This window comes from Arachis ipaensis, chromosome B7 (genome assembly GCF_059453495.1).
Source record: "Arachis ipaensis isolate K30076 ecotype BB chromosome B7, ASM5945349v1, whole genome shotgun sequence".
NCBI lineage: Eukaryota > Viridiplantae > Streptophyta > Magnoliopsida > Fabales > Fabaceae > Arachis > Arachis ipaensis.
In genome coordinates this window covers 91,186,182-91,258,270 of record NC_142442.1, presented here as the reverse complement: position 1 = coordinate 91,258,270, position 72,089 = coordinate 91,186,182, and the positions used below count along the sequence as shown (strand labels likewise).

The following is a 72,089-nucleotide window of genomic DNA, read 5'->3' as shown; positions in this document are numbered from 1 at the left end:
TCCAATTGACCAGTCGTTTACGTTCACGCATTTGTCTTGGAATTCTATTCAAAACCCACTAAATGAATTGGTAAGACATTCGACTTCTCTGGCCCATTTTCTCTCCCCAATAAATTCAAAACTTTGATTATGGTAAATGAGTGATTTTTGTGATTTTGGGTGTTTAGGTACAATCTAGCACTTGATTGCTATAGGATTTTGTCCCAATCAACATTGGGTAATGTGTGCATATTCGAATCCCTTGTGTTTTGGTGTATATATGGAACCCTAAGATGATTTGTTGTAAATTATGTGTATATAGCTTGAAATTGTGATTGTTGGAGTTGATTCGGAGCATTGGATTATTGCTGGTGATTAAGGTTTATTTGGAACTCAATTTGGTGTTTTAGTTCATATTGAGAATCAGCCATGGTTTGATTTCGGTTCCTCTATGTAATATGTACTATTTCATGACACTTAGGCTAGTGGTCCTTAGCATAAGATTGTATTGGTTGTTGATAATTGTTGAAATGATGTTGCTATTGATAAATGGTGTTGATTGTTGAGTTGATGTTGCATGATGATGAATTATTGATGTTGAAATATGATTTGTGGTCGAGGACTTTTATGATGACGATAGTTGGTGAATGATGAATTTATGTATGAAGAATTATTGATGTATGATGTTATTGAAAATTGTTTGAGGGATTAATGAATTTAATGATGATTAGGGGTGAAGGTGATATAGGAAGTGAATTGGTAAGTGATCAAATATATGGATGTGATTGTGGGTGTTGAATGGTGAGTTTTGACATGATTTAGAATGTATGTGAATTGGTTTGGTTTTGGATGTTTTGAAAACTAGAGAATTTGCAAAACCTTGTTTTTACTGAAATTTGCCGGATCATAACTTGATCGTCAAACATTGAAATTGAGTGATCTTTGTTTTAAATTAAAGATAATTTTAAGAGCTTTAAAAAGATATAAGGTTTCAGAAAAATGAAGTTTTGTAGAGGAAGTTATGAACATTTGAAGTTCAGTGCAAAAATCTGAAAATTCTGCAGCTTTAAATTCTGCTAAGGGTTGCGTAGGCATTCTTCACTGCATGGGGTCTCGCGTACACGAGCACTGCACGCGTATGCAGGAGTACAAATTTTTATCATTGTGTACGCGAATTTTCACATGCAACGCAAGCATTCCATTCTATTTTCGAACACTCGCGTACACGATCAGGGTGCCACGTACACGGATACCCAATTTTCCATACATGCATCACGGAACAAGGGTTCGTGTACGCGAGACCCCTATTTTGCTGAAAATGTGTTTTTCTTCACTTTTAAGGATTCTCTAACTTTCCAAACTTCATTAACTTCTTATTAAGACTTGTGGCTAGTAATTAGGTCCTAAGACTAGTATAGATGGGTTTCTGATTTGAGATTATTGAATTTATATATAGGTTTAGAAGACGGTGACTTAGGCTTGAAAAATGTCATTTGGGTGGAATCGTCTTGTGAGCTAATGGGGAGCCGGGTTGATAATGAACTTGTGATATTGTGGTATGATGATGAGATTAAAACTTTATAATGAATGATAATGATTAATGGGATAAGTATAAACAGACTTGTGCTATAAGCAGTGATCTTTGAGACTGATTATGTATTTATGACCTCCGAGGCAGTCTCTCGTCGATGTTGAGATGTGAAGACTGAGGCAGTCTCCAGCTCACATAACCCTTCTTTCACCAGAGTGAACTCGGGCACTATAACCCGAAAGAGTGTGTCAGGCACTATAACTCACGAGAACAAGATAAAGTGTGGGCACTAGAAAGAGTAAGCAGGGCACTATAATCCTGGTCGTGGTAGAAAGGCAACATCCCAAGAATGTGTCGGGTTGGCATTTTGAACCGACAAGTGATATCACGAGCCAAATAGGGTAGATGTTCATCATATGCATCTCCTTGATAAACCCCATTTTTAGGGTTTATCTTGTGCTTAATTTAGGGGATTTTATCAACTTTTCTCACATTTATTTAATGAAATAGCATGGTTTCATGACTTTCTCCTAATTTGTGCTTAAGTGTAAAAACATGCTTTTAAGCCCTTAATTTCCAATTTTAATTCAACTTTGATTCCACTAGATGCCTTGATATGTTTCTTAGTGAATTCAGGTTGAAAAGTCTAGGAATGGATCAAAGGAGTGAAGAGGAAAGCATGCAAAGTGGAGAACTCATGAAAAATCAAGGATTCGGAGTACACACATCGATGCGCACGCATGGCATACGCGCACACGTGGAATATGAAGTCTCATGGCGACTCGTACGCGTGGGAAGAAAAATGCCAAGCGATGCGTACGCGTGACCTACGCGTACGCGTCGTTGCTCGCTCGTGACATCATTAAAGTGAAAATGCTGGGCGTGATTTCTGAGCTTTCCAAGCCCAAATCCAACTCATTTATGAGCCTATTACATGCAAAATTCAAGCTAGTCAAGGGCGGAATCATTCATACACTTTAGTCTAGGTTTAGATGTAGAATTATGGAGAGAGAGGCTCTCTCCTCTCTCTAGATTAGGGTTCTTAGTCTTAGTTTTAGATCTATATCTACTTCCTTTTTTGTTTTAATTTTCCTTTTTACCTTTACTTGTTCTAGAATTTTACTCTTCTTGTAGTTCCTTTATATTGTTAATTTTAGTTTATGAATTCTTTTGTAGATCTCTTTTTCCTTTCAATGCAATTTATGATTTCCTTGTCTTCTTATAATTGCTTTGGTTTCTATTGTTGATCTCTTGCTTTTGTAGTTATAGTTTCCTTTAGTTGTTGCAATTTATGTTGTTTTACTTTGGTTGCCTTCTATGTGTTTGAGGAAATGTTTCTTTTAGCCATGAGTTAGATTTTTCCTCTCTTGGCTTGAGTTGAGTAATTAGAGACTCTTGAGTTATCAAATTCATTTGTTGATTGATAATTAGAAGTTGCTAGTTGACTCGAATGTCACTAAAGCTAGTCTTTCATTATGATTTGGCTAGGACTTGTGATCTCAAGTTGATATCCACTTGACTTTTCTTCATAGTTAGAGGTTAACTAAGTGGAGTAATGGACAATTCTTGTCACAATTGATGATGATAACTAGGATAGGACTTCTACTTCTTATACCTTGCCAAGAGCTTTCATAGTTATTAGTTTATTTCTTTTGCCATCTACATTTCCTGTTCCTTATTCCAAAAACCCCAAAACATACCTTCATAGCCAATAATTGAACACTTCATTGCAATTCCTAGGGAGAACGACCCGAGGTTTAAATACTTCGGTTATTTTTATTGCGGTTTGTACTTGTGACAATCAAATTTTTTATTGAAGGAATTGTTTGTTGGTTAAGAACTATACTTGCAACGAGAGATTTCAATTGAGAAGTTCTATACCACACAACAATTTTCGCTCATCAAAATGGCGTCGTTGCCGAAAAATTGCAATTATGTGCCTTGTTATTGGTTATTGGTGTGGGAAATCATGATTCACACTTTTCACTACTCCGCACAACTAACTAGCAAGTGTATTGGGTCGTCCAAGTAATACCTTACGTGAGTAAGGGTCGATCCCACGGAGACTGTCGGCTTGAAGCAAGCTATGGTCATCCTTGTAAATCTCAATCAGGCGGATTCAAATGGTTATAAGGTTTTGATAATTAAAAGATAAATAAAACATAAAATAAAATAAAGTTATGATGGTTTCAGTGGCTAAGAGAAGGGGGGTTGAATCTTAGCCCCCTTTTTATGTTGCTGACACTTGCTGAACTCAAAGGAGACTTTTCTGTTTTAGCTCGTCTCTGGACACGAGACTTTTTGTTTTTGCTCGTCACTTGTCACGAGACATTTTGATTTTTGCTCCTGTGCAGTATAAAACAGAAATGGAGTTGGAGAGAGGAAAGATTACACCCAGATATATCCTGGTTCAGCTGCTATGTGCAGTGCAGCCTACATCCAGTCTCCATCACAAACATGATGGAATTTCACTATAATCAATCTGATTACAACTTGTAAAGTGCTAACCCAACTTACAAGGGGATTCCCACAGAATCATGAAACACAACATAGATGAACAAAGGAACTCTAAGACATCTATGGCTTTTTCTTTTAATTTTGCACTCTCTGCCTTTTTCCGCTCTATGGCTTTTTCATTACAAACCTCACTGTTTGCCTTTTACCATGAGACTCAAGACATGACAAAATTAAACAGAAAAATACAAAACAGAATACATTGAAGGAGAAGAGAAAACTGTTAGCTCAGGTAGCTCTGAGAACTCTGTGCCTTACACTCTCAAATTTTCTCCTTGCTTCAAATAGTGGCTGTCCACCCTTATTATAGAAGAGGGGAGCCTCCACTTATTGAAGCCAAAACCGAACCAACTTCTTCCTCCTTCAACAAAACCGGTTCGGCCACATAGAGAGAGAAGAGATAACCATGCAAAACCCAACATGCAATTACCTCTAGTCCTTTCTTGATCATCACCCTTCATCAATCCGAGCTCTCCATCCTTGGCTTGCTCTCCAAGATGAAATTCTGGCCATTGATGCTTCATGATGATGATGACTTCATCTGCTTCAATCTCTGCCTTCAACCATCACTTCGCCACTCTAGCTACTCCCTGTGGTGGTTGAGCAGAATCAAAGACAAGCCATGCTTCAAGAATCTCCCTTGCTGGCCGAGATCTTCTTCTTCCTTTTTGAGCATGCAAAGCTCAAGATAACCTCACTAAATCTGACCACATTTGGTAAGTATCTTAGCCACAGCTCATTTTTATTTTAGTATGTTTTCTTGCCATCATTGTGATGGTCTTTAGGCTTGCTCTTCCTTCCTTTTGGTAGCTTATTTTTGCTTTCATGGCTGCCTTTGTTTCCTGTGTAATAACCGAAGAAGAGAAGCACTAAGAGAGAGAGAGAAGAAAGAGAAAATAAAAACAAAGCTATGAGTGTTATGAAAGATAAATTAATTAGATGCACTTCTCCATGCTTTGTGTAGTAGCGTGTAGGCTACTATTGATTGCCATCAAATCACTTGCTTTTTCTCTTTCATATTTCCAAGGACTGCATTAACCTTACTTGATAAAATTTGAATTCCATTACAAGTTAAGAATGTGAAGTCCGTTGGAAGCATGCAACCAGATTCAATGAGTTGGGTTTTCATCATTGTTTCCCAATTCTAATTTTCTTTCGGACCATGCATGCAAAACAACTTGGGCTTAATGATAATATTTAAATTCTGGCCCAATAGTCAACATTTACTTTCCTGATAAATTTTGTAACGGATCAAGCATAGGAAGCATTCATCAAAACTAGATATGGGCTAATAACATTGAATTTGGCCCAATAATTAATTCAGCCATTTGATAGGAAACATATGGTTCGGCTGATTTTTAATTTGGGCTTGCAACATTTTATTTTCCGGCCCAAGATGAAATCTGCACAACAAAATTATTAATTAAGCAAATATGAATTAAGATTAAATTAATAATTTTGTAATTAAATATTTTAATAATGTTTGTTCATCATCAAATTTAAACAAGAGTTTTCCAAACTCATCAATCTCCCCCTTGATGACAAACACTATTAAAATTGAAATGGAAAGAAATTTGGAGATAGAGTAAATTATACTCCCTTTGAATTTGAATTTCTTCCCCTTTCTAAATGTCACATTGCTCCCCCTTGATGTATGCTTATTTTACCATGGGAAGCACTAACCTGTAACATTTTAAATCAAGCTACAAGTAACAATGTTATTTAGCATGTTTTATGATGCTAAATGCTTGATTTATGAGCAGTTTTAATTGATAATCAAAACTCATTTGATATCATAAACTGATTTACTGCTAAAACTATTTTCAAACAAAAAATTTCAAAATTTTTCAAATCCTTTCCTGTTAAAGATATCAGAGCAAAACAACATGATGGAAAAGTATTTGAAGTACACATGATCAAAACAAGGCAGTTTTAATGTATTACACAATTTAAAGGAACTGCCAAAAATAAGTTTTCCAAACAACAAGTTTATCAATGATGAATCAACAGCCAGGCATCAAAAGTAAATCAAACATCATTATAAACCAAATGCAGTTCAAGCAGCAACCATAGTGAATGCAATAACAACATGCATTCTTTGAATAAGGGTGATCATGAATTTTCAATTTGAAAATTTCAACCCCTGTTCCCCTGTTTTTCAGCAGCCCCTGTTTCGTTCCAATTTCAATTTTGGAACCTTAAATTCCTCCCCCTTTTGTCATCATGGGGGCACCTGCACAAAACATTGTTATAGAAAACAGAATATGCCATATAACAGTCCAAAACATAACCAAATGGTGTCATCAAAGTATCATCTAGGTAGCTATTGTCAATTGCAACCCTAACAAAAAACAAAAGAGCTAATTGAGCCAGATTGTGCCAATATCAAATAGTAACCAGAGAGTTAATCATCGAAAAGATTAAAGTAAGGTTCCTCCTCGGCGCCATCATTGCCAGCTTCTTTTTCAAGACTTTCCAACATTAGACTGACCCTCTCTTGACATTTCTTCCATGCCAATTCATTCTCATAAGCAAGTTTGCGGGCAGACTTGTGAAATTGAACCATGAGATCGGACATATTGGTGAATTCTGTGAGAATTTCTCTGAGGGAACCAGTCGTCTTTGAGGATTCTGGGCAGCCTTCAAAGTCATCATCAGATTTCTTTCCTCTTTTTGCAGCTCCGCCTGCTCTGATCATGGAAACACGGTTCTCTACATCCTCATTGGTTAAATCTACTTTAAAGTACTCAAAAATGCATGTAAAAAACACTCCATAAGGTAGATTGGCCTTTTTTGTACTTTTCACAGACTCCCACGTGTGACGAATCATAATATAGCTAAATGAAATAGAAGTTGAAGTAACTAAAGCAAATATTATGAGACAATCAGATACAGTTACCCTGTTGTGAGAACCACTTTGAGGAGTGAGAATGTGAGTTATGATGCGGTGCAGCAGAGAGTGAGTTGGACCCAAAGCCTTATGAGTCGGAACAGTTCCATCTAGGCCAGACAGATTTTCACAGATTTGATGAATCACTTGCTTGTATGTAACTCCTACATGTGAGTCCCATTTATCACTCATATAAACCTTTGGCCCTTCATCAATATATCCAAGGGCAGAAGAGATTGTTTCAGAATCCAATATGATTTGTACCCGTTTCACATAAGAGTGAAGGCTGCCATCAATAAACCTTAGATTTGCATAGAACTGCCTAACCAGCCCTGGGTACACCATTTTATGAATATGAAGCAGAGGTGACCATTTAAGACCTTCAAACATGGGCTGTAAATCGAGTCCTTTGGATGCCAGAGATTTTAGATTCACTAGATAAGAGAGACACAAATGCCGTTTCTCCAGGACTTCATTGTGGAATTCAAAAGCAGCACACGTAGAGAACCTGGAAGGATCGAAATGTGAGTGTTGTTTGTGAAACTTGTTCTTGAACTCCATTGACCCAAGGTTTGTGGGTTCTCTGGTTTCATGGAACTCGAAACGCTTCGTCTTTTTGGAACTCTTTCCGGATGCATGTGGAGAGGTTCTTTTCGGCGATGATGGAGAAGGTGAGGTATGAGATTCCTCTACTTCCTCTTCAATGCTAGGCTCCTTCGCCTTCTCGCTCTTCCTTCTTCCAGAAGATTTTTGAGCAATAACTTTGCGCCTCATAGTCTCGGTTCTCTTGGAGGGGGGTGAAAGAGAAGAGGAGGAGGTGGAATGGATGTGAATGTGGGAATGTGATTGGGGTGTAGAAGGTTTTTGAGATTGGCGAATTCTCTCACTCTTCCTTGGGGCTGTTTTCTTTTTCATAATGAAAGAGATCAATGGAGATGGAAGTTGGAGATGAAAAGGTGGCCGAATAGTGAGGTGAGTGATAGGAGGTTAGAGAAGCATTAAATGCTTAATTGGAGAGAGAATGAGAGAAGTTATTACCCATTAAGAGAGCGGTTATTATCCATGGGGGTTTCAAAAACTGAAAAGAGGTTTCCCTAAATCAAGGGATTAGTTGGAGGGAAAGATTTGATTTGACAACATGCTTCTTCCAACAAGATTTGATGAGACAACCAAGGGATTTTGCTGATTTAATTTTTTAAAAGAAATGAAACTAACAAAACTGTCATGGTGGGGTCAAGGAATTTTTGGTGGGGCCCATAAAATTCGAATTCTGCGTTGCCTCCCCCTTGACCACAGCTCTTCCATTCTGCCATTTATTGTTTCTCGTCCAAACCTACGAGCAAAAACTGAGCAGAGTCAAATATTCACAAATTTTCAATGAAACTTAAATCAAACATTCCCAAGCTTTTTCTCAAGGTACAGAATCTGTCTTCACAGAGGGGTTTTGTAAAAATATCAGCAATTTGGTCTTCTGATTTTACAAATTGAATATCAATAGTACACTTTTGCACATGTTCCCTAATAAAATGATACTTTATCTCAATGTGCTTGGTTCTTGAGTGCAAAACAGGATTTTTTGAAATATTTATTGCACTCATATTATCACAAAATAGGGGTATACTATTGATTTTTAATTTGTAATCTTCCAATTGTGTTTTTAACCAAATTAATTGAGTGCAACATGCAGATGCGGAAATATATTCTGCTTCAGCGGTGGATAAAGCCACTGTGGCTTGTTTCTTGCTTGACCACATGTTGAGTGAGCTTCCAAGGAAGCAACACATGCCGGACGTGCTTCTTCTATCCACTCTATCTCCCGCATAATCTGCATCACAAAACCCTACTGCACAAAATTCATCAGATTTAGGATACCACAAGCCATAATCACAAGTTCCCTTAATGTATCTAATGATGCGTTTAACAGCCGTAAGATGGGATTCTTTTGGGTGAGATTGAAATCTTGAACATACACCCACACTTTGAACAATATCCGGTCTAGAGGAGGTAAGGTACATAAGTGAACCTATCATTCCTCTATACCTTGTTTCATCCACATCTTGGCCATCGTCATCCTTTTCAAGTTTTGTATTAGGATGCATTGGAGTGCCCATTGCTTATGAATTTTCTAGGCCAAACTTTTTAATAAGTTCTTTTGCATATTTTCCTTGGTAAATAAAAGTACCACTAGGAGTTTGTTTAATTTGGAGGCCAAGAAAGAAAGTAAGCTCTCCCATTAAGCTCATTTCAAACTCACTAGTCATGAGTTTTCCAAACTCTTCACACAAGGAAATATTGGCCGAACCAAATACAATGTCATCAACATAAACTTGAACAAGAAGTATATCATCATTAGATGCTTTAATGAATAAAGTAGTGTCGGTGGTACCCCTTTGAAATTCATTTTCCAACAAGAAGGCACTAAGCCTTTCATACCAAGCTCTTGGAGCTTGTCTAAGCCCATAAAGAGCCTTAGATAATTTAAAAACATGATTTGGAAACTCTTTATGTTCAAAACCGGGGGGTTGTGCCACATACACTTCTCTATCAATAAAGCCATTAAGGAAAGCACACTTAACATCCATTTGAAACATTTTGAAACCTTTATGGGCGGCATAGGCCAGAAGCAACCGAATTGCTTCCATTCTAGCTACCGGAGCAAAAGACTCATCAAAATCTATACCCTCTTCTTGATCATAACCTTGGGCCACTAATCTAGCCTTGTTACGAACAACTTGTCCATCCTCACCAAGTTTATTTTTAAAGACCCACTTAGTACCCGTTACCTTCATATCATCCGAATAAGGTACTAATGTCCAAACCTTATTCTTTTCAAATTGAGCTAGTTCCTCTTGCATGGCCTTGACCCATGATGGATCTTCAAGAGCTTGTTTGACATTGTTGGGCTCCATTTGTGACAAGAGAGCAAAGTTGCTAGGTTCGGTTTGCCTTTTGGTGGAGGATCTTGTTGTTACACCATGAGAGGGATCACCAATGATGAAGTCATGAGGATAACCCCTCATAGACTTCCATTCTCTAGGTTTTTGGCCAGGTGTTGAACTTTGATGAGCTTCTGATGGTCTTACTGTTTCATTTTCTCGTGTCTGCTCAGGAGATAGAATGGAAGTTTCTCCTTCAATCTGACGAGACAGAATCGGGCTGACAGATTCTTCATTCTGGACAGATTTCGGATTTTCTTTGCTTGTTCCATCCTCTTCACAATCTGAATCAATATCCTTCACAATACTGGGAATTAAGTTAGAATCACAAAAAGAAACATGTATGGATTCCTCTATTGTCCTATGTTCCTTGAGATAAACTCTATAGGCCTTGCTTGTGGTGGAATATCCAACAAATATTCCTTCATATGATTTTGGATCAAATTTTCCAAGATTTTCCTTATTGTTAAGCACAAAACATTTGCATCCAAAAACATGAAAGTACTTAAGATTTGGAGGGGTTCCTTTCCATAGCTCATAAGGCGTTTTCTTTAACCCTTTTCTAATGATTGTTCTATTCAAAATATAACATGCTGTGTTCACAGCCTCAGCCCATAAGAATTTAGGAATTTCATTCTCACATAATATAGCCCTAGTCATTTCTTGAAGGCTTCTATTCCTTCTTTCAACCACCCCATTTTGTTGGGGGGTTCTAGGACACGAAAAGTTATGAGAAATCCCTAAGTCATCACAGAATTTTTCAAAATCTTGATTTTCAAATTCTCTTCCATGATCACTTCTCAAATGGGCAATTTTCAAATCCTTTTCATTTTGAATTTTCTTACAAAGGGTGGAAAAAGCATGAAAGGCATCATTCTTATGAGTAAGGAAAAGTACCCAACCAAATCTAGAGTAATCATCTACCACCACAAGACCATAATGTTTACCTCCTAAACTTTGAGTTCTAGTAGGACCAAAAAGATCAATATGTAACATTTCCAATGGCCTTTTGGTTGAGATTCCATCTTTTGATTTAAAAGAGGATTTTACTTGTTTGCCTAATTGACAAGCGTCACAAGTAAGATCCTTATCAAACTTGATGTTTGGGATTCCTCTAACCAAATTTCTTTTGACTAGCTTAGAAATTTGATACATGCTAGCATGTCCCAACTTTCTATGCCAAAGCCATTTTTCAGATTCAAAAGATGTGAAGCATGTTACATTTTGTTCTTTTAAATCCTCAAGAGTTAATCCATACACATTGTTACATCTTTTAGCTTCAAGAAGAACATTCCCAGTTTTTTCACACACAACTAAACAAACAAATTTCTTAAAGATAACTTCAAAACCCAAATCACAAAGTTGACTAACACTAAGCAAGTTATGTTTCAAGCCATGTACAAGGAGAACATCATTTATACAAGAAGAAAAGTTTTTACCAACTTTCCCAACAGCCACAATTTTTCCTTTTGCATCATCACCGAAAGTGACAAGTCCTCCATCATAGTCATCAAGCTTTATGAAGAAGGTTGCCTTTCCGGTCATATGCCTAGAGCATCCGCTGTCCATATACCACACATTTTCCTTCCTTTTGGATGCTAGGCACACCTACAAAACAATGCTTAAGTAACCTTAAGTATCCAAATCTTTTTGGATCCTTTTACGTTAAACCATCTTCTATGTCCTAAGCCATTGTAATAAAAAACAATTTTATAAACCTTGTCACCAACCATTCTTTCACCGAAAAAGCATTGAATGGGAAATTGTCCATTCCGATTGCATAGTCTACAAAACCTTGGAGTTGCATTTTTGTTAAAGTAGGTGGGATCTTGAAATCTTGTGTCATTAGAAGATGAAGCAATATTTTCAAAATATGAATTTTTAGATTTATAAAACCCCAACCCAGCCTTATCATAAAGAGGTTTTTGACTAGCCAAGATGTGATTTAAACTTTCGGAACTTTGTGTAAACTTGGCCAAGTCTTCCTTAAGTCTTTTAACCTCTTTAAGCAACTCTTCATTTTGCTTAAAACAGTCCACATATGCAAGAACACAATGGTTACTTTCACAGCTCCTAACTTGGGCTCTTAACTGCTTATTTTCTTCAACAAGATCACAAGCAGTTTCAGCCTCTCTCACTTTTTCTTTTAGAAAACTGTTTTCGGCCTTAAGAATGGTAATTTGCTATTCAAGTTCTTGATTTTCCAGCAGAAAACATCTTATTTTTTCAGAAAGGTGGTCTATCATAAGATGGAGATCTTCAGTGTTAGGGTTATGAAAGACTACCTGATCTATGTGGTCTTCCATGAGACATGTCTGTGACTTGGTCTCGGTTTCTTCATCATCATCATCAGAGTCATTCTCCAGGTCTTCCCATGTGGCCATCAGTCCTTTCTTCTTTCCTCTTTTCGGTTTTTCCTCCTTCTTCAGCTTGGGACAATCAGATTTGAAATGCCCCATTTCCTTGCAATTATAGGAAGTTACCTTGCTAAGGTCTTTCTTTACTCTCCTTGTGCTGCTGCCTTTGCCTTTGAGCTTAGCCATTTTCCTGAATTTTTTTGCAAATAAAACAAACTCATTTTCAGAAGAGTTATCACTGGATTCATCATCCAGAGGGTTAGTCACAGAAGAAAATGCAATTCCTTTCTTTTTTGTATCTTTTTTCAAATAGGTATTTTCAAAAGCAAGAAGATTTCCTCTCAAATCATCAAGAGTTATGGAGTCTAAGCTACTGCTCTCAGAAATAATTAAAGCTTTAGTTTCCCACTCTTTTGTGAGACATCTCAACACTCTCCTCACTAGTACAGAATCAGAATGTGTAATTCCCAGAGCATCTAAGCCAACAATGATACCATTGAACCGTTCGAACAGTTCATCAATGGACTCTCCTTCCTTCATTGCAAACATTTCATATTCTCTATTTAGCATATCTGTCCGAGTCTTCTTGACAATGGTGGTTCCTTCATGGGTGATTTGCAACTTGTCCCAGATTTCCTTTGCCGTTGTGCATCTTGATACCTGTCGGTACTCCTCGAAGCTGATAGCACAATTGAGCAGATTTATTGCCTTGGCATTTAACTCCACCTTCTTCCTATCTTCCTCGGTCCATCTTGCTTCTGGTTTGAGAGAAACAACTCCTTCTGCACTTATGATAGTTGGAAATTGAGGCCCTTCGAGAATAATCTTCCAAAGTCTGTAATCCACTGCTTGTACGAATATCTTCATCCTCTCCTTCCAATAGGTATAGTTTTTCCCATTGAAAAGAGGAGGTTTGTTGCTTGATTGACCTTCAGTTAGATTATAGGACACCACATTTGCGCCACTGTTTTCTGCCATGAGGATCTTTACTCCAAGCTGCAAAGCTTGATCTCTTTGAGACCAAGCTCTGATACCAATTGATGGTTTCAGTGGCTAAGAGAAGGGGGGGTTGAATCTTAGGCCCCTTTTTATGTTGCTGACACTTGCTGAACTCAGAGGAGACTTTTCTGTTTTAGCTCGTCTCTGGACACGAGACTTTTTGATTTTGCTCGTCACTTGTCACGAGACATTTTGATTTTTGCTCCTGTGTAGTATAAAACAGAAATGGAGTTGGAGAGAGGAAAGATTACACCCAGATATATCCTGGTTCAGCTGCTAAGTGCAGTGCAGCCTACATCCAGTCTCCATCACAAACATAATGGAATTTCACTATAATCAATCTGATTACAACTTGTAAAGTGTTAACCCAACTTACAAGGGGATTCCCACAGAATCATGAAACACAACATAGATGAACAAAGGAACTCTAAGACATCTATGGCTTTTTCTTTTAATTTTGCACTCTCTGCCTTTTTCCGCTCTATGGCTTTTTCATTACAAACCTCACTGTTTGCCTTTTACCATGAGACTCAAGACATGACAAAATTAAACAGAAAAATACAAAACAGAATACATTGAAGGAGAAGAGAAAACTGTTAGCTCAGGTAGCTCTGAGAACTCTGTGCCTTGCACTCTCAAATTTTCTCCTTGCTTCAAACAGTGGCTGTCCACCCTTATTATAGAAGAGGGGAGCCTCCACTTATTGAAGCCAAAACCGAACCAACTTCTTCCTCCTTCAACAAAACCGGTTCGGCCACATAGAGAGAGAAGAGATAACCATGCAAAACCCAACATGCAATTACCTCTAGTCCTTTCTTGATCATCACCCTTCATCAATCCGAGCTCTCCATCCTTGGCTTGCTCTCCAAGATGAAATTCTGGCCCTAGATGCTTCATGATGATGATGACTTCATCTGCTTCAATCTCTGCCTTCAACCATCACTTCGCCACTCTAGCTACTCCCTGTGGTGGTTGAGCAGAATCAAAGACAAGCCATGCTTCAAGAATCTCCCTTGCTGGCCGAGATCTTCTTCTTCCTTTTTGAGCATGCAAAGCTCAAGATAACCTCACCAAATCTGACCACATTTGGTAAGTATCTTAGCCACAGCTCATTTTTATATTAGTATGTTTTCTTGCCATCATTGTGATGGTCTTTAGGCTTGCTCTTCCTTCCTTTTGGTAGCTTATTTTTGCTTTCATGGCTGCCTTTGTTTCCTGTGTAATAACCGAAGAAGAGAAGCACTAAGAGAGAGAGAGAAGAAAGAGAAAATAAAAACAAAGCTATGAGTGTTATGAAAGATAAATTAATTAGATGCACTTCTCCATGCTTTGTGTTGTAGCGTGTAGGCTACTATTGATTGCCATCAAATCACTTGACTTTTTCTCTTTCATATTTCCAAGGACTGCATTAACCTTACTTGATAAAATTTGAATTCCATTACAAGTTAAGAATGTGAAGTCCGTTGGAAGCATGCAACCAGATTCAATGAGTTGGGTTTTCATCATTGTTTCCCAATTCTAATTTTCTTTCGGACCATGCATGCAAAACAACTTGGGCTTAATGATAATATTTAAATTCTGGCCCAATAGTCAACATTTACTTTCCTGATAAATTTTGTAACGGATCAAGCATAGGAAGCATTCATCAAAACTAGATATGGGCTAATAACATTGAATTTGGCCCAATAATTAATTCAGCCATTTGATAGGAAACATATGGTTCAGCTGATTTTTAATTTGGGCTTGCAACATTTTATTTTCCGGCCCAAGATGAAATCTGCACAACAAAATTATTAATTAAGCAAATATGAATTAAGATTAAATTAATAATTTTGTAATTAAATATTTTAATAATGTTTGTTCATCATCAAATTTAAACAAGAGTTTTCCAAACTCATCAAGTTACTTATGTAATTCATTGGTGGGAATTTTAGATAAGCATTTGGAGATGCTTTGTTGCTTCTGAACTTCTGCTTTCCTATTGCCTTCTTCCAATCATGCATGCTCCCTTCCATGGCAAGCTGTATGATTCTCTCGGATAAAAAGTACCAGGTACGATATCTGCATGGCTAATCAACTGTCGGATTTCTCGTCTCGAATGAAAAATACCAGGTATAGCTACCGCATGGCTAATCATCTGTCGGTTCTCACTAGCGTCAGAATAGGATCTCTCTATCCTTTTGCACACTGTTACTGCGCCCAACATTCGCAAGTTTGAAGCGCTTCACAGTCATCCCTTCCCAAATCCTACTCGGAATACCACAGATAAGGTTTAGACTTTTCGGATCTCAGGAATGCTGCCAATGGTTCTAGCCTATACCACGAAGGTTCTAACCTCCGGACTTGGTCCGTGGATTAGAGACCCAAGAGAATATACTCCGGCTGTCGTCCAATGACTACATTGAACATCATGTAGGCCACTTGTGGTTGTCAAGCACGCGAATCTTAGCTAAGCGAGTAATGAAGATAGTGGGTGATTGTCATGAGTCACCCCTTCATTCTGACTTAACTGAATTAAGTACAAGAGTATATCTTGGAGAAGAAGTAAGCGTGAATTGAAAGAAAAACAATAGTATGTGCATTAATTCATGAAGAACAACAGAGCTCCACACCTTAATCTATGGGGTGTAGAAACTCCACCGTAGAAAATACATAAGTGAAAAGAGGTCTAGGCATGGCCGAATGGCCAACCTCTTCAAAGAGGTTCAAAGTATGATAGTCTATGATAGCCTGCGAATACAATAGTAAAAAAGTGATGTTTATATTAAACTAGTTATTAGGGTTTACAGAAAGTAAGTAACTAAGTGCAGATAGTGCAGAAATCCACTTCCAGGGCCCACTTGGTGTGTGCTTGGGCTGAGCATTGAAGCTTTAACGTGCATAGGCTGTTCTTGGAGTGAAAGACCAGCTTGGGTGCAAGTTTGGGCGTTTAACTCCAGTTTTGGTGGCAACGCAAGAAAGTTTTTGAGAGCGCGCCAATTGGGCTTCTTTTTCTCCAGAAAATCCACTTCGAGTGCAGGAGGGTCAGAATCCAACAGCATCTGCAGTCCTTTTTAAGCCTCTGAATCAGATTTTTGCTCAGGTCCCTCAATTTCAGCCTGAAAATACCTGAAATTACAAAAAAACATACAAACTCAAAGTAAAGTCCAGAAATGTGATTTTTGAATAAAAACTAATAAAAATATAATAAAAAGTAACTAAATTATACTAAAAACTATGTAAAAACAATGCCAAAAAGGGTATAAATTATCCACTCATCACAACACCAAAATAGCTCATTTCCAATTAGATGAGCGGGACTAGTGGTCTTTTTGCTTCTGAGCAGTTTTGGCATCTCACTTTATCCTTTGAAGTTCAAAATGATTGGCATCCATAGGAACTCATAATTCAGATAGTGTTATTGATTCTCCTAGTTCAGTATGTTGATTATTGAACACAGCTACTTTATGAGTCTTGGCCGTGACCCTAAGCATTTTGTTTTCCAGTATTACCACTGGATACATAAATGCCACAGACACATAACTGGGTGAACGTTTTCAGATTGTGACTTAGCTTTGCTAGACTCCCCAGTTAGAGGTGCCCAGAGCTCTTAAGCACACTCTTTTTGCTTTGGACCACGACTTTAACCGCTCAGTCTCAAGCTTTTCACTTGACACCTTCACGCCATAAGCACATGGTTAGGGACAGCTTGATTTAGCCACTTAGGCCAGGATTTTATTCCTTTGGGCCCTTCTATCCATTAATGCTCAAAGCCTTGGATCCTTTTTACCCTAGCCTTTTGGTTTAAAGGGTTATTGGCTTTTTCTGCTTTCTTTTTCTTTTTCTTTCTTTTTCTTTATTTTTTCTCCATTTTTTCTCTCTTTTTTTTTCCCGCAAGCTTTTGTTTTTCACTATTTTTTCTTTCTTCAAGAATCAATTTTATGATTTTTCAGATTATCAATAACATTTCTCCTTTTTCATTATTCTTTCAAGAGCCAACAATTTTAACATTCATAAACTTCACTATAAAAAATATGCACTGCTCAAGCATTCATTCAGAAAACAAAAAGTATTGCCACCACATCAAAATAATTAGATTATTTTCAAGGTAAAATTCAAAATTCATGTACTTCTTTTTCTTTTTCAGAAAACATTTTTCATTTAAGTAAGGTGAAGGATTCATAGGACATTCATAGCTTTAAGACATAGATACTAAACACTAATGATCATGTAATAAAGACACAAACATAGATAAAACATAAAGCATAAAAATCAAAAAACGGAAAAATAAGAACAAGGAAATTAAAGAACGGGTCCACCTTAGTGATGGCGGCTAGTTCTTCCTCTTGAAGATCTTATGGAGTGCTTTAGCTCCTCAATATCTCTTCCTTGTCTTTGTTAATCCTCTCTCATGGCCTTTTGGTCCTCTCTGATTTCATGGAGGATGATAGAGTGTTCTTGGTGCTCCATTCTTAGTTGTTCCATGTGGAACTCAGCTCTCCTAAAGAGGTGTTGAGTTGCACCCAATAGTTGTGTGGAGGAAAATGCATCCCTTGAGGCATTTCAGGGATTTCTTGATGAGGGACTTCCTCATGCTCTTATTGAGGTCTATGAGTGGACTCTCTTGTTTGCTCCATCCTCTTTCTAGTGATGGGCTTTTGTGATGAATCTCTCCATCTCCCATGACTCGGAGTTGGAAGAAATTGTCTTCCCTTTCCTCCTTCTAGTGGTTTTTCCGGCCTTAGGTGCCATTAATGGTTATGGGAAAATAAAAACCAGAGCTTTTTCCCCTACCAAACTTTAAAGCTTTGCTCATCCCCGAGCAAAAGAAGAAAGAATGAGGAGAAGAAGAAGAAAAGGAGGACATAGAGGGGGGTGATGGATTTGGCCAAGGGGTTTTAAGTGTGTATGATGTGTGAAATTGAAGGTGGTGAGGAGGGATATTTATAGGGTAAAAGGGAGAGGGAATTCATGTAAGAGGGGGTTGGGTTTGGAGGGAAATGGTTTGAATTTGAATGGTGAGGTAGGTGGGGTTTTATGATGGATAGATGTGAGTGGTGAAGAGATTGTGGGGAAGAGAGTAGGATTTGATAGGTGAATGGTGTTTGGGGAAGAGGTGTTAATGTGATTGGTGAAGGGTATTTGGGGAAGAGTTTTTTGGAGAGGTGTGAAGAGGTGACAGAGTGAGTTGGGGTAGGTGGGAATCCTGTGGGATCCACAGATCCTGAGGTGTCAAGAAATTCTGCTCCCTGTACCTTTCTGGCATTTAAACACCCTCTGTGTGCCATTTCTGGCATTTAACGCCAACTCTGCTACCTTTTCTGGCGTTAAACGCCAGGTTGATACCCTTTTCTAGCGTTTAACGCCCATCAGACACCCTTTTCTGGCGTTAAACGCCAGTCTGTCTGCCAATTCTGGATTTAACGCCAGCCAGATGTCAGACACCCTTTTCTGGCATTAAACGCAAGTCTGGCTGCCAATTCTGGCATTTAACGCCCAGAATGCTGCCAGACTGGGCGTTAAACGCCCATTCTACTATCCTTATTGGCGTTTAAACGCCAGTAAGCCTGTCCTCCAAGGTGTGCTGTTTTTAATGCTATTTTGATTTTGCTTTAATTCTGCATTTGTTTTTGTGACTTCACATGATCATCAACCTAAAGAAAACATAAGATAACAATGGAAAACAAATAAATATAATTAAATAACATTGGGTTGCCTCTCAATAAGCGCTTCTTTAATGTCAATAGCTTGACAGTGAGCCCTTAGAGAGCTTCACAAAGACTCAGAGCTTAATGGTGGCCTCCCAACACCAAACTTAGAAGTTGAGTGTGGGGGCTCTGTTCGACTCTGTATTGAGAGAAGCTTTTCATGCTTCCTCTCCATGGTTACAGAAGAAGATCCTTGAGCCTTACACACAAGGTAGTCCTCATTCAATTGAAGGACTAACTCTCCTCTGTCCACATTAATCACAGCTTTTGATGTGGCTAGGAATAGTCTTCCAAGGAAAATGGATTCATCCTCTTCCTTTCCAGTGTCTAGGATTATGAAATCAGCAGGGATGTACAGGCCTTCAACCTTCACTAAGACATCCTCTACAAATCCATACGTCTGTTTCCTTGATTTGTCTGCTAATTCTAGTGAGAATCTTGTAGCTTGTACCTCAAAGATCCCTAGTTTCTCCATTACAGAGATTGGCATGAGGTTTATACCTGACCCCAGGACACACAGAGCCTTCTCAAAGGTCATGGCGCCCATGGTACAGGGTATTAAGAACTTTCCAGGATCCGGTTTCTTCTGAGGTAATTTTAGTTGAACCAAAGCATTCAGTTCATTGATGAGCAATGGAGGTTCATCCTCCCATGTCTCATTACCAAATAACTTGGCATTTAGTTTCATGATTGCTCCAAGATACAGGGCAACTTGCTCTTCAACAATATCTTCATCCTCTTCAGAGGAAGAATACTCATCAGAGCTCATGAATGGCAACAGTAAGTTCAGTGGAATCTCTATGGTCTCTTTATGAGCCTCAGATTCCTTTGGTTCCTCATTAGGGAACTCCTTGGGGGTTAGTGGACATCCATTGAGGTTTTTCTCACTGGAAATCACTGCCTCTTTTTCCTCTATAGGTTCGGCCACTTTGGGTATATTGATGGCCTTGCACTCTCTCTTTAGATTCTCTTCTGTATTACTTGGGAGAGTACTAGGTGGGATTTCAGTAACTCTTTTACTCAGCGGATACACTTGTTCCTCTAAATTTTTGATGGAGGACCTTGTTTCAATCATGAAACTGAGAGTGGTCTTAGATAGATCAGAGGCTATAGTTGCTAAGTCAGAGAGGCTCTGCTTAGAATTCTCTGTCTGTTGCTGAGAAGATGATGGGAAAGGCTTGCTATTGCCAAACCTATTTCTCCCACCATTATTATTATTGAAGCCTTGATTAGCCTTCTATTGAACCTTCCATGAGAGATTAGCATGATTCCTCCATGAAGGATTGTAAATATTTCCATAGGATTCTCCCATGTAATTTACCTCTTCCATTCCAGGATTCTCAGGGCCATAAGCTTCTCCTTCAAAGGAGGCTTCTTTAGTACTACCGGATGCAGCTTGCATTCCAGTTAGACTCTGAAAAATCATATTGACTTGCTGAGTCAATATTTTGTTCTGAGCCATTATGGCGTTCAAAGTATCAATCTCAAGAACTCCTTTCTTCTGAGTTATCCCATTATTCACAGGATTTCTTTCAGAAGTGTACATGAACTGGTTATTTGCAACCATTTCAATGAGTTCCTGGGCTTCTGCAGGGGTTTTCTTTAGATGAAGAGATCCACCAGCAGAGTGGTCCAATGACATCTTGGACAATTTAGACAGACTATCATAGAATATACATAAGGTGCTCCATTCTGAAAGCATGTCCGAAGGATACCTTCTGATCAATTGCTTGTATCTTTCCCAAGCTTCATAGAGGGATTCACCTTCTTTCTTTCTGAAGGTTTGGACTTCCACTCTAAGCTTGCTCTTCTTTTGAGGTGTAAAAAATTTGGCCAAGAAAGCATTTACCAACTTTTCCCAAGAGTTTAGGTTTTCTTTAGGTTGTGAGTCCAACTATATCCTAGCTTTGTCTCTTACAGCAAAAGGGAAAAGCATAAGTCTGTACACCTCAGGATTAACCCCATTGGTCTTAATAGTGTCATAGATTTACAAGAATTCAGCTAAGAACTGATGAGGATCTTCCAATGGAAGTCCATGAAACTTGCAATTCTGCTGCATCAAAGAAATTAATTGAGGCTTAAGCTCAAAGTTGTTTGCTCCAATTGCAGGAATTGAGATGCTTCTTCCATAGAAGTCAGAAGTGGGTGTAGTAAAGTCACCAAGCATCTTCCTTACATCTCCACCATTGTTATTGGGTTCGGCCATGTCTTCTTCTTTTTTGAAAATTTCTGTAAGGTCCTCTCCAGAGTGTTGTGCTTTAGCTTCTCTTAGCTTCCTCTTCAGAGTCCTTTCAGGTTCAGGATCAGCTTCAACAAGAATGTTCTTATCCTTGTTCCTGCTCATATGAAAAATAAGAGAACAGAAAAGAAGAGGAATCCTCTATGTCACAGTATAGAGATTGCTTTATGTGAGTAGAAGAATAGAAGAATGAGGTAGAGATAGAATGAGAAGAATTCGAACACAGAGAGAGGGAGAGGGTTCGAATTATAAGAGGAAGAGAAGTGTTAGTAAATAAATAAAATAAATAGAAAAAGATGAGAGAGAGAGAGTATTCGAATATTAAATAAAAAAGAAAAATATTTTTGTTTTTATTTTAATTAGAAGTTAGAATTCGAAATTTAAGAAGAGAAATAATGCATGCAAGAACACTTTGAATGTCAAGATGAACACCAAGAACACTTTGAAGATCATGATGAACATCAAGAACATATTTTTGAAAATTTTTAAGAAAAGAAAGACATGCATGACACCAAACTTAGAAATTTTTAATGTTTAGACACTATGAATTCGAAAATGCACAAGAAAAACAAGAAAGGACATAAAACAAGGAAATTTAAAGATCAAACAAGGAAAATCATCAAGAACAACTTGAAGATCATGAAGAACACATGATGAATTTTCGAAAATAATTTTTTTTTTTTGGTTTTTAAGGTTTTATTAAAATTTTTTTTGTTATATTTTTTGAAAATTTTTTGGAAAAAGAAATAAAGAAATTCAAAATTTCTAATAAGAATTCCAGGATTCCTGTAATGTTAGTCTAAAGCTTCGGTCCAAAAGATTAGACATGGCCAATGGCCAGCCAAGCTTCAGCATAGAATTTTAATTGAGAATCCAAAGGCTCATGCAATGTTATTCTAAAGCTCCGGTCCAAAAGAATTAGACATGGCCAAATCGCCAGCCAAGCTTTAACATAACACATACAAGCATGTCCTTTTTACAATGGAAAATGGAAACCTCAGTCCAAAAGATTAGACATGACTTAACAGCCAGCCAGATTTCAACATATCTCATGAAGCTCTAGAATTTATTCTTAAAAATTTTGAAGAACACATTTTTTTTTGAATTTTTCGAAAATAAAAATAAAAAGCTTAAACATAAAATAAAATTACCTAATCTAAGCAACAAGATGAATCGTTAGTTGTCCAAACTCGAACAATCTCCAGCAACGGCGCCAAAAATATGGTGTGGGAAATTGTGATTCACACTTTTCACTACTCCGCACAACTAACCAGCAAGTGCACTGGGTCGTCCAAGTAATACCTTACGTGAGTAAGGGTCGATCCCACGGAGACTGTCGGCTTGAAGCAAGCTATGGTCATCCTTGTAAATCTCAGCCAGGCGGATTCAAATGGTTATAAGGTTTTGATAATTAAAAGTTAAATAAAACATAAAATAAAATAAAGTTACTTATGTAATTCATTGGTGGGATTTCAGGTAAGCGTTTGGAGATGCTTTGTTGCTTCTGAACTTCTGCTTTCCTATTGCCTTCTTCCAATCATGTGTGCTCCCTTTCATGGCAAGCTGTATGATCCTCTCAGATGAAAAATACCAGGTACGATATCTGCACGGCTAATCAACTGTCAGATTTCTCGTCTCAGATGAAAAATACCAGGTACAGCTATCGCACGGCAAATCATCTGTCTGTTCTCACTAGTATCGGAATAGGATCTCTCTATCCTTTTGCACACTGTCACTGCGCCCAACATTCACAAGTTTGAAGCTCTTCATAGTCATCCCTTCCTAGATCCTACTCGGAATACCACAGACAAGGTTTAGACTTTTCGGATCTCAGGAATGCTGTCAATGGTTCTAGCCTATACCACGAAGGTTCTAACCTCCGGACTTGGTCCGTGGATTAGAGACCCAAGAGAATATACTCCGGCTGTCGTCCAATGACTACGTTGAACATCATGTAGGCCGCTTGCAGTTGTTAGGCACGCGGATCTTGGCTAAGTGAGTAATGAAGATAGCGGGTGATTGTCATGGGTCACCCCTTCATTCTGACTTAACTGAATTAAGTACAAGAGTATATCTTGGAGAAGAAGTAAGCTAAATTGAAAGAAAAATAATATGCAAAGGAGTGCACTAGAGTATGTGATTATCTTGACCAAGGTAGTACACACTTTAGTCTCCCGATACTCAAGTATTCAAAGCACTCCCATGGCCACATGTGGAGAATCACTTGAAGAGTATAGCATGAAGGAGAGATTGGAAACTCCGATAGATAATGAGGAATGCTACTTTGTTTTAGAACAATTGGAGGAACCTATGATTGTTGAAGAAGAGGAAGAAGTGGTTGAAGACTTAGGAGATGTGGAACCTCCATGGGAACCTAGAGTCATGGAAAATTCCTCAAAGAAGATTAAATTTGATGCATAACCTCCAGAATAATTTTTGAATGAAGACTTGGAGGGAATAAAGCAAGAATTGCGTTCCTTGGTGATGAAGATCATGCATTAAGCCTTCTTGGTGGTGAATCCTTTGAGTTTGAAGAACCTTCTCCCGATAAGATAGAAAGCAATGCGGAGGTAGATTTCCCTTGTCCTCCTATTTATAAATTGAGTGATAGAGAAGAGTTAGATGAAATTGATGAATAAAGGATTGAAATTGAAGAAGTTTATGAAGAGGTGAAGGTAACCAAGGAAGAACACAAGGGATTAGAGATTGCAAGGACATTGGAAACACCTCTCCCCAAGCCATCACCATCCATTCCTTCATTCAAGTGGGTAAATCCCTTACCCTTAAGCTTTATTATTCCACTTGAATATGATTTGCTTGAAACAGATGGTCAACTTAGAAATATTTGTGGATTGACGAGCAAAAGGGAGATGGTTAGTGGTTGGAAACATTATTCTAGGTCCATTATGGTTGCATGTTCAAAGTTTGATTGCAAGGTTTCGTATAGAACTAGATTGCTTGGGTCTAGGATGATGTTTGACTGCTTGAGTGAGAATTCCAAGATTATGGCACCCAAATAGAATAATGATGATCAATTTGAAGATGGGTGTAGAAACAAGATTTGGGATCCGGGAATACATGAGGATCAAATTTGGGAGCCCTTAGTTTGTGAAGAACTCCATCAAATCTTGGACTTTTTAATTTTGAAGAATAGAGCTTATTGGAAGTCCAAGCATTCGTGGATGTTCAAAGATGGATTCAAGCACAAGCCACCTTGATGAGAGCTTCCCAAATGTCCAACTTAAGGACTTAAAATAAAAGTACTAGGCAGGAGACACCCCACCGTGGAAACATCTTTTCATTTTTCTCTTTCGTAAATATTGGTAGAATTTAGTTTGATTTCATATTTTATTTAGTTTGTTGAGTTTATTTGGTAGTTTAGCATGTTGAATAAGGTTTTATGGTGTTTTGGTAACTGCTTGGAGGTTTGGAATGCTTGGTTTGGCGCAAGAACTTGGAAAACTTTTGAAAAATAGAGCATCAACCCACGCGCACGCGTCACTTACGCGTACGCGTAACCCCAAGCTTTTCGAGCATCCACGCATACGCATCACCCACGCGTACGCGTTGATTCAAAATTTTCACCTCCTATACATAAACCCGAGAGTTGTGCGAGTTTTGGGTTGGAATTGTGCCTTTAGCACAAAATCCACCCACGCGTACGCGTGACCTACACATACGCGTCGCCTCTTTGAATAACCCACCACGCATGCGTACGCGTCGCTGCCATTTCACCCATCCACGCTATTTCACCCATCCACGCTTACGCGTCACACCACGCGTACGCGTGGATTGCCCTATTTCACTCTTTTCTTTTCTTCTCTTCTTTCCATTTCTTTCCTTCTTCTCTCTTCTATTCTTTTCTTTCCACCCTTCAACCCTCATCCAACACTACCAAACACCATCTATAACCATTTCTTTTAGTTAGTTAGTTAGTTAGTTGTTTAGTTAGTTAAATTTTCATTTAGTTTTCTATTTTTTTTCATTATAAGTATTGGATTATTAATCTTGCTTACTGTTTATTGCTGCCGATTATTGTATTCATTGTTGGTCTCTTTGTTGAAGATATACATTGTTACCTGGTTTTGAACTCTTCATGCTTAGCACTTTTGAATACCAAGTATATGTTACATTGCCTCAAAGAATCTTAACTCTTTTGAATTGCATGTTTTGGCTACCATGCATTCGTTATCTATTGTTAGGCAATTGTAGATTATCAATGCATTCTTTTTTCTAGGTGGTGCTTCTTGTTAATTGACCTTTATTCACATCACCTATTTCATGCATTGAGATTTTGGAATTGTGAAAATTGGATCGAAAGTGTTCCTAGTGACACATTTTTTAGCTTTCTAAGCTTTGTGGACCATGATTGTTATGTGATTGAGTTTAACTTCTATCTTCTTTTCCCTAAGTTCCATAGCATCCATGTGTTCTACTTCTATGTCACTTAGGTGTTGCAACAACTTCAAAATATGTCATTGATTGATGTATAAGTTCATATTCCATTTTGTTCTTTAAAGTTACTTACGCATCAATCAATATCCATGCATTGTCCAATTTCACAATTGCCTGATTAATTGCTTGAGTGCTTTTATGCTTTTTCACTACTTGTTTAGTTATCTTAACCTACAAGTCTTTTGAAGTATCTCAAGCACACTTGAATGAGTGAAGTGCAAACTTCTTTTGTAAATTGTGACAAAGCTCTTTATGCTAGTGTGCGTGTGTTCTAAACTGCGCCCAAATTAGGACTCGCACACTTGTTTCACTAATGTCACACTAATTCACTCAATTCATTCTAGTGATTATCACCTCATTCCAACAATATATGCTACCTTGCTTTTGCATTTACTTTTCTCACTATCCTGCCTTCTAATTTCAGGATGAGTCACCTTAAGCAAAAATGGAAGCGATAAAAAGAACATACAGTAACCGGTTGACCTACCAGCTAAAAATGGCAATTAGGAAGTCGCCTTAGGCCCTTTCTCATCTTAGAATGCACGGAGGACGGTGCAAATTTTTAAGTGTGGGGAGGTCGTCTGACCAGTTGGCATTTTTGGGTGCAATTTCTAATCCCAACACTTTTGCTTTTCATTTTTAGGTCTTTTAGGATTTTTAGTTGCCTATATACATAATAAGCTTAGTTAAAATAATGAAATTCTCCAAGAAAAACATTCTTAATAGGGCATTGACATCCCAATTGATTTTGGTGAAAAATTTTTCATTGAACTTGCTTGAACTATACATTGTGGATCATGTTTTTGAGCTAAGAACACAAGCTTGTGAGATTTTGAGCCTAATTGCATGGTTACATCTTATAACCACTTATTTTCCTTCTTGTGTGATTATTCTCTCTCCATGATTGTAATCTTTGATTTGTTTGATTCTATATGTCCATTATTCCTTGTATACATGCACTTATATGATTGAGGCCATCATTTCATTTAGCTCACTTACCCAAATAGCCTACCTTTTATCAACCTTTGTTAGCCAACTTTGAGCCTACAATTAACCCACTTTGTTCTTTAATTTAGCACATTACAAGCCTTAAAGCGAAAAATAATAAATGTCCTTAATTTAGATCTTTGATTAGCTTAGGCTAGTGAGTGTGTGTATCATTCAAGTGTGGGAAAACTTGGGATATTGGTTGAGGTAAAAGGGTGTTTTTGTATTTTGTTGAAAATATTGAGAATTGGGTGCATACTCATGTGCTAATTAAATGTTTAAACCATATGCATTGATACCTATGTATATAATTACATCAAAAAGAAAAAGAAAAAGAAACAAAAGAAAAACAAAAAGAAATATATATATATATATGTAGAAAAAGAAAGAAAAAATAAAAAAAACAATCAAAAGGGGACAAAATGCCCCAAAGTAAAGTTCAATAAAAATTAATGCATATGTGTTGTGAAGTGAAAGGAAAATGCATGAGTGTGTGAAAAAGTGAAGAATGGGTAGTTAGGTTAGCACTTAATTGTATAGGTTATTATATAGGTTAGATGAAAAGTTTAGGTTAATTAATGATTCAAGTTCTAGTCCACTTAACTATATATATAACCCTACCTTGACCCTAGCCTCATTACAACCTTTGGGAAAGTCCTCATGATATTTGTATGCATGCATGAAATAATTGTTGATTGTTAGATGAAAAATAAATCTTGGAAAGCATGATTAGGGGAGAATTGAGTGAATCGACCCCAAACACTTGAGCGACTAGAGCGGATACACATCCAGTGAGGGTTTGATTGCTCAATTACATGTTTTCACCTATGATCATTACTTTTCTTGCAAGTTTGTAAAAATCTTTAATAACTCAATTCAATTGTGGATTTAATTTGATTGCTATTACTTTAGCCCTTATGCTTATATATGTTTTCTTGGAAATTGATTTGTTTTGACCAAGTAATTGCATTCATATAGGTAGTTGCATTTAGTTAGTTTACATTGAATAAATGTTGATACCCTTTGTTTCTTTCTTGATTCTAGCACGAGGACATGCTTGGTTTAAGTGTGGGGAGGTTGATAAACCCCATTTTTAGGGTTTATCTTGTGCTTAATTTAGGGGATTTTATCCACTTTTCTCACATTTATTCAATGAAATAGCATGGTTTCATGACTTTCTCCTAATTTGTGCTTAAGTGTAAAAGCATGCTTTTAGGCCCTTAATTGCCAATTTTAATTCACCTTTGATTCCATTAGATGCCTTGATATGTTTGTTAGTGAATTCAGGTTGAAAAGGCTATTGGTGCGCAGAAATTGTGATTACACTTTAATTATGTAAAATTCATCGCTCTTTCTTTCCCTGGTAATGGCGCCAAAAACATGATGCCAATACCATGGTTCACAACTTCGCACAACTAACCAGCAAGTGCACTGGGTCGTCCAAGTAATACCTTACGTGAGTAAGGATCGAATCCCACGGAGATTATTGGTATGAAGCAGGCTATGGTCACCTTGCAAATCTCAGTCAGGTAGGGTTAAATGTGATTGGATTAGATAATTAAAAGATAAATAATAAAGGATAGAAATACCTATGTAGTTCATTGGTGAGAATTTCAGATAAGCGAATAGAGATGCTTTTCGTTCCTCTGAACCTCTGCTTTCCTGCTATCTTCATCCAATCAGTCTTACTCCTTTCCATGGCTGGCTTTATGTGATACATCACCATTATCAATGGCTACTTTCGGTCTTCTCTCGGGAAAATGATCCAAATGCCCTGTCACGGCACGGCTAATCGTTTGGAGGCATCACCCTTGTCAATGGCTTCATCTTATCCTCTCAGTGAAAATGGTCAACGCACCCTGTCACGGCACGGCTATTCATCTGTCGGTTCTCGATCATGCTGTAATAGGATTTACTATCCTTTTGCGTCTGTCACTACGCCCAGCAATCGCGAGTTTGAAGCTCGTCACAGTCATTCAATCATTGAATCCTACTCGGAATACCAAAGACAAGGTTTAGACCTTCCGGATTCTCTTGAATGCCGCCATCATTCTAGCTTGCACCACGAAGATTCTGGTTAAGAGATCTAAGAGATACTCATTCAGTCGAAGGTAGAACGGAAGTGGTTGTCAGGCACGCGTTCATAAGGAATGATGATGATTGTCACGTTCATCACATTCAGGTTGAAGTGCGAATGAATATCTTAGAAGTGAAATAAGATGAATTGAATAGAAAACAGTAGTACTTTGCATTAATCTTTGAGGAACAGCAGAGCTATGCACCTTAATCTATGGAGTGTAGAAACTCTACCGTTAAAATTACATAAATGAAAGGTCCAGGCATGGCCGAGATGGCCAGCCCCTCTAAAACGTGATCACAGGATCAGAATACAATCCAGGATCCAGGATGTCAAATACAATAGTGAAATGTCCTATTTATAATAAACTAGCTACTAGGGTTTACAGAAGTAAGTAATTGATGCATAAATCCACTTCCGGGGCCCACTTGGTGTGTGCTTGGGCTGAGCTTTAAGTGTTGCACGTGTAGAGGTCCTTCATGGAGTTGAACGCCAGCTTTTGTGCCAGTTTGGGCGTTCAACTCTGGTTTTGGATACTTTTCTGGCGCTGGACGCCAGAATTGGGCAGAGAGCTGGCGTTGAACGCCAGTTTGCATCATCTAAACTTGGCCAAAGTATGGACTATTATATATTTCTGGAAAGCCCTGGATGTCTACTTTCCAACGAAATTGGTAGCGTGCCATTTTGAGTTCTGTAGCTCCAAAAATCCATTTTGAGTGCAGGGAGGTCAGAATCCAACAGCATCAGCAATCCTTCTTCAACCTCTGAATCTGATTTTTGCTCAAGTCCCTCAATTTCAGCCAGAAAATACCTGAAATCACAGAAAAATACACAAACTCATAGTAAAGTCCAGAAATATGAATTTAACATAAAAACTAATGAAAACATCCCTAAAAGTAACTAGATCCTACTAAAAAGATACTAAAAACAATGCCAAAAAGCGTATAAATTATCCGCTCATCAGCTATGAATGGATCAAAGGAGTGTAGAGGAAAGCATGCAAAGTGGAGAACTCATGGAAAATTAGGGATTTGGAGTGCACACATCGACACGCACGCGTGGCATACGCGCACGCATGGAATATGAAGTCGCATGGCAACGCGTACGTGTAACATGACGCGTATGCATGAGAACAAAAATGACAAGCGACACGTACGCGTGGGTCACTTTCTGAGCTTTCTAGGCCCAAATCCAACTCATTTCTGAGCCTATTACATGTAGAATTTAAGCTAGTCAAGGGGGAAATCATTCATACACGTTAGTGTAGTTTTAGATGTAGAATTCTAGAGAGAGAGGCTCTTTCATTTCTCTAGATTAGGGTTCTTAGTCTTAGTTTTAGATCTAGATCTACTTTATCTTTTGTTTTAATTTTCCTTTTTACCTTTACTTGTTCTAGCATTTTACTCTTCTTGTAGTTCCTTTATATTGTTAATTTTAGTTTACGAATTCTTTTGTAGATCTCTTTTTCCTTTCAATGCAATTTATGATTTCCTTGTCTTCTTATAATTACTTTGGTTTCTATTGTTGATCTCTTGCTTTTGTAGTTATAGTTTCCTTCAATTATTGCAATTTATGTTATTTTACTTTGGTTGCCTTCTATGTGTTTGAGGAAATATTTCTTTTAGCCATGAGTTAGATTTTTCATCTCTTGGCTTGAGTTGAGTAATTAGAGACTCTTGAGTTATCAAACTCATTTGTTGATTGATAATTGGAAGTTGCTAGTTGACTTCAATGTCACTAAAGCTAGTCTTTCATTATGATTTGGCTAGTACTTGTGATCTCAAGTTGATATCCACTTGACTTTCCTTCATAGTTAGAGGTTAACTAAGTGGAGCAATGGACAATTCTTGTCACAATTGATGATAATTACTAGGATAGGACTTCTAGTTCTCATACCCTGTCAAGAGCTTTCATAGTTATTAGTTAATTTTTTTGCCATTTACATTTCTTGTTCCTTATTCCAAAAACCCCAAAACATACCTTCATAGCCAAACATGTACACTATAACAAAACATGTAGCGTTTACACAAGATCAAGTCAGTTTACATCCTCGTCATCCTACGTAGCTAATATTTACACGACACTCCCAGGGCCTGGCCCATACAAAAAGCCACTAAGCTGGCACCCAGGCTAGCCTAACCACTATATAGCTCCTAGCTCTCGGGTGTACTAACACAAGTGAGAGACTAACTATCAGATAATGTCAAACTAGAGTGTCATCAAAAGAATGCCCCTTTCCGCAGTCAAACTATATCTACACGTGGCCGTTCGGAGAATCATGGTGAGGCTCATCCATCTCCTCATCCTGCTCTATCTCTATCTCAGGATCCTCTTCCTCCTCATCGTCTGCAGCTACAGCTATACCCTCAGATCCACCAGAAGCACTACTGTCACTATGTACAAAACCATTCGTGAGCACAGGTTCGTTTGCGTATATAGGGGCTACCCCACCGTCCGGTAGTGCCGACTCATCAGGCTGTGGAAAGTCGGGGATCGGCTCAGGGGGAAAATCCCACTCTGGTGGTATCACAGGTACGTAGTCATCAGCTAACTCAGGCTCATCAGGAATGATAGGCTCAGGTACCGCCTCATTCAAAGGTTGAGCTGGTATAGGGTGCTCAGGATCATCAGGAAAAGGATGTCCAGATGCGTCAGGATGTAACCAGGATAAGGGAAAGTCGTAAGGAGCATCAGGGTCAAAATGTGGGCTAGACAGAGGATGTTGAAAAGCTCGATTAGGTAACGCATATCGTCTAATGCGAGGCTCCAATCCCATGATGAAGTAACTGTGATGTACCAGAATGTCGTAGACGTAAGGGTCCTCGAACTCATAGAAGATCACGCCCGTCTCCATCTGAGGGGGAGGAAGGGAGAGAAGGGGTAGGAACTGGGGAGTTCTTAGTAGGGTCGGGGTTGTTAGTTACGTTCATTTATTCGTTTTCGATTTGCAGATGGATAATAGAATACAGTAATGTAGTAAACAGAAGTTAAAAATAGATAGAAAAACAAAGAACAGAACACAAGCAGAAGAATAAGAAAATAAAGCACAGACATAACACTCGAGCAAACAAACATAAAGAAATAGATCAAACACAAGTAGGAATGCAACAGAGAATAATGCGCAGACAAGAATGATGCATGTCTAGTCCTAGTGCAGGTAATGAGCTCATTTGTCGGTTTTTACCCGCTCCGGACGTAACCCAGCATTACCAGCCGGATATGGCTTTCCTGTTGGCTATACCCCTGTGTACAGGAAATAACCCTTCTGCCACCACATGGTCCACTGCACGCAGGAAATAACACATCTGCCACTGCAGGGATGTAAGCCAAAACACCTTCTGTATACAGGAAATAACCCCTCTGCCACTACAGAAATGGAACAGGTTGTCACGGTACTCTGTAGCAGGAAATAACCCCTCTGCCTTACAGAAATAAAATATGGATCTGTACCGCAGGAAAGCGTTTCTCAGTGGTTGCACCATTATCTATTTGACTGCCACAATGCAGCAGATGAACATATAGATATCTCTGAGGTTTTCTTAATGCAACAAATGACCTCTCAATAGGTCCTCTGCTCTTTATCATATTACTTTCTTCGCTTTGTCTCTTTATTCTGCTCTGTTTGTTCTTTTCTCTGCGCTTCTTTACTTTATTCTGCTTTCTCTGTTTAACGTATGTATTTAAAGCTTATGTAAATTTCGGTATGATTAGTTAGCCTGCCCCAAGTATAGGTTCATTAAGTCTATACTGAAATAGTTTAACTTTTCACATAATACCTAACCCTATTCGCAATTCAAGGACTAACTACGTTACCCTAGTTCGTTCACTAGTCTCTGTCTATTTTTCTGTCATTAAAACTTTACAGACTTTTTCTTCGATTTTTATCTTTTCTTCAACTTTTTATATTTTATTTCTTTGCCTCACTAATATGTTTTTACCACTCCCTAAGTGTTTTATGAAGGTAATTATGAGATTCTGCGCTTAAAGTTGTCTTTCTAAAGCTTTTACAGAAAACTGCCTTTTCCGCATTATTTTATTATTTTTATTAAAATATTATTTTTATTAAAATATTTTTTTTAATTAAATATTATTATTTAATATTTTATCATTTTTTATTATTTTATAATTAAATTTTCGAAAATTAACTTACTTTTACTTTTAACCTTTAAAATTCACTTTTTACCACTCGTAACTTTTAATATTTCTACTTTTACCACCCTAACTTTCAGAAATTACCAAACAACCCCTAAAACACCAAAAATTTTACTTCCTTGCCCTTTTTAAGATATAAGGGCTGTTCTTCATTGTTCTTCATCACACTCAAAGTGTTCTTCATGTTCTTCATAAATTCTTCAGATTCTTTCTCTGTTTTTACCCATTTTTCAGTCTTTTCAGCAACCGATTTTTACCATAATTCAAAATAAAATTGCAGCCACTAAAACCCCATCTTTTCTACATGATTTCAACATAAATTGAACCTCAATTTAAGCTTAGGGTTTCGTTTTTCAAGCTTCCCAAGAACATGAACTTTAAAGCTTGAATTTCATCAAATTTTACCAAATTTTCACCAAGAATCAATCATATATGCAACCAATTTTTAGCACAGCCAAATAATACAACATTCACACAACTAAAACACAAATAATCAAGATTAATTTAGTGACACTCTACCTGGTCTTGCTGCTCCTAATTCAATCAAACTTTCAGGTGGTCCTTAAGCACTTTTTCCTCCTAAATCACATCAAGAAAACACATATTTAAACATGTTTCCTTGAAACCGAATCAAAAGAGAGATGGTGCAGCCAACTCACCTTGATCCCAGCCTTGATAAGTCATATGATCATGTAGAGAAAGAAGAGAGAATCATTCTGGTCGGATTGGAATTTTGATTTGAGTTTTAGTTCAGCAGAAATCAAGCTTTGAAAATTTGGAACTAAGAACTTTTCTCTCTTTTTCTCTCTACCTATTTTCGGCCACAAAGTGAAAATGAGCCAGCCTTGGGGGTTTTGGGGGTGTAGGGTGAGTTGTGATTGGTTGGCTTGGAGGTGGATTAAAATAATATTAAAATATCTCAGGTGTATAACTACTAAAACTAGATGTATCGGAACACTTGCAAAAACATCTCTAAAAATTATTTTCTGAGCTACTAGCATAAATGACACTAGTAACATATTTATTATGAGAATAAAACATGAATAATGAGGCCTTAGCATTGCTAAAGTCATCAAAGAATGCTGGTGCTAAGCTGCACCAGTAAATTGTGAACCCGGTTAAACCGGTTTTCTGTTTTTAACTAAAACTAATCAGGTAACCTTATAATATCATTCAAGAGGATTCTAATACTCATATAATGATAATATCATCCTATTATCTCTCTTCTCTCATAAATCAGGTCCGGTTTGTCAAACTGAGACTATTTACGAAAAACCTAATCAAAACTCCTAACCGATATAGTTCAAAAACTAGGTTCTTCGCGACCGCGTTATCGAGCTTATCTCGGAAAAGGTTCTAACTTACAGATGACATAATGACAATGAGGATTGAGATTCTTGATGATATATCAAAGGTTTTCCCCTTACTGATCTTCCGGAGAAATTCGTACTTTTAGAAAAGATCTCGTGTACTCGAAAATCGGGGTTGTTACATTCTACCCTCCTATCAAAAAATTTTGCCCTCAAAATTTCAGTTACCTGAGAATAAATGCAGGTAATTAGCTTTCATCTTATCTTCCAATTCCCAAGTGTGCTCTTCTTCTCCTCTTTGTCCCCAAGCTACTTTGACTAAGTGAACAGTCTTGCCTCTCAGCTGCTTATCACTTCTTTCTACGATCTGAACTGGTGATGCTTGATATGTTAAATCGTTTTGTAACTGTACTGTCTCTGGTTGTAAAATATGACTCTCGTCGGGAATATATTTCTTAAGTTGCGAGACATGAAAAACATCATGAAGGTTTGACAGATATGGAGGAAGGGCAACATGATAAGCTACTAGACCGACTCTTTTAAGTATTTGGAAAGGTCCTATGTATCGAGGGTTAAGTTTTTTAGTCTTAAGGGCTCTACCTATTCCAGTAGTCGGGGTTACTTTAAGAAAGACATGGTCTCCCTCACTAAACTCTAAGGGTCTACGTCTATTATCGGCATAGCTCTTTTGACGGCTCTGTGCTGTCTGGATCTTCTGGCGGATCCCCTTTATCTTCTCAGTAGTTTCTTGCACTAAGTCTGGACCTAAGACACTGGCTTCTCCGTCATCATTCCAACACAATGGTGTCTGACATCTTCTTCCATAGAGAGCTTCATATGGTGCCATCCCGATACTTTGTTTGTAACTGTTGTTGTAGACGAACTCGACCAACGGCAAATACCTATCCCAACTGCCCTGGTTATCCATTACACAAGATCTTAGCATGTCTTCCAATGTCTGGATTGTCCGCTCTGATTGTCCGTCTGTCTGAGGATGGTATGCTGTCCTCATATGCAATTCTGTTCCCAATGCTTTTTGGAAAGCTCCCCAGAATGTGGAAGTAAACCTCGGATCTCGACCTGAAACAATTGACGAAGGTATTCCGTGCAATCGTACGATTTCATGAATATATATCCGTGCTAGCCTTTCTAATGTATAGTCAACTCGAATCAGAAGGAAGTGCGTTGATTTTGTCAACCTGTCCACAATTACCCAAATGGCATCGTGTCCTGTTGAGGTCCTTGGCAATCCCGTGACAAAATCCATAGTGATCTGCTCCCATTTCCATTGTGGTATTTCTAAGGGTTGCAGGGTTCCTGATGGTTTCTGGTGTTCCACCTTCACCTTCTAGCAGGTTAAACATTTTGAGACATAATCAGCTACCTCTTTCTTCAAGCCCGGCCACCAGAACATTTGTTTTAAATCCTGATACATCTTTGTTACTCTAGGATGCATAGAAAATCTACTTTGATGAGCTTCTGCAAGAATCCTTCGCCGCAAATCTCCAGAGCTAGGCACACAAATTCTGTTCTTGTATCTCCAAAGGCTGCTACGATCTAGTCTTACAGCTTCTGGTTCCTCTACTTTCATCCGTCTCAGCATCGTCATCATTTCTGAATCCTGTCCTTGTGCTTGCTGAATCCTAATCTTAAAATCTGGTGTTATATGCAATTGGGCCAAACGGACTCCACTTGATGTCTCAGTCAAAGCCAACTTATGGTCCTCAAATTCCACGAGTAACTTTTCTTCCTTTATCACCATCCAAGAGATATTCAAATTCTTCCTGCTCAAAGCGTCTGCCACCACGTTCGCTTTTCCTGGGTGATAAATTAACTTAAAATCATAGTCCTTCAGGAACTCCATCCACCTTCGCTGTCGCATATTAAGATCCTTCTGGTCAAAGATATACTTTAAACTTTTGTGGTCAGAGAAAACTTCTAGTTGAGCGCCATACAAATAGTGTCTCCAGATCTTCAGAGCAAACACTACTGCAGCCAACTCTAAATCATGCGTCGGATAATTTCGTTCATGAGGTCTCATCTGCCGGAAAGCATAAGCCACCACATTTTTGTCTTGCATCAGCACACATCCAAGTCCTTTATGAGACGCGTCACAGTATACTTCAAAAGTTTTCTGCGGGTCGGGTAGTACTAATACAGGTGCAGTTGTTAACTTCTCCTTAAGCATCTTGAAACTTCTATCACACTCAGCCGTCCAAACGAACGGAACTTCCTTTCGTGTAAGGTAAGTCAGAGGTAAGGCTATCTGTGAAAACCATTTAATAAACCTCCTGTAATATCCAGCAAGTCCGAGAAAACTCCGAACTTCTGTAACGGTCGTAGGCTGTTCCCATTGCACTACTGCTTCAATTTTTGAAGGATCCACTGCAATTCCTCCCTGTGATATAAAATGTCCCAAAAATGCCACCTTCTCTGTCCAGAATTCGCACTTTAATAGTTTAGCATAGAGTCCTTAGTATCTGCAATACAGTCCTTAGATGCTCTTCATGCTCTCTTTCTGTCTTCGAATAGATGAGAATATCGTCTATGAAGACTACTACGAACTGATCAAGGTACGCACGGAAAATACAATTCATGTAATCCATGAATATCGTAGGAGCATTAGTTAGTCCAAACGACATAACCATATACTCATAGTGACCATATCGAGTTCTAAATGCAGCCTTCGGTATATCTGACTCTTTCACTCGAATCTGGTGATAGCCCGATCGCAAATCAATCTTCGAAAACACAGTTGCACCTTTTAACTGATCCATTAAATCATCTATTCATGGAAGTGGGTACTTGTTCTTGATAGTGACTTTATTTAGCTGTCGGTAATCTACACAAAGTAGCATTCCACCATCCTTCTTCTTTACTAGCAACACCAGGGCTCCCCAAGGTGATGCACTAGGACGAATAAATTTTTTTTCCAAGTAGCTCATCCAATTGCTTCTTCAACTCTGCAAGTTCCAGTGGTGACATCCGATACGGTGCTATGAAAATCGGTCCGGTTCCAGGTACAAGTTCAATGCTGAATTCTATCTCTCGCTGAGGAGGAAACTCAGGTATATCGTCCGGGAAAACATCAGGAAATTCCTTCACCACTTGAATTCGTTCTAAGCTTAGTTCACTATCATTCGAGCTAGCCGCTAATAGAACGTACCCCTCATAATCACTCCCATCTAATGTAACTCTTACAGAATTCAGATATAAAATATGAGACAGAAATGGTTTAATATCTAAACTATCAGACGGAATAATAGCAGTTCTTTCATAGCAATCAAGGAAAACATGATACTTAGATAACCAATCTAACCCTAGAATAACTTCTAAACCACATAGAGGCAAACAGATTAGATCATGTATAAAAGTTCTGTTCCTAATAGTGAATGGTACTTGCAGGCACACTAAACTAGTCAAAGCATTTCGGAATGCAGGTGTATGGACAATCAGATCAAAGTTCAACTCAGAGAAATCTAGTCCCAACTCACGAGCAACAGTTAAAGAAATAAAGGAATGCGATGCACCCGAATCATACAGTACAGTTAGAAATCGATCTTTGACAATACACTGGCCTTGGATCAGGGCGTCTGATTTCATAGCATCATCAGCAGTCATGGCAAACACTCGACCTTGTTGCTGGGTTCGTATTGGATTTCGAGAAAGTCCTTTTGGGCAACTCCTCGCCAAGTGTCCCGGTTCCCCACAATTGTAACAAGTAAATGTTCTGATTTGGCAAGGCCTGGTACCATGATCCTTTCCACACTGCCTACATGCAGTATTCATATGTGCCTGTTGAGGTCGTTTACCATTATCCTGCCTTGGTCTACCTCCGTTTCCACCCGTAGGGCGAGCAGGAACGTTACCAGCTTGTTGGTTCCTTCGCTGTGGCACACCAGGTGTCTTGAAGTTTGTCCTTCGTGGTTGCCAATTATAACTATTGTAGTTCCTTGGTGGAAATCCTTGACGACTTGCTTTAGAGGCACTTACCTTCTTAGCACATTCTTCCACTAACTTATACTTATTAACCAGCTCAGCAAAATTTCGTATCTCCAATGGAACTACTGAACTCATCAGATCCTCACGAAGGCCCCCTTCGAACTTCAAACACTTCCATTCTTCAAAGTCAGCAGGATTCCCTTGGCAGATCTTGGAGAAACGGCACAAGTCTTCAAACTTACGGGCATATTCTGCAATAGTTGTGTTACCCTGTTTCAGCTGCATAAGTTCCATCTCTTTAGCGTCACGAGCTGCCCTCGGAAAATACTTCTTATAAAATTCATCCTTAAAAGTATTCCAAGGAATATCGCCTTCATCTTGTTGCAACAGTCGCTGTATCCCCTGCCACCAATGCTCAGCTTCTCCTTCCAGCATATAAGTAGCAAACTCCACGTGTTGGCCTTCCGGAACATGCTGCGCTCGCAGTGATCGTTCAATAGCTCGAAACCAGTTGTCAGCATCCGTCACAACGAGTGTACCTTTAAACTTAGGCGGTTTAACCTTCAGAAAAGTCGCAAGGGTCATAGGTCTTTCGAAATGCCCCAAGTTATTCTCATCATTTCCACTATCTTCCCCATGCTCATTCTCATTCTGGTTTCTCACTCCAAGACGATCAACAGCCCTAGCCGCTGCTACTGCAGCCTCACGCACTGCCTCAGCCACAGCGTTCATGGTAGTCATAAACGTTTCCTATTCCCTCTCGTAGTTAACATTAGGAATTCCTTCCCGTACGCCTCGTCTCCGTGAACCCATCGTGGTCTTGTTCACACCAAACAATCATTATTAAGGTGATCAGTCTTAACACTTCAAGTCGAGTGTGAACACTCCCAGAATGAAAACACAGAGACAATCATGCAACACATATCACATAGATATCCTATAAGCATGAGACACACAACAGAGTATGCAATGAAGCATAGTCAGTCCACTCCCCAGGCTCTATTGGGAATGAACTGCTCTGATACCAACTTGTAACGACCCAACTCCCAGTATGCCATGGTCATACAAGAAGCTAAGTGTTACTAACCTATCCTTCCTAATTATTATTTATTATTTAATATAGGAGCCTGTTCCTTGTTAGAGCGATGCCAATTTTATGAGTAACTTTTTTTTTTGTTGCGGATGTTCAGGTAAGATAAACAAGCATACATTGAGAGTAATAGAAAAGCGGTATAAAGAAACATAGAAATACAGCTGATAATATACATCATGTACACTATAACAAAACATGTAGCGTTTACACAAGATCAAGTCAGTTTACATCCTCGTCATCCTACGTAGCTAATATTTACACGACACTCCCAGGGCCTGGCCCATACAAAAAGCCACTAAGTTGGCACCCAGGCTAGCCTAACCACTATATAGCTCCTAGCTCTCGGGTGTACTAACACAAGTGAGAGACTAACTATCAGATAATGTCAGACTAGAGTGTCATCAAAAGAATGCCCCTTTCCGCAGTCAAACTATATCTACACGTGGCCGTTCGGAGAATCATGGTGAGGCTCATCCATCTCCTCATCCTGCTCTATCTCTATCTCAGAATCCTCCTCCTCCTCATCGTCTGCAGCTACAGCTATACCCTCAGATCCACCAGAAGCACTACTGTCACTATGTTCAAAACCATTCGCGAGCACAGGTTCGTTTGCGTATATAGGGGCTACCCCATCGTCCGGTAGTGCCGGCTCATCAGGCTGTGGAAAGTCGGGGATCGGCTTAGGGGGAAAATCCCACTCTGGTGGTATCACAAGTACGTAGTCATCAGCTAACTCAGGCTCATCAGGAATGATAGGCTCAGGTACCGCCTCATTCAAAGGTTGAGCTGGTATAGGGTGCTCAGGATCATCAGGAAAAGGATGTCCAGATGCGTCAGGATGTAACCAGGATAAGGGAAAGTCGTAAGGAGCATCAGGGTCAAAATGCGGGCTAGACAGAGGATGTTGAAAAGCTCGATTAGGTAACGCATATCGTCTAATGCGAGGCTCCAATCCCATGATGAAGTAACTGTGATGTACCAGAATGTCGTAGATGTAAGGGTCCTCGAACTCATAGAAGATCACGCCCGTCTCCATCTGAGGGGGAGGAAGGGAGACAAGGGGTAGGAACTGGGGAGTTCTTAGTAGGGTCGGGGTTGTTAGTTACGTTCATTTATTCGTTTTCGATTTGCAGATGGATAATAGAATACAGTAATGTAGTAAACAGAAGTTAAAAATAGATAGAAAAACAAAGAACAGAACACAAGCAGAAGAATAAGAAAATAAAGCACAGACATAACACTCGAGCAAACAAACATAAAGAAATAGATCAAACACAAGTAGGAATGCAACAGAGAATAATGCGCAGACAAGAATGATGCATGTCTAGTCCTAGTGCAGGTAATGAGCTCATTTGTCGGTTTCTACCCGCTCCCGACGTAACCCAGCATTACCAGCCGGATATGGCTTTCCTGTTGGCTATACCCCTGTGTACAGGAAATAACCCTTCTGCCACCACAGGGTCCACTGCACGCAGGAAATAACACATCTTCCACTGCAAGGATGTATGCCAAAACACCTTCTGTATACAGGAAATAACCCCTCTGCCACTACAGAAATGGAACAGGTGGTCACGGTACTCTGTAGCAGGAAATAACCCCTCTGCCTTACAGAAATAAAATATGGATCTGTACCGCAGGAAAGCGTTTCTCAGTGGTTGCACCATTATCTATTTGACTGCCACAATGCAGCAGATGAACATATAGATATCTCTGAGGTTTCCTTAATGCAACAAATGACCTCTCAATAGGTCCTCTGCTCTTTATCATATTACTTTCTTCGCTTTGTCTCTTTATTCTGCTCTGTTTGTTCTTTTCTCTGCGCTTCTTTACTTTATTCTGCTTTCTCTGTTTAACGTATGTATTTAAAGCTTATGTAAATTTCGGTATGATTAGTTAGCCTGCCCCAAGTATAGGTTCATTAAGTCTATACTGAAACAGTTTAACTTTTCACATAATACCTAACCCTATTCGCAACTCAAGGACTAACTACGTTACCCTAGTTCGTTCACTAGTCTCTATCTATTTTTCTATCATTAAAACTTTACAGACTTTTTCTTCGATTTTTATCTTTTCTTCAACTTTTTATATTTTATTTCTTTGCCTCACTAATATGTTTTTACCACTCCCCAAGTGTTTTATGAAGGTAATTATGAGATTCTGCGCTTAAAGTTGTCTTTCTAAAGCTTTTACAGAAAACTGCCTTTTTCGCATTATTTTATTATTTTTATTAAAATATTATTTTTAATTAAATGTTATTATTTAATATTTTATCATTTTTTATTATTTTATAATTAAATTTTCGAAAATTAACTTACTTTTACTTTTAACCTTTAAAATTCACTTTTTACCACCCGTAACTTTTAATATTTCTACTTTTACCACCCTAACTTTCAGAAATTACCAAACAACCCCTAAAACACCAAAAATTTTACTTCCTTGCCCTTTTTAAGATCTAAGGGCTGTTCTTCATTGTTCTTCATCACACTCAAAGTGTTCTTCATGTTCTTCATAAATTCTTCAGATTCTTTCTCTGTTTTTACCCATTTTTCAGTCTTTTCAGCAACCGATTTTTACCATAATTCAAAATAAAATTGCAGCCACTAAAACCCCATCTTTTCTACATGATTTCAACATAAACTGAACCTCAATTTAAGCTTAGGGTTTCGTTTTTCCAGCTGCCCAAGAACATGAACTTTAAAGCTTGAATTTCATCAAATTTTACCAAATTTTCACCAAGAATCAATCATATATGCAACCAATTTTTAGCACAGCCAAATAATACAACATTCACACAACTAAAACACAAATAATCAAGATTAATTTCGTGACACTCTACCTGGTCTTGCTGCTCCTAATTCAATCAAACTTTCAGGTGGTCCTTAAGCACTTTTTCCTCCTAAATCACATCAAGAAAACACATATTTAAACATGTTTCCTTGAAACCGAATCAAAAGAGAGATGGTGCAGCCAACTCACCTTGATCCCAGCCTTGATAATTCATATGATCATGTAGAGAAAGAAGAGAGAATCATTCTGGTCGGATTGGAATTTTGATTTGAGTTTTAGTTCAGCAGAAATCAAGCTTTGAAGATTTGGAACTAAGAACTTTTCTCTCTTTTTATCTCTACCTATTTTCGGCCACAAAGTGAAAATGAGCCAGCCTTGGGGGTTTTGGGGGTGTAGGGTGAGTTGTGATTGGTTGGCTTGGAGGTGGATTAAAATAATATTAAAATATCTCATTTGTATAACTACTAAAACTAGATGTATCGGAACACTTGCAAAAACATCTCTAAAAATTATTTTCTGAGCTACTAGCATAAATGACACTAGTAACATATTTATTATGAGAATAAAACATGAATAATGAGGCCTTAGCATTGCTAAAGTCATCAAAGAATGCTGGTGCTAAGCTGCACCAGTAAATTGTGAACCCGGTTAAACCGGTTTTCTGTTTTTAACTAAAACTGATCAGGTAACCTTATAATATCATTCAAGAGGCTTCTAATACTCATATAATGATAATATCATCCTATTATCTCTCTTCTCTCATAAATCAGGTCCGGTTTGTCAAACTGAGACTATTTAAGAAAAACCGAATCAAAACTCCTAACCGATACAGTTCAAAAACTAGGTTATTCGCGACCGCGTTATCGAGCTTATCTCGGAAAAGGTTCTAACTTACAGATGACATAATGACAATGAGGATTGAGATTCTTGATGATATATCAAAGGTTTTCCCCTTACTGATCTTCCGGAGAAATTCGTACTTTCAGAAAAGATCTCGCGTACTCGAAAATCGGGGTTGTTACATTCTACCCTCCTATCAGAAAATTTTGCCCTCAAAATTTCAGTTACCTGAGAATAAATGCAGGTAATTAGCTTTCATCTTATCTTCCAATTCCCAAGTGTGCTCTTCTTCTCCTCTTTGTCCCCAAGCTACTTTGACTAAGTGAACAGTCTTGCCTCTCAGCTGCTTATCACTTCTTTCTACGATCTGAACTGGTGTTGCTTGATATGTCAAATCGTTTTGTAACTGTACTGTCTCTGGTTGTAAAATATGACTCTCGTCGGGAATATATTTCTTAAGTTGCGAGACATGAAAAACATCATGAAGGTTTGACAGATATGGAGGAAGGGCTACTTGATAAGCTACTAGACCGACTCTTTTAAGTATTTGGAAAGGTCCTATGTATCGAGGGTTAAGTTTTTTAGTCTTAAGGGCTCTACCTATTCCAGTAGTCGGGGTTACTTTAAGAAAGACATGGTCTCCCTCACTAAACTCTAAGGGTCTACGTCTATTATCGGCATAGCTCTTTTGACGGCTCTGTGCTGTCTGGATCTTCTGGCGGATCCCCTTTATCTTCTCAGTAGTTTCTTGCACTAAGTCTGGACCTAAGACACTGGCTTCTCCGTCATCATTCCCACACAATGGTGTCTGACATCTTCTTCCATAGAGAGCTTCATATGGTGCCATCCCGATACTTTGTTTGTAACTGTTGTTGTAGACGAACTCGACCAATGGCAAATACCTATCCCAACTGCCCTGGTTATCCATCACACAAGATCTTAGCATGTCTTCCAATGTCTGGATTGTCCGCTCTGATTGTCCGTCTGTCTGAGGATGGTATGCTGTCCTCATATGCAATTCTGTTCCCAATGCTTTTTGGAAAGCTCCCCAGAATGTGGAAGTAAACCTCGGATCTCGATCTGAAACAATTGACGAAGGTATTCCGTGCAATCATACGATTTCTTGAATATATATCCGTGCTAGCCTTTCTAATGTATAGTCAAATCGAATCAGAAGGAAGTGCGCTGATTTTGTCAACCTGTCCACAATTACCCAAATGGCTTCGTGTCCTGTTGAGGTCCTTGGCAATTCCGTGACAAAATCCATAGTGATCTGCTCCCATTTCCATTGTGGTATTTCTAAGGGTTGCAGGGTTCCTGATGGTTTCTGGTGTTCCACCTTCACCTTCTAGCAGGTTAAACATTTTGAGACATAATCAGCTACCTCTTTCTTCAAGCCCGGCCACCAGAACATTTGTTTTAAATCCTGATACATCTTTGTTACTCTAGGATGCATAGAAAATCTAATTTGATGAGCTTCTGAAAGAATCCTTCGCCGCGAATCTCCAGAGCTAGGCACACAAATTCTGTTCTTGTGTCTCCAGAGGCTGCTACGATCTAGTCTTACAGCTTCTGGTTCCTCTACTTTCATTCGTCTCAGCATCGTCATCATTTCTGAATCCTGTGCTTGTGCTTGCTGAATCCTAATCTTTAAATCTGGTGTTATATGCAATTGGGCCAAACGAACTCCACTTGATGTCTCAGTCAAAGCCAACTTAAGGTCCTCAAATTCCACGAGTAACTTTTCTTCCTTTATCACCATCCAAGAGATATTCAAATTCTTCCTCCTCAAAGCGTCTGCCACCACGTTCGCTTTTCCTGGGTGATAAATTAACTTAAAATCATAGTCCTTCAGGAACACCATCCACCTTCGCTGTCGCATATTAAGATCTTTCTGGTCAAAGATATACTTTAAACTTTTGTGGTCAGAGAAAACTTCTAGTTGAGTGCCATACAAATAGTGTCTCCAGATCTTCAGAGCAAACACTACTGCAGCCAACTCTAAATCATGCGTCGGATAATTTCGTTCATGAGGTCTCAGCTGCCGGGAATCATAAGCCACCACATTTTTGTCTTGCATCAGCACACATCCAAGTCCTTTATGAGAGGCGTCACAGTATACTTCAAAAGTTTTCTGCGGGTCGGGTAGTACTAATACAGGTGCAGTTGTTAATGTCTCCTTAAGCATCTTGAAACTTCTATCACACTTAGCCGTCCAAACGAACGGAACTTCCTTTCGTGTAAGGTAAGTCAGAGGTAAGGCTATCTGTGAAAACCCTTTAATAAACCTCCTGTAATATCCAGCAAGTCCGAGAAAACTCCGAACTTCTGTAACGGTCGTAGGTGGTTCCCATTGCACTACTGCTTCAATTTTTGAAGGATCCACTGCAATTCCTCCCTGTGATATAACATGTCCCAAAAATGCCACCTTCTCTGTCCAGAATTCGCACTTTGATAGTTTAGCATATAACTTCCGAGTCCTTAGTATCTGCAATTGATGAGCGGATATTTTATACGCTTTTTGGGGTTAATTTCATATAGTTTTGAGTATGTTCTAGTTAGTTTTTAGTTTATTTCTAGTAGTTTTTAGGAAAAATTCATATTTCTAGACTTTACTATGAGTTGTGTGTTTTTCTATAATTTCAGGTATTTTTCTGGCTGAAATTGAAGGAGCTGAGCAAAAATCTGATTCAGGCTGAAAAAGGACTGCTGATGCTGTTGGATTCTGACCTCCCTGCACTCAAAGTGGATTTTCTGGAGCTACAGAACTCGAAATGGCGTGCTTCCAATTGCGTTGGAAAGTAGACATCCAGGGCTTTCCAGAAATATATAATAGTCCATACTTTGCACAAGGATAGACGACGTAAACTGGCATTCAACGCCAGTCCTCTGCCCAATTCTGGCGTCCAGCGCCAGAAAAGGATCAAAAACTGGCGTTCAACTCCACAAATGGCCTCTGCACGTGGATTGCTTAAAGTCTCAGCCCCAGCACACACCAAGTGGGCCCCAGCACACTAAGTGGGCCCCAGAAGTGGATCTCTGCATCATCCATCATAGTCCACTCATATTTTGTAACCCTAGGCTACTAGTTTAGTATTTAAACAACTTTTAGAGACTTATTTTGTATCTCATGACATTTCAGATCTAAACTTTGTATTCTCTGACGGCATGAGTCTCTAAACCCCATTGTTGGGGGTGAGGAGCTCTGCTGTGTCTCAATGAATTAATGCAAGTATTCCTGTTTTCCATTCAAACACGCTTGTTCCTATCTAAGATGTTCATTCGCACTTAACTGTGATGAAGGTGATGATCTGTGACATTCATCACCTTCCTCAAACCATGAACGTGTGCCTGACAACCACCTCCGTTCTATATCCGATTGAATGAGTATCTCTTAGATTCTTTAATCAGAATCTCCGTGGTATAAGCTAGAACTGATGGCGGCATTCATGAGAATCCGGAAAGTCTAAGCCTTGTCTGTGGCATTCCGAGTAGGATTCAAGGATTGAATGACTGTGACGAGCTTCAAACTCCTGAAGGCTGGGCGTTAGTGACAGACGCAAAAGGATAGTAAACACTATTCCAACCAGATCGAGAACCAACCGGTGATTAGCCGTGCTGTGACAGAGCGCGTGAGCGTAGTTTTCACTGGAAGGATGGAAGGTAGCCATTGACAACGGTGATCCACCAACACACAGCTTGCCATAGGAGGACGTGCGTGTGTGAATAAGAAGACAGAGGAAAGCAGAGATTCAGAAGACAAAGCATCTCCAAAACTCCAACATATTCTCCATTACTACACAACAAGTAACTTTTAATTTATGCTCTACTGGTTATTCATAATTCAACTGATAAACATAATTGACTTCCTGACTAAGATTTACAAGATAACCATAGATTGCTTCAAACCAACAATCTCTGTGGGATTCGACCCTTACTCACGTAAGGTATTACTTGGACGACCCAGTGCACTTGCTGGTTAGTGGTACGCGTTGTGAAAAGTGTGATTCGCAATTCGTGCTACCAAGTTTTTGGCGCCGTTGCCGGGGATTGTTCGTGTTTGAACAACTGACGGATTATTTTGTTGCTTAGATTAGGAAAAATCTTCTCTTTTTTTGGTTTAGAGTCTTTTATTATTTATCCCTTGTTAAAACACTTTAAATTTATAGCTCAGTTAATTAGAACGTGGTGTTTATGTTCATAGTAATTGGCTATCATATTTTAAAAAAAAACCTTTTTCAAAAATAATTTTTCTATTAATAAGGTCCCATAACTCATTTGGCTAGAACATTAATTTGATTGGGTTAGAATCTTTTATACTCTTTTTAAAACCTTCTTTTTCAAAAATAATTTTTCTATTAAATCCTGTGCCAAACTTTAATAAGGTCCCATAACTCATTTGGCTAGAACATTAATTTGATTGGGTTAGAATCTTTTATACTCTTTTTAAAACCTTCTTTTTCAAAAATAATTTTTTCTATTAAATCTTGTGCCAAACTTCAAGTTTGGTGTTTTCTTGTTGATTCCCCTTTGATTTTCGAAAATTTTGGTTTGGTTTTCTAAAAATTTTAAGTTTGGTGTTCTTCCTTCATGTTCTTGTGTTCTTGTGAGTCTTCAAAGTGTTCTTGAGTTTCCTTGTGTCTTGATCTTAAAATTTTTAAGTTTGGTGTTCCTTGGTGTTTTCCCTCCAAATTTTTCGAAAACAAGGAGCATTAGATCTAAAAAATTTTAAATCTTGTACTATCTTATTGTTTTTCTCTCTCCTCACTAAATTCAAAAATATCTTTTCAAAATATCTCTTCTAACTTCCTAACTTCTTATCTTTTCAAATTTGTTTTCAACTAACTAACTAACTTTTTGTTTGTTTCTTATCTTTTTCAAAACCACCTAACTAACTCTCTCTCTCTAATTTTCGAAAATATCTTCCCTCTTTTTCAAAAATTTCGTTTTTTTTAACTAATTATTTTTAATTTTTTTTACGAAAAAAAAAAATTTATAATTTTCAAAATTCAAATTCTTTTTAGTTATTTTATTTTATTTAAGTATTTACTTCTTATAAAATAAAATAAATAAAAAAGATAAATCAGTCCAAGTTATATCCATAGAAATCCATCATGGACATAAGTGGAAATGAACAGTCCAGGAGGACTCTGGGGTCATATTCTAACCCCTCTACTGCTTCATATGGGAGTAGCATATGCATACCCTCCATTGGAGTTAGTAGCTTTGAGTTGAATCCTCAGCTCATTATCATGGTGCAGCAAAGTTGCCAGTATTCCGGTCTTCCACAGGAAGAACCTACAGAGTTTCTGGCACAATTTTTACAAATTGCTGACACAGTACATGATAAGGAAATAGATCAGGATGTCTACAGACTATTACTGTTTCCATTTGCTGTAAAAGATCAAGCCAAGAGGTGGTTAAATAACCAACCTAAGGCCAGCATAAGAACATGGAAACAGCTGACAGAAAAATTCCTGAATCAATATTTCCCTCCAAAAAGGATGACACAGCTAAGTCTGGACATCCAAGGCTTTAAACAAGGAGATAATGAATCTCTTTATGATGCCTGGGAGAGATACAGAGAGATGCTACGAAAATGCCCCTCTGAAATGTTTTCAGAGTGGGTTCAGTTAGACATCTTCTACTATGGGCTTGCAGAAGGAGCTCAAATGTCTTTAGATTACTCAGCTGGTGGATCTATCCATATGAGAAAGACAATTGAAGAATCTCAAGAGCTCATTGATACAGTTGCCAGGAATTAGCATCTGTATCTAAGCAGCAACCCTTCCATGAATGAAGAGGTTAAAACAGTAACTGCTGAATTCAGTACTGTAAAACAAGCTGCTGAATTCAATCAGCAATTAGATTTTCTAACAAAGCAGCTAGCTGAATTCAAAGACAGGTTACAGGAAACAAGGATAGCTAATATACATATGGAAGAACAGTTTAAGCAAACAAAGCAGCAGCTATCAAAGCAAATAGCAGAAGAATGCCAAGCAGTTCAATTAAGAAGTGGGAAAACATTAAATACCCCACCTCAAGGCATCAAAAATTCAAGAAATAAGCAACCCACCAAAGATTCCCCTGAGGACAGTAAGAGCCCAGGGAAAAATAATTCTGGCACTAAAACGCCAGAAAATGGGTGGAAGGCTGGCGCTGAACGCCCAGACCATGCCCAAAACTGGCGTTCAGCGCCAGAAACAAGGCAGGGGTGGCATTCAACGCCAGAAATGGGCAAGAATCTGGCGCTGAATGCCCAACAGGGGCACATTTCTGGCGTTCAGGCGCCAGGAACAGACAGTGAGCTGGCGTCTAACATCACTCCAGCTTCTGACTCTGGTACGCAATTGCCAGTGAGGGATCAGACACACATAAGTGCTAACAACAACCCCTCTAAAAAGGCTTCTTTAACCACTAAGGTTGAGGAATATAAAGCCAAGATACCTTATCCTCAAAAACTCCGGAAAGAGGAGTAGGATAAGCAATTTGCTCGCTTTACAGATTATCTAAGGACTCTTGAAATAAAGATTCCATTTGCAGAGGCACTTGAGCAAATACCTTCTTATGCCAAGTTCATGAAAGAGATCTTGAGTCATAAAAAGGAGTGGAGAGAAACAGAAAGAGTTCTCCTCACTGAAGAATGCAGTGCAGTCATTCTGAAAAGCTTTCCTGAAAAGCTTAAAGACCCTGGGAGTTTTCTTATACCATGCATATTAGAAGGTGATTGCACCAAGACAGCTTTATGCGATCTTGGGGCAAGCATCAACCTAATACCTGCATCCACTATCAGGAAGCTTGGCTTAACTGAGGAAGTTAAACCAACCCGGATATGTCTCCAACTTGCTGATGGTTCTACTAAATACCCATCAGGCGTGATTGAGGACATGATTGTCAGAGTTGGGCCATTCGCCTTTCCCACTGACTTTGTTGTGCTGGAAATGGAGGAGCACAAGAGTGCTACTCTCATTCTAGGAAGACCCTTCCTAGCAACTGGACGATCCCTCATTGACGTCCAGCAGGGGGAAATAACCCTGAGAGTCAACGATGACGAGTTCAAGTTGAACGCTATCAAAGCCATGCAGCATCCAGACACATCAACAGACTGCATGAAAGTTGACCTTATTGACTCTTTGGTAGAAGAGATCAACATGGCTGAGAGTCTCGAATCAGAGTTGGAAGACATCTTTAAAGATGTTCAGCCTGATTTGGAGGATTCAGGGGACATGAAAGAGCCTCTGAACTTTCTTCTGAAAGAGGAAAAACCTCATAAACCAGAGCTCAAGCCACTGCCACCATCCTTGAAATATGCATTTCTAGGAGAAGGTGACACCTTTCCAGTGATCATAAGCTCTGCTTTAAATTCACAGGAAGAGGAAGCACTTATTCAAGTGCTAAGGACACACAAGACAGCTCTTGGGTGGTCCATAGGTGACCTTAAGGGCATAAGCCCAGCCAGATGCATGCACAAAATCCTATTGGAGGATAATGCCAAACCAGTGGTTCAACCACAGAGGCGGCTAAATCCAGCCATGAAGGAAGTGGTGCAGAAAGAGGTCACCAAATTACTAGAGGCTGGGATTATTTATCCCATTTCTGATAGCCCCTGGGTGAGCCCTGTTCAAGTCGTCCCAAAAAAGGGAGGCATGACAGTGATTCATAATGAAAAAAATGAACTGGTTCCTACAAGAACAGTTACAGGGTGGCGCATGTGTATTGACTACAGAAGGCTCAATACAGTCACCAGAAAGGATCATTTTCCTTTACCATTCATAGACCAGATGCTAGAGAGATAGCAGGTCATGATTATTACTGCTTTTTGGATGGCTACTCAGGCTATAACCAGATTGCAGTAGATCCCCAGGATCAAGAGAAAACAGCATTCACATGTCCATCCGGAGTGTTTGCTTATAAAAGGATGCCCTTTGGGCTATGCAATGCACCTGCAACCTTCCAGAGATGCATGCTCTCTATTTTCTCTGATATGGTGGAAAAATTTCTGGAAGTCTTCATGGATGACTTCTCAGTATATGGAGACTCATTCAGCTCCTGTCTTGATCACCTGAAACTTGTTCTGAAAAGATGCCAAGAAACCAACCTAGTTTTAAACTGGGAAAAGTGTCACTTCATAGTGACTGAAGGAATTGTTCTTGGGCATAAAATCTCAAACAAGGGAATAGAGGTAGATCAAGCAAAAATAGAGGTAATTGAAAAATTACCACCACCTGCCAATGTTAAGGCAATCAGAAGCTTTCTGGGGCATGCAGGATTCTATAGGAGGTTTATAAAGGATTTTTCAAAAATCGCAAAACCTCTAAGCAATCTGCTAGCTGCTGACATGCCATTTGTGTTTGACACAGCATGCCTACAGGCGTTTGAAACGCTGAAAGCTAAGCTGGTCACAGCACCAGTCATTTCTGCACCAGACTGGACATTGCCATTTGAGTTAATGTATGATGCCAGTGATCATGCCATTGGTGCAGTACTGGGACAGAGGCATGACAAGCTTCTGCATGTCATTTATTATGCCAGTCGCGTTTTAAATGATGCCCAGAAAAATTACACAACCACAGAAAAGGAATTACTTGCACTGGTTTACGCCATTGACAAGTTCAGATCCTACTTAGTAGGATCAAAGGTGATTGTGTACACTGACCATGCTGCTCTTAAGTATCTACTCACAAAGCAGGATTCAAAACCCAGGCTCATCAGATTGGTATTGCTTCTGCAAGAGTTTGATATAGAAATAAGAGACAGAAAAGGGACAGAGAACCAAGTAGCTGATCATCTGTCCCGGATAGAGCCAGTGGAAGGGACGTCCCTCCCCTTCCTTGAGATCTCTGAGACGTTCCCTGATGAGCATCTATTTGCCATTCAAGAAGCACCATGGTTTGCCGATATTGCAAACTATAAAGCTGCAAGGTTCATACCCAAGGAGTACAATAGAATACAAAAGAAGAAATTAGTTACTGATGCAAAGTACTACTTGTGGGATGAACCCTATCTCTTTAAGAGATGTGCAGACGGAATTATCCGTAGGTGTGTCCCCAGAGAGGAAGCACAGAGAATCCTATGGCATTGCCACGGATCTCAATATGGAGGCCATTTCGGAGGTGAGCGAACAGCCACCAAGGTCCTCCAATGTGGCTTTTATTGGCCCACACTCTATAAAGATTCCCGAGAGTTTGTACGTAATTGTGACAGTTACCAAAGAGCTGGTAACCTGCCTCTTGGTTACGCCATGCCTCAACAAGGGATCTTGGAAATATAGTTGTTTGATGTATGGGGAATTGACTTCATGGGACCTTTCCCACCATCATACTCAAACACTTATATTCTGGTGGCAGTTGACTATGTATCAAAATGGGTTGAGGCTATCGCCACACCCTCCAATGATACTAAAACAGTGCTGAAATTCCTCCAGAAACATATCTTTAGCAGGTTTGGTGTCCCTAGAGTGTTAATCAGCGATGGGGGCACTCACTTCTGCAATAAACAGCTTTACTCTGCCATGGTTTGGTATGGAATTCGCCACAAAGTGGCCACTCCATATCATCCACAAACCAACGGGCAAGATGAAGTCTCTAACAGAGAATTAAAGAGAATCCTGGAACGGACAGTAAATACCCGTAGAAAGGATTGGGCAAGGAGCTTGGATGATGCTCTGTGGGCTTACAGAACAGCATTCAAGACCCCTATAGGGACCTCTCCATACCAACTCGTGTATGGTAAGGCATGCCACTTGCCCGTGGAACTGGAACATAAGGCCTACTGGGCAACCAGATTCCTAAACTTAGATGCCAAATTAGCAGGAGAAAAATGATTGCTCCAGCTAAATGAGCTAGAGGAATTCAGATTCACAGCTTTCGAAAATGCCAAGCTTTATAAAGAAAAATAAAAAAAATGGCATGAAAGAAAGCTGTCATCTAGAATCTTTGAACCAGGACAGAAGGTCCTGCTATTTAACTCTAGACTCAGGCTATTCCCCGGGAAACTGAAATCCCGGTGGAGGGGACCATACGTGATTACAAGTGTATCACCATATGGTTATGTGGAACTTCAAGATATTGATTCTGATAAGAAGTTCATTGTCAATGGACAGCGAATCAAGCATTATCTTGAAGGCAACACTGAGCAAGAATGCTCAAGGCTGAAGCTAGATTAAAAGCTCAGCAAGGTCCAGCTAAAGACAATAAAGAAGCGCTTGCTGGGAGGCAACCCAGCCATGGGGCAACAATCCTCTAAGCATTTTGCCCTATTTTTATTTTTATTTGTTTATATAAAGTTCACTGACACTAAGGTAAAGAATCATTTGCATAAGTTTACAGGGTTACAGAAGGAATCTACACACAAAACAACCCACTCCAAGAGGAGCAAGGACTAAGATTTAAAGGAACCGAAGCGCCAGAAATTCTCTCTTGAAGGACCAAGCACCTCACAGACTAGAGGAACATCCACTTCCCAAACCTCAAGGTTGTTGAGTTCTAATCTTAGCCTTAACTCTGTGATAACTGCTCCTATTTTAATTTTACCTTAGGAGTCATATAGTAGTAATTAGTATCTATTTTGATTTTATCTCCAATTAAGCTATAGTTTATTTTTCTCATCATCATTAGACATGAATAAAATAGTAGATCTTTTGAATAAGAAGCAATAAAATTTCGAGTTTAAATAAAACAAATTCTAATTGGTTAAATGTGGTGGCAATGCTTTCTGTCTTCTGAATGAATGCTTGAACAGTGCATATATCTTTTGAATTTGTTATTTAAGACTGTTAAATATGTTGGCTCTTGAAAGAATGATGAACATGAGACATGTTATTGAGAATCTGAAAAATCATCAAAATGATTCTTGAAGCAAGAAAAACCAGCAAAAAACAAAGCTTGTAGAAAAAAAAAAAAAGAGAAAGAAAAAAGAGAAAGCAAGCAGAAAAAGCCAAAGCCCTTAAAACCAAAAGGCAAGGGTAATAAAAAGGATCCCAAGGCTTTGAGCATCAGTGGATAGGAGGGCCAAAAAGGAATAAAATCCTGGCCTAAGTGGCTAAATCAAGCTGTCCCTAACCATGTGCTTGTGGCGTGAAGGTGTCAAGTGAAAACTTGAGACTGAGCGGTTAAAGTCAAGGTCCAAAGCAAAAAGAAGAGTGTGCTTAAGAACTCTGGACACCTCTAATTGGGGACTTTAGCAAAGCTGAGTCACAATCTAAAAGGTTCACCCAATTATGTGTCTGTGGCATTTATGTATCCGGTGGTAATACTGGAAAACAAAGTGCTTAGGGCCACGGCCAAGACTCATAAAGAAGCTGTGTTCAAGAATCATCACACTGAACTAAGAGAATCAATAACACTATCTGAATTCTGAGTTCCTATAGATGCCAATCACTCTGAGCTTCAATGGATAAAGTGAGATGCCAAAACTGTTCAGAAGCAAAAAGCTACTAGTCCCGCTCATCTAATTAGAATCTGAGCTTCATTCAAAAACTCTGAGATATTATTGCTTCTCAACCTATTAGTCTTCTATTTTATTTGTCTATTTGCTTGAGGACAAGCAACAGTTTAAGTTTGGTGTTGTGATGAGCGGATATTTTATACGCTTTTTGGGGTTAATTTCATATAGTTTTGAGTATGTTCTAGTTAGTTTTTAGTTTATTTCTAGTAGTTTTTAGGAAAAATTCATATTTCTGGACTTTACTATGAGTTGTGTGTTTTTTTGTAATTTCAGGTATTTTTCTGGCTGAAATTGAAGGAGCTGAGCAAAAATCTGATTCAGGCTGAAAAAGGACTGCTGATGCTGTTGGATTCTGACCTCCCTGTACTCAAAGTGGATTTTCTGGAGCTACGGAACTCGAAATGGCGTGCTTCCAATTGCGTTGGAAAGTAGACATCCAGGGCTTTCCAGCAATATATAATAGTTCATACTTTGCACAAGGATAGACGACGTAAACTGGCGTTCAACGCCAGTCCTCTGCCCAATTCTGGCGTCCAGCGCCAGAAAAGGATCAAAAACTGGCGTTCAACTCCACAAATGGCCTCTGCACGTGGATTGCTTAAAGTCTCAGCCCCAGCACACACCAAGTGGGCCCCAGCACACCAAGTGGGCCCCAGAAGTGGATCTCTGCATCATCCATCATAGTCCACTCATATTTTGTAACCCTAGGCTACTAGTTTAGTATTTAAACAACTTTTAGAGACTTATTTTGTATCTCATGACATTTCAGATCTAAACTTTGTATTCTCTGACGGCATGAGTCTCTAAACCCCATTGTTGGGGGTGAGGAGCTCTGCTGTGTCTCAATGAATTAATGCAAGTATTCCTGTTTTCCATTCAAACACGCTTGTTCCTATCTAAGATGTTCATTCGCACTTAACTGTGATGAAGGTGATGATCTGTGACATTCATCACCTTCCTCAAACCATGAACGTGTGCCTGACAACCACCTCCGTTCTATATCCGATTGAATGAGTATCTCTTAGATTCTTTAATCAGAATCTCCGTGGTATAAGCTAGAACTGATGGCGGCATTCATGAGAATCCGGAAAGTCTAAGCCTTGTCTGTGGCATTCCGAGTAGGATTCAAGGATTGAATGACTGTGACGAGCTTCAAACTCCTGAAGGCTGGGCGTTAGTGACAGACGCAAAAGGATAGTAAACACTATTCCAACCAGATCGAGAACCAACCGGTGATTAGCCGTGCTGTGACAGAGCGCGTGAGCGTAGTTTTCACTGGAAGGATGGAAGGTAGCCATTGACAACGGTGATCCACCAACACACAGCTTGCCATAGGAGGACGTGCGTGCGTGAATCAGAAGATAGAGGAAAGCAGAGATTCAGAAGACAAAGCATCTCCAAAACTCCAACATATTCTCCATTACTACACAACAAGTAACTTTTAATTTATGCTCTACTGGTTATTCATAATTCAACTGATAAACATAATTGACTTCCTGACTAAGATTTACAAGATAACCATAGATTGCTTCAAACCAACAATCTCTGTGGGATTCGACCCTTACTCACGTAAGGTATTACTTGGACGACCCAGTGCACTTGCTGGTTAGTGGTACGCGTTGTGAAAAGTGTGATTCGCAATTCGTGCTACCAGCAATACAGTCCTTAGATGCTCTTGATGCTCTCTTTCTGTCTTCGAATAGATGAGAATATCGTCTATGAAGACTACTACGAACTGATCAAGGTACGGACGGAAAAACAATTCATGTAATCCATGAATATCGTAGGAGCATTAGTTAGTCTAAACGACATAACCATATACTCATAGTGACCATATCGAGTTCTAAATGCAGTCTTCGGTATATCTGACTCTTTCACTCGAATCTGGTGATAGCCCGATCGCAAATCAATCTTCGAAAACACAGTTGCACCTTTTAACTGATCCATTAAATCATCTATTCATGGAAGTGGGTACTTGTTCTTGATAGTGACATTATTTAGCTGTCGGTAATCTACACAAAGTCGCATTCCACCATCCTTCTTCTTTACTAGCAACACCAGGGCTCCCCAAGGTGATGCACTAGGACGAATAAATTTTTTTTCCAAGTAGCTCATCCAATTGCTTCTTCAACTCTGCAAGTTCCAGTGGTGACATCCGATACGGTGCTATGGAAATCGGTCCGGTTCCAGGTACAAGTTCAATGCTGAATTCTATCTCTCGCTGAGGAGGAAACTCAGGTATATCATCCGGGAAAACATTAGGAAATTCCTTCACCACTTGGATTCGTTCTAAGCTTAGTTCACTATCATTCGAGCTAGCCGCTAATAGAACGTACCCCTCATAATCACTCCCATCGAATGCAACTCCTACAGAATTCAGATATAAAATATGAGACAGAAATGGTTTAATATCTAAACTATCAGACGGAATAATAGCAGTTCTTTCATAGCAATCAAGGAAAACATGATACTTAGATAACCAATCTAACCCTAGAATAACTTCTAAACCACATAGAGGCAAACAGATTAGATCATGTATAAAAGTTCTGTTCCTAATAGTGAATGGTACTTGCAGGCACACTAAACTAGTCAAAGCATTTTGGAATGCAGGTGTATGGACAATCAGATCAAAGTTCAACTCAGAGAAATCTAGTCCCAACTCACGAGCAACAGTTAAAGAAATAAAGGAATGCGATGCACCCGAATCATAAAGTACAGTTAGAAATCGATCTTTGACAATACACTCGCCTTGGATCAGGGCGTCTGATTTCATAGCATCATCAGCAGTCATGGCAAACACTCGACCTTGTTGCTGGGTTCGTATTGGATTTCGAGAAAGTCCATTTGGGCAACTCCTCGCCAAGTGTCCCGGTTCCCCACAATTGTAACAAGTAAATGTTCTGATTTGGCAAGGCCTGGTACCATGATCCTTTCCACACTGCCTACATGCAGTATTCACATGTGTCTGTTGAGGTCGTTTACCATTATCCTGCCTTGGTCTACCTCCGTTTCCACCCGTAGGGCGAGCAGGAACGTTACTAGCTTGTGGGTTCCTTCGCTGTGGCACACCAGGTGTCTTGAAGTTTGTCCTTCGTGGTTGCCAATTATAACTATTGTAGTTCCTTGGTGGAAATCCTTGACGACTTGCTTTAGAGGCACTTACCTTCTTAGCACATTCTTCCACTAACTTATACTTATTAACCAGCTCAGCAAAATTTCGTATCTCCAATGGAACTACTGAACTCATCAGATCCTCACGAAGGCCCCCTTCGAACTTCAAACACTTCCATTCTTCAAAGTCAGCAGGATTCCCTTGGCAGATCTTGGAGAAACGGCACAAGTCTTCAAACTTACGGGCATATTCTGCAATAGTTGTGTTACCCTGTTTCAGCTGCATAAGTTCCATCTCTTTAGCGTCACGAGCTGCCCTCGGAAAATACTTCTTATAAAATTCATCCTTAAAAGTATTCCAAGGAATATCCCCTTCATCTTGTTGCAACAGTCGCTGTATCCCCTGCCACCAATGCTCAGCTTCTCCTTCCAGCATATAAGTAGCAAACTCCACGTGTTGGCCTTCTGGAACATGCTGCGCTCACAGTGATCGTTCAATAGCTCGAAACCAGTTGTCAGCATCCGTCACAACGAGTGTACCTTTAAACTTAGGCGGTTTAACCTTCAGAAAAGTCGCAAGGGTCATAGGTCTTTCGAAATGCCCCAAGTTATTCTCATCATTTCCACTATCTTCCCCATGCTCATTCTCATTCTGGTTTCTCACTCCAAGACGATCAACAGCCCTAGCCACTGCTACTGCAGCCTCTCGCACTGCCTCAGCCACAGCGTTCATGGTAGTCATAAATGTTTCCTATTCCCTCTCGTAGTTAACATTAGGAATTCCTTCCCGTACGCCTCGTCTCCGTGAACCCATCGTGGTCTTGTTCACACCAAACAATCATTATTAAGGTGATCAGTCTTAACACTTCAAGTCAAGTGTGAACACTCCCAGAATGAAAACACAGAGATAATCATGCAACACATATCACATAGATATCCTATAAGCATGAGACACACAACAGAGTATGCAATGAAGCATAGTCAGTCCACTCCCCAGGCTCTATTGGGAACGAACTGCTCTGATACCAACTTGTAACGACCCAACTCCCAGTATGCCATGGTCATACAAGAAGCTAAGTGTTACTAACCTATCCTTCCTAATTATTATTTATTATTTAATATAGGAGCCTGTTCCTTGTTAGAGCGATGCCAATTTTACGAGTAACTTTTTTTTTTGTTGCGGATGTTCAGGTAAGATAAACAAGCATACATTGAGAGTAATAGAAAAGCGGTATAAAGAAACATAGAAATACAGCTGATAATATACATCATGTACACTATAACAAAACATGTAGCGTTTACACAAGATCAAGTCAGTTTACATCATCGTCATCCTACGTAGCTAATATTTACACGACACTCCCAGGGCCTGGCCCATACAAAAAGCCACTAAGCTGGCACCCAGGCTAGCCTAACCACTATATAGCTCCTAGCTCTAGGGTGTACTAACACAAGTGAGAGACTAACTATCAGATAATGTCAGACTAGAGTGTCATCAAAAGAATGCCCCTTTCCGCAGTCAAACTATATCTACACGTGGCCGTTCGGAGAATCATGGTGAGGCTCATCCATCTCCTCATCCTGCTCTATCTCTATCTCAGGATCCTCCTCCTCCTCATCGTCTGCAGCTACAGCTATACCCTCAGATCCACCAGAAGCACTACTGTCACTATGTTCAAAACCATTCGCGAGCACAGGTTCGTTCGCGTATATAGGGGCTACCACATCGTCCGGTAGTGCCGGCTCATCAGGCTGTGGAAAGTCGGGGATCGGCTTAGGGTGAAAATCCCACTCTGGTGGTATCACAGGTACGTAGTCATCAGCTAACTCAGGCTCATCAAGAATGATAGGCTCAGGTACCGCCTCATTCAAAGGTTGAGCTGGTATAGGGTGCTCAGGATCATCAGGAAAAGGATGTCCAGATGCGTCAGGATGTAACCAGGATAAGGGAAAGACGTAAGGAGCATCAGGGTCAAAATGCGGGCTAGACAGAGGATGTTGAAAAGCTCGATTAGGTAACACATATCGTCTAATGCGAGGCTCCAATACCATGATGAAGTAACTGTGATGTACCGGATCCTCGTAGACGTAAGGGTCCTCGAACTCATAGAAGATCACGCCCGTCTCCATCTGAGGGGGAGGAAAGGAGAGAAGGGGTAAGAACTGGGGAGTTCTTAGTAGGGTCGGGGTTGTTAGTTACGTTTATTTATTCGTTTTCAATTTGCAGATGGATAATAGAATACAGTAATATAGTAGACAGAAGTTAAAAATAGATAGAAAAACAAAGAACAGAACACAAGCAGAAGAATAAGAAAATAAAGCACAGACATAACACTCGAGCAAACAAACATAAATAAATAGATCAAACACAAGTAGGAATGCAACAGAGAATAATGCGCAGACAAGAATGATGCATGTCTAGTCCTAGTGCAGGTAATGAGCTCATTTGTCGGTTTCTACCCGCTCCCGACGTAACCCAGCATTACCAGCCGGATATGGCTTTCCTGTTGGCTATACCCCTGTGTACAGGAAATAACCCTTCTGCCACCACAGGGTCCACTGCACACAGGAAATAACACATCTGCCACTGCAGGGATGTATGCCAAAACACCTTCTGTATACAGAAAATAATCCCTCTGCCACTACAGAAATGGAACAGGTGGTCACGGTACTCTGTAGCAGAAAATAACCCCTCTGCCTTACAGAAATAAAATATGGATCTGTACCACAGGAAAGCGTTTCTCAGTGGTTGCAACATTATCTATCTGACTGCCACAATGCAGCAGATGAACATATAGATATCTCTGAGGTTTTCTTATTGCAACAAATGACCTCTCAATAGGTCCTCTGCTCTTTATCATATTACTTTCTTCGCTTTGTCTCTTTATTCTGCTCTGTTTGTTCTTTTCTCTGCGCTTATTTACTTTATTCTGCTTTCTCTGTTTAACGTATGTATTTAAAGCTTATGTAAATTTCGGTATGATTAGTTAGCCTGCCCCAAGTATAGGTTCATTAAGTCTATACTGAAATAGTTTAACTTTTCACATAATACCTAACCCTATTCGCAATTCAAGGACTAACTACGTTACCCTAGTTCGTTCACTAGTCTCTGTCTATTTTTCTGTCATTAAAACTTTACAGACTTTTTCTTCGATTTTTATCTTTTCTTCAACTTTTTATATTTTATTTCTTTGCCTCACTAATATATTTTTACCGCTCCCTAAGTGTTTTATGAAGGTAATTATGAGATTCTGCGCTTAAAGTTGTCTTTCTAAAGCTTTTACAGAAAACTGCCTTTTCCGCATTATTTTATTATTTTTATTAAAATATTATTTTTAATTAAATATTATTATTTAATATTTTATCATTTTTTATTATTTTATAATTAAATTTTCGAAAATTAACTTACTTTTAACCTTTAAAATTCACTTTTTACCACCCGTAACTTTTAATATTTCTACTTTTACCACCCTAACTTTCAGAAATTACCAAACAACCCCTAAAACACCAAAAATTTTACTTCCATGCCCTTTTTAAGATCTAAGGCCTGTTCTTCATTGTTCTTCATCACACTCAAAGTGTTCTTCATGTTCTTCATAAATTCTTCAGATTCTTTCTCTGTTTTTACCCATTTTTCAGTCTTTTCAGCAACCGATTTTTACCATAATTCAAAATAAAATTGCAGCCACTAAAACCCCATCTTTTCTACTTGATTTCAACATAAATTGAACCTCAATTTAAGCTTAGGGTTTCGTTTTTCCAGCTGCCCAAGAACATGAACTTTAAAGCTTGAATTTCATCAAATTTTACCAAATTTTCACCAAGAATCAATCATATATGCAACCAATTTTTAGCACAGCCAAATAATACAACATTCACACAACTCAAACACAAATAATCAAGATTAATTTCGTGACACCCTACCTGGTATTGCTGCTCCTAATTCAATCAAACTTTCAGGTGGTCCTTAAGCACTTTTTCCTCCTAAATCACATCAAGAAAACACATACTTAAACATGTTTCCTTGAAAGCGAATCAAAAGAGAGATGGTGCAGCCAACTCACCTTGATCCCAGCCTTGATAAGTCATATGATCATGTAGAGAAAGAAGAGAGAATCATTCTGGTCGGATTGGAATTTTGATTTGAGTTTTAGTTCAGCAGAAATCAAGCTTTGAAGATTTGGAACTAAGAACTTTTCTCTCTTTTTCTCTCTACCTATTTTCGGCCACAAAGTAAAAATGAGCCAGCCTTGGGGGTTTTGGGGGTGTAGGGTGAGTTGTGATTGGTTGGCTTGGAGGTGGATTAAAATAATATTAAAATATCTCATGTGTATAACTACTAAAACTAGATATATCGGAACACTTGCAAAAACATCTCTAAAAATTATTTTCTGAGATACTAGCATAAATGACACTAGTAACATATTTATTATGAGAATAAAACATGAATAATGAGGCCTTAGCATTGCTAAAGTCATCAAAGAATGCTGGTGCTAAGCTGCACTAGTAAATTGTGAACCCGGTTAAACCGGTTTTCTGTTTTTAACTAAAACTGATCAGGTAACCTTATAATATCATTCAAGAGGCTTCTAATACTCATATAATGATAATATCATCCTATTATCTCTCTTCTCTCATGAATCGGGTCCGGTTTGTCAAACTGAGACTATTTACGAAAAACCGAATCAAAACTCCTAACCGATACAGTTCAAAAACTAGGTTCTTCGCGACCGCGTTATCGAGCTTATCTCGGAAAAGGTTCTAACTTAAAGATGACATAATGACAATGAGGATTGATATTCTTGATGATATATCAAAGGTTTTTCCCTTACTGATCTTTCGGAGAAATTCGTACTTTCAGAAAATATCTCGCGTACTCGAAAATCGGGGTTGTTACACTAGCCGATGTGATGCAAGCGTTGCGACTACTCATGCCATAGAGAGAATGGAATGAGCAAATGGAAATGGGAACGAAAATGGAGAGGGAGTTGATAACAACTTAGGGGACGCTTCGATGACATTAACAATTTTCTTAAAGATGAACCTGCCAAGTTTTAAGGGATCAGCGGACCCTACTGAAGCAGATAACTGGTTTTGTTCATACACCAGTCCGAGCTACAAAGTCCGGGCTGGACGAAGACAAAACGACCGACCTCTTGTAAGGGTGGCTTGTTATCGACCTCTTTCTAAAGAGCTCGGCGAAATCACCATAGAGGCCCAAGCAGGCCCAAAGCCAAGGATTGCACCGACCTCAACAAAGCCTGCCCAAAAGATCCCTACCCACTCTCGAATATAGATACACTAGTCGATGCCTCATCGGGATACAAGTACCTTTCCTTCATGGATGCCTACTCAAGATACAACCAAATTCCAATGTATCAGCCCGACCAAGAAAAAACCTCGTTCCTAACCCCAAGAGCGAACTACTGCTACAGGGTCATGCCTTTCGAACTCAAGAACGCAGGGGCTACGTACTAGAGGTTGATGAATAAAGTTTTCACCAATCACATTGGAAAACTGATGGAGATTTATGTCGTCGACATGTTGGTAATGACACAAAGAGAAGAAACCTTATTATCCGACCTCGCCGAAGTGTTCGACACGATAAGAAAGCATAGGATGAGACTTAACCCCGCAAAATGCACCTTCGCAGTAGAGGCTGGCAAATTCTTGGGCTTCATGCTCACTCAAAGAGGGATTGAAGTGAATCCAGATAAATTTCAGGCTATAATCAGCATGAAAGTTAATGCCAGGGCATCTTAGGCTAGTTTTACTATCCTTTTTTCTTTGTTTTTTATAGGTTTTATACACTTTCTTGAGCTATAAGTAAGCAATTGGGTTAGAAATTCATGTATGCCTGGATTCATTCAACCATGATTAATTTGATGTAATTTCATGAGAATTATGATACAATTACTTATATGCTAAGAAGGATGAGAATTCTCATGACTTTAGCAAGGCTTTGATGCATGTGTTGGTTGATGACAGGTGAAAGAAATCATGAAGGAAGGTTGAAGAAGGAGCCTGGAGAAGATGAAGAGGAAGCAACGTTGGTGGCCAAGTTGGACCCCCAACGGTTCCTCAAACGTTGGAAGAGAGACAAAGCAATTCTCTATAAACACTACTAATGCTCACGTTTGAGGTAGCGTTGGACGTCCAACGTTACCCCCAACGTTGTGAGAAAATAATCAATTCTGGAGCTAAAGAATTTTTGAGGGACGCGTATGCGTCTATGTCGCGTAAGCGTGAAAAAGAAAAATTTTCATATCCACGCGCAAGCGTAAGTTACGCGCACGCGTGGACTGGCAAACTTGACCATCCACGTCTACGCGTGGGTCACGCGTACACGTCATTACATGAATGTTGGAGTCCAACGTTGCCTCAAATGCTAGCCTCCAACGTCCACGATGAGGAGCCCAGAATTTGGATTTGAAAAACTTGAATCGACGCGTATGCGTCAGTGACGCATGCGCGTGGATGGGAAAAAGGGCGAATCACGCGTAAGCGTGGAGCACCCACACGTGTGAAAATGCCAACGTTGGAGGGAATGTTGGAGGTCTAACACTGAGGCAAACGTCCCCTGCCTGGTTTTGAAACTGTAAATTGAAATCTCTCCATCCACGCACACGCGTGAAGCACGCATACGCGTGGATAGCCGAATGTTGGCCGTCTAACGTTGAGTCAAACGCCAATGACAGCAAAGTCTTCTGGTTTTTCAGAAGAGCATTTGAGTTAACGTTGGCCCTCAAATGTTGACTCCAACATGAAGCATCAGGATGCACGAATCAAACAGATCTCTTCTCAACAGCAAGGGAAACCAATTGGAGCCATTTTCAACCCAATTCCATCAAGGCCAAAAGCCCAATTTAGAGATTGAGGATGAATGGAAGAAAGTGTATAAATAGCTTAGAGTTTAAGTTAGAAAAGACTTTTTTTGGAGGAGGACTGGAATTTTCACTTTTCTGTTCCATTTGAATTTCAGAATGTATCTTTCAATTCCATTTTCCATTTTGAGAGCTATGAACAACTAAACCCCTTTCATTGGGTTAGGGAGCTCTGTGTAAATTCAATTGATCAATATTAGTTTTCATTCATCTTCTTCTTTCTTTTCTCTTGATTTTACTAGAAAGCTTTTGGTCTTCATCTAATTGGATAGTTATCTTGGGAAAGAAGCAATTCATAAATGGATCTCCTCGGAAACTTGGGAGAGAAATGAGGAGATCATGCTAGAATTGCTTTCTCACATTAGATTAGATTGGGATTTGGATGGATATAGTGACATGTAATCCTACCAACACTTTGATCTATGAATTTGTGTGGTATAATCAGTGACCAAACTTTATCTCTTCCCATGAGCACTTAAATCAAGGAATTGGGCAATTGTTCATGCTTAGAGAGATTAGGTTACCAAGGAATTGGGGTCTAATCACTTAAGATTGCCAAGGAGATCAATGAATACATTGATTGCGGAAGAGATGAAAATAAATTTGATCTGGAGAATTATACATCTCCTGAACCCAATGATTCCCCATCTCTGATCTACCCATTCTTTTATATTCTGCTTCTTTAATTTCATGCTAATTCCCCATTCCCATTTACTTTCCAGCAATTTAAGATTCTGTCATTTCATTTCCTGCAATTTAATTTCTGCCATTTAATTTCTTGCAATTTAAGTTTTCCACCAATTTTACTTTCTGCAATTCTCAATCCACTTTTGATTTCGCTCAACTAGCATAGTTCTCCAATTAACATTGATCAATCTACCAATCCCTGTGGGATTCGACCTCACTCTACAGTGAGTTTTTACTTTACGACAATCCGGTGCACTTGCCGGAAGGAAATTTGTTGAGAGACAAGTTTTCGAGTGAATCAAGTTTATGGCGCCGTTGCTGGGGATTGGTTTTGTGTTGACAATCACTAAGTTGAAGGATAACTAGAATGAGCACTTTTTCTTTTCGTTTGATTTATTGAATTTTGTTTTAAGTTGTTCAATTTTGTTTTCTGCATTTGTTTTTGGTTATTTCTCTTTAATTTCTCTTACTTTTTTATTTTCCAGCAAGCTAACCTACTAACTATTTGATAAATTGCTCTAACCAAGCTAACTATACTCTATTTTAGTAGACTCTACACTTGCTGTTTCTTGTACTTGTTCATTGTATGACAGGTAGGAGAGAGGTTTCAACCTCCTTTGACAATGAACCAGAAAGAACCTTCCTGAGATTAAGAAGAGAAACAAGAGGAAAGAGGGTTGTTGGTGCAGAAAAAGAGGAGGAAGACTGTGATATAACCATGGAGGGTGATACAAAAAACCATCATGAAGGAGAGGTGAATAATCATGCCAGAAGAGGTGGAGCCAACCCTGCTGGACAACAGAGGAGAGTTCTGGGATCATACATGAATCCAAATCCAGAAATTGTGGTAGCAGCATTCAAAGGCCAACCATCCATGCTAATAACTTCGAATTGAAGCCTCAGCTCATAACCCTTGTCCAGAACAACTATTCCTTTGGAGGAAGTGCACAAGAGGATCCTAATGAGCATCTCACTAAATTTCAAAGGATATGTGACACAGTTAAATCTAATGGTGTTCATCCTGACACCTATAGATTACTGCTGTTTCCTTTTTCTTTGAGGGACAAAGCATCAAAATGGCTAGAATCATTTCCCAAGGAAAGCTTGACCACCTGGGAAGATGTAATGAACAGATTTCTAACAAGGTTCTACCCTCCACAAAGAGTTAACAGACTGAGAACTGAGGTACAGATATTCAGACAGCAGAATGGCGAGATTCTTTATGAAGCTTGGGAGAGATTCAAAGATTTGACAAAGAAATGCCCCTGTGATATGTTTAATGAGTGGGTGCAAATCCATATCTTTTATGAAGGGCTGAATTGTGAATCAAGGAAAGCTGTAGACCACTCATCTGGAGGTTCCCTAAACAAGAAGAAGACCATTGAAGAAGCCATTGATGTTATAGAGACAGTGGCTAACAATGAGTACTTTTATGCCTCAGATAGGAGCAACAACATGGGAGTCTTGGAATTAAACCATATGGATGTAATCTTGGCCCAGAATAAGATGATCACCAAGCAACTGGATGAGTTAACCAAGCAAATGGAGAAGAATCAGGCTGCAGCTATCCACACTCAACCATCACCCCAAGAAGAGTTGGACACAGAAGAGGGAGTTAACTGGGAGGAAGCTAATTACCTTGGAAACTCATCTAGGCAAGCTAATAATCCATACTCTAAAACCTATAGCTCTGGTTGGAGGAACCACCCAAACTTTGGGTGGGGTAACCAACAAAACCAAGGCCAAGACCACAGACCCCATAATCCAAACCAGTATAACAACGCCATTCACCAAAACTCTAACCAAAGACCATACTAGAACACACAAAACACTTATTCACAGCCACCATACCAAAGTCACAACAACCAATCTCAACACTCTAATTCCAACCAAACATCACCACATGATGATGACTGAATAGCAAAGATGGAAGCTATGATGGTGGATATGTGCAACGAGATTAAAGACATGAAGAAATTTCAGGAAGAAGTAGTGTCCAATTTACAAAACCAACATGCTGCTACTCAGAAGCTTGAAGCACAAATTAGATACCTGTCCAAGTAAGCTCTTGGCCACAGTTCAGGTAATGCCATCAGGACAACCTCAAAAGAAGAATGCAAAGCTATTACCCTCAGGAGCGGAAAGGAATTCAAAGAGACTCTAAGGGAGACTCCAGAAGAGAAAGAAGAGGGTAGTTCAAATGCCAAGGAAAAAGCACAAACATCTACTCCAAACCCATCAGAAGAGAAAGAAGTTCTAAGGCCATATGTCCCAAAGGCTACTTACCGTCAGCGCCTAATAAAGAATACAAAGGACAACCAATTCTCCAAATTTTTGGAGATTTTCAAGAGACTTCAAATCAACATCCCTTTCGCAGAAGCACTAGAACAAATGCCACTTTATGCTAAGTTTCTAAAGGAATTGATGACCAAGAAGAGAAGCTGGAGGAAAGATGAGACTGTGGTCTTAACTGAGGAATGTAGTGCTATCATCCAACACTAGCTGCCTCAAAAATTGAAGGACCCAGAAAGCTTCCAAATTTCCTGCATCATAGGGGAAATAACAGTTGAAAAGGCCTTATGTGACTTGGGAGCTTGTAACAACCCAATTTCTGGTACGTCATGATCATACTAAAAACTGAGCTCTACCAACTTGTCTTCCTAATTATTATCTATTATTTATTATATGAGCCTGATTCGTTGTTAAAAGCGTAGTTATTTTGCGAGGTACTTTTTTTTTTGAAAACGTTTGGATTAATAAATAGAATCATTCATAATCAATTCACAAATAATAATAGATAAAACAGTTATAAACAACCACATATAAATATATCTCAAGCAGTTGGTAACATTCCGTGATCCAGCCTTTATTAGAGTATAGACTTTTAGTTATGACACCCCTAGAAATAGCTAAATAATATCTATATACATATATATACATACAACATCCCAGGCCCTGACTTGTTCAAGAAGTCCCTAAGCTGGCACCCAGGCTAGCCTAGACTCTGTACTCACCAAGTCCCTCTAAACTACTAAGCAAGGGAAAGTACGTTCTAAGTCTTCAAAACTCAAGTCAGGTGGAACCTCATCAAGAGGTAGAACATCATCTACTACTCCTCTGTATGATCAGACATCGCCATATGACGTCTCTCTAGTACCTCATCAAGTAGCCACATAACAAGAGTCTCGTACATAGGATTTAGGTTAAGGTTCACATACAGAGGGGGTGCAGACGTTGGCTGGTCTCAATGTATATACATATAAACAGGGAACAAGATTCACCCTAGACTCAGAAGACTACCTAGGGCGGAATCCTTTTTACGAATGGTCGTCACTGAATTACGGAAGGGTACTCATGCCTCCATCTGAAGGGGAAGGGAGAGAGAAGGGGTAAGAACTGGGGAGTTCTTAGTAGGGCCGGGGTTATTAGTTAAGTTTATTAATTCCGTATTGTTTAGCAGACGAATAGCAAAATAACTGAGAAATAGTGAACAGAAGATACAGATAAATAGAGAAAATAGGGAAAATAGAAAGCAGAACACAAACAAAAGAATACAAGAAAATAAAACACAAATACAAAGAATAGAATACAAACAAACAAAGCATACATTCATTTAACAATCATAACAGAGGAAATGCACAACCAAGTATGATGCATATCTGTCCTATGCAGGCCATGAGCTCATGTGTCGGTTTACACCCTGCAGCCCGACATTACCTAGGAACAAGTCCCAGATATGGCTTCCCTTTGTGTCCTTAGTGCATACGTGTCGGTAGTAAGAATACCACTCCTTTGTGACTACTCGCAGTCGGCACAAAGCTCGACCCCATAATATACGCATAAGGGGAAACAGTGATCCTCAGTTCGTGGGTGTCCCCGAGATCAACAAACAAACAAAACAGAGATCCTCAGTTCGTGGGTTTTCCCAAGATCAACATACAACAAAACAGAGATCCTCAGTTCGTGGGTTTTCCCGAGATCAATACACAAACAAAATAGAGATCCTCAGTTTGTGGGTTATCTTCGAGACCAATACACAAACAAAATAGAGATCCTCAGTTCGTGGGTTATCCCCGAGATCAAAGATTTTCAACAGTTCGTGGATTATTCCCATAATCAATGATTATCAATTCGTGGGTTTTTCCCACACACGAAATAGTTAATAGTTCGTAGGTTTCCCCGAGACCAATGATCATTCAGTTCGTGGGTACTTCCCATATTAACATTATCAGTTCGTGTGTTTTACTGCTCTTCTCTCTTTGTCTCTTTACTCAGCTCTGATCACTCTTTTCTCTGTATCTATATTACTCTTTTTCTCTTTACCTCTTTACTCTGCTCTGGTTACTCTATTTTCTGTGTTTTTCTACTCTGCTCTGATTTCTCTGCTTAACGTATGTATTTAAAGCTTATGTAAATTTTGGCATGAATAGTTAGCCTGTCCCAAGTATAGGTTCATTAGGTCTATACTGAGACAGTTTAACTTTTCATATAATACCTGACCCTAGGTGCAACTCAAGAACTAACTATGTTGCCCTAGTTCGTTCACTAATCTCTGTTTGTTTTCTGTCTTTAAAAGTTTACGGACTTTTTCTCCGATCTTCATCTCTTCTTTAACTTTTTATCTTTCCTTTATCTTTTTCTCACTAATATGTTATTACCACTCCCTAGGTGTTTTATGAAGGTAATTATGAGATTCTACGCTTAAAGTTGTCTTTCTAAAGCTTTTACAGAAAATTGCCTTTTTCGTATTATTTTATTATTTTTATTAAAATATTTTTTTAATTAAATATTACTATTTAATATTTTATTATTCTTTATTATTTTATCATTAAATTTTCGAAAATTACCCCACTTTAACTTTAACCTTTAAAATTTACTTTTTACCACCGGTAACTTTTAATATTTCTACTTTAACCACCCTAACTTTCAGAAATTACCAAATAACCCCTCAAAAACCAAAATAATTACAAACTTGCCCTTTTTAAGATCTAAAAGGTGTTCTTCACTATTCTTCACCACACTCAAAGTGTTCTTTATGTTCTTCGTAAATTCTTCAGGTTCTTTCTCTGTTTTTACTCGTTTTTGAATCTTTTCAGCAACCGATTTTTACCATAATTCAAAATAAATTAGCAGCAACCAAAACTGCATCTTTTTTACTCGATTTTAACACAAATTGAACCCCAATTTAAGGGTTAGGGTTTTGTTTTCCAGTAGCCACAAGAACAGAAGTTCATAGCTTGAATTTCATCAAATTTCATCAAATTTTCACCAAAATTTCAACAAGAATTACTCATATAAACAATCAATTTCAAGCACAGCCAAACCATATCATAATCACACAAATCAAACACAATCAATCAAGATTAAATTTGTCAAACCCTACCTGGTTTTGCTGCTCCAAATTTAGTTATACTTTCAGGTGGTCCTTAAGCACTTTTTTCTCCTAAATCACATCAAGAACAACTTTGATACGTGGTCAGGAGGGCATTTTCGTCAACTTAGAGCTAAGAGATGAAATGGTAATCTTGTCATATTCAAGGATCTGAATACTAGAAGAATTGTACTGTGCCAGTCTTGGACATCAAAAAGACCAAGAGTCCGTCTCAAAAATAGTGGTGCTGAAAGGGCGACAACTCATAGAGCCCATTGGGCTAAGTCAGGACAGCAAGAAGCCCAATAATGCTTTTCAAATTCAATGAGAGGCATAATTTATTATTAATTTTTGAATTTTTAGGCATTTATGTTAGTTTATTTTGTTGTTAGAGTTTGTTGAAAGATTTGAATTACTCTTGATTTGCTTAGTAGTATTTTTAGGGATTTTAAATTTAAATCAAATCTAATATAATCTAATAAGATCAAATCTGATTTAAATTAGTTATCATATCTTTAGGATTTTAAAATTTAAATCAAATCTGATCTAATCCAATAAGATCAAATCTGATTTAAATTAGTTATCTTATCTTTTAGTTAGTTTGTTAGGAGCCTATTTAAACACCTCTGGTGAGACCATTTGGAATAACTTTTGATGAATAAATTTTCAGTTACTTTTAAGCACGTTTTTATTGTGTGAGGAGTGAGGTGAGTGATTTGCTTCGCTTGTTGCATTGAGAAGATTGAGTGATTCAATTTTCATCCCTATGATCTAGGTTGTCAAGGACAAGTTCATTGAAGGTTTAGTAGGGAGCCCCTTCCGGTGAACTAGGTTGCTAAGAACAGGTTTCTTAGAGGTCTAATAGGAAAAACCTTTTATCTATCTTTTATGTTTCCGCCGTGTCTCTTTATGCCAATAAATTCTTCTTCTTAAATGTCATTCTTTTCTTGTCCCCTTCCATTAGGATTTTATTACTTTGAATGTATTAAACCCTTAATGCCCAACATAATTCTTATAATTAATCCTTATCCAACTTTAAATCCAAAAACCCTCAAATGACCAAATCTCTCTCAGCATGTTAGAAAGGGATATCTCACCTTAGACTTGCTGGAAATTAATGTTTCTTGGCCCTCAAGTCAAGTTAAGCATGATTCCTAAGGAAGAACATCAAGAAAACACATGTTTAAGCATGTTTCCTTGAAAACCAAATTGAAAAGGGAGGGAGACAGTCATCTCACCTTATTTCCAGCCTTGATATGTTATATGGTTATGTAGAGGAAGAAGAGAGGATCATTTTGTTGAAATCAGAGTTTTGATTTGAGTTTTAGTTCAGAAGAAATCAAGCATTGAAGATTTAAGTGTCATGAAAGTTTCTCTCTTTTCTCTCTTCTCATTTTTGGCCAAAGGGAGTAAATGACCAGCCTTGGAGTGTCTTAGGAGTGTAGGGTGAGTTGTGATTGGTTAGCTTGGAGGTGGGTTAAAATAATATTAAAATATCTCAGGTGTATAACTACTAAAACTAAATGTATCGGAACACTTGTAAAAACATCTCTAAAAATTATTTTCTGAGCTACTAGCATAAATGACACTAGTAACATATTTAATATGAGAATAGAACATGTATGATGAGGCCTTAGCATTGCTAAAGTCTTCAGAGAGTGCTGGTGCTAAGCTGCACCAGTAAACAGTGAACCCAGTTAAATCGATTTCCTGTTTTTAACTAAAACAGACCACGTAACCTTATAATATCATTCAATCATCTTCTAATAGTAATATAATGATAATATTATACTATTATCTCTCTTCTCTCATGAAT

At 38.9% G+C, this 72,089-nt stretch overlaps 3 protein-coding genes and 1 non-coding gene across 4 annotated transcripts; all 4 read right to left on the bottom strand.

The window, feature by feature from the left end:
* Positions 1 to 30,905: 30,905 nt before the first annotated feature.
* Positions 30,906 to 31,505, bottom strand: LOC148553351 (uncharacterized). The gene has a single exon (XM_088492975.1). The coding sequence runs from the start codon at positions 31,503 to 31,505 to the stop codon at positions 30,906 to 30,908; it is 600 nt and encodes a 199-aa protein (XP_088349101.1).
* Positions 31,506 to 35,273: 3,768 nt separating this feature from the next.
* Positions 35,274 to 38,796, bottom strand: LOC148553350 (uncharacterized). Its single transcript, XM_088494810.1, has 5 exons — positions 38,719 to 38,796; positions 38,527 to 38,616; positions 37,866 to 38,457; positions 36,272 to 36,546; positions 35,274 to 35,312 (listed from the first exon to the last, which is right to left on the bottom strand). The coding sequence occupies exons 1-5, from the start codon at positions 38,794 to 38,796 to the stop codon at positions 35,274 to 35,276; spliced, it is 1,074 nt and encodes a 357-aa protein (XP_088350936.1).
* A 20,065-nt stretch (positions 38,797 to 58,861) lies between these two features.
* LOC148553349 (uncharacterized) lies at positions 58,862 to 59,461 on the bottom strand. Its single transcript, XM_088493187.1, has one exon. The coding sequence runs from the start codon at positions 59,459 to 59,461 to the stop codon at positions 58,862 to 58,864; it is 600 nt and encodes a 199-aa protein (XP_088349313.1).
* A 6,611-nt stretch (positions 59,462 to 66,072) lies between these two features.
* On the bottom strand, positions 66,073 to 66,180 carry LOC148553348 (small nucleolar RNA R71). The gene has a single exon (XR_015892509.1). It is a non-coding gene; the product is annotated as a small nucleolar RNA R71 (small nucleolar RNA).
* Positions 66,181 to 72,089: the final 5,909 nt, after the last annotated feature.

What these genes read in the sequence shown, in the direction of transcription:
- LOC148553351 (XM_088492975.1), bottom strand. Translation starts at nt 31,505, where the DNA reads ATGGAGACGGGCGTGATCTTCTATGAGTTCGAGGACCCTTACGTCTAC.
- LOC148553350 (XM_088494810.1), bottom strand. Translation starts at nt 38,796, where the DNA reads ATGACTACCATGAACGCTGTGGCTGAGGCAGTGCGTGAGGCTGCAGTA. An exon ending in GCAGTGTGGAAAGGATCATG is followed by an intron (nt 36,547 to 37,865) that starts GTACCAGGCCTT and finishes AATTCTGGACAG; the next exon opens with AGAAGGTGGCATTTTTGGGA. An exon ending in AGAAGTTAACAACTGCACCT is followed by an intron (nt 35,313 to 36,271) that starts GTATTAGTACTA and finishes AATTGTGGACAG; the next exon opens with GTTGACAAAATCAACGCACT.
- LOC148553349 (XM_088493187.1), bottom strand. Translation starts at nt 59,461, where the DNA reads ATGGAGACGGGCGTGATCTTCTATGAGTTCGAGGACCCTTACGTCTAC.